The 72,089-nt window shown below is 40.7% G+C and overlaps 1 long non-coding RNA gene across 1 annotated transcript; it reads left to right on the top strand.

The window, feature by feature from the left end:
* Window positions 1–21,394: 21,394 nt before the first annotated feature.
* Window positions 21,395–42,982, top strand: LOC123790579 (uncharacterized). The gene is made up of 3 exons (XR_006779130.2): window positions 21,395–21,549; window positions 38,665–38,751; window positions 42,762–42,982. It is a non-coding gene; the product is annotated as an uncharacterized LOC123790579 (long non-coding RNA).
* The last annotated feature ends 29,107 nt before the right edge of the window (window positions 42,983–72,089 follow it).

The raw sequence follows: 72,089 nt of genomic DNA, 5'->3' as shown, positions 1-72,089 counted from the left end.
AGAGCATTGAACCTTACAGTAGGAGGAAGAATTCATTTCACTGAGGAGCAGAGACTCACAGAGGCCCAATTATTTTTCCCAAGGCCACAGAAGTCCCAGAATTCCCTTGACCCTTCCTTCCTCTGAGAACTTCTCTTCAGCCTGCTCCAGTAGATCCCCACACACCCAAGCTTGCATTCTTGGCCCAAGCTGGTTGACTCAGGGGTAGATACTTGCTTGAAGCTGGACCAATTGAACTATCTCTTTGGGATATTTTCAGGATTGGAAACTGCTCTCATTTCTAAGACTTCAGTGCAATGGATGCGATGAGGGACTCAAAGCCCAAATATTATTTCAGACCCTGTTAATCTGACAGAGCGGGTGTGCACAGGTTATCAGAGATGAGAGTGGAAAATGCCTCCTGCAGAGATTGGTGTGCCCCCTGACACTGTGCTCACACCTTCCGTGACCCAGCCCTGGTGAGCACTGGCTACCGTGGCTTAGGTACGTAGCCTTTGTTTCTCTCCCCACATGCAACCTAATGTTCTTCTTCCTCCTTTCCTTGAAAGAATAATGTGCTATCTATTTCATCTCTTGTCATGGACTGAGAAATGAACATTTTCATGTAGTAGTGTATATTCACTCTGTCTATGGATCTATCTATGGTAAAATCTACAAAAAGAAAGCAACAGAAAGAAAACACTGTTCATTCCAAGGTAGAGAAAGATTTAATGAACAAATGGAATACAAGCTATTAGGAATGGATGTTATTTTTCCTCCTGTGGTTATTGAGGTTAAGGCAGTTTTCGTGAAAGACAGAATTCTAACATTAGAAAGAAAGTGGTTTTCGTGCAAGGGCCTCTTTAGCATCAAAGGGACAGCACCTAGGGGTTGGCCTTCTTCACATGCATGGGGTGATTGTCCTTGAGCATTTTTGGTTTATGCAATAACTTGGGTGGATCTTGTATTTTCATTACTGAAGAGTGCAGTGAGTTTTCTCCTTAGAAAATCTACAGTTGAGTGACATGTTTTAGATCCCAAGAGCCCTCAAATTTTGACTTTAATTAGCTGAAACAATCTATTTCCCCCTTTCCTTCCTTCCTCCCTCCCTTCTTTCTTTCTTTCTTTCTTTCTTTCTTTCTTTCTTTCTTTCTTTCTTTCTTTCTTTCTTTCTTCCTTCCTTCCTTCCTTCCTTCCTTCCTTCCTTCCTTCCTTCCTCCCTCCCTCCCTCCCTCCCTCCCTCCCTCCCTCCTTCCCTCCCTTCCTTCCATCCTTCCATCCTTCTTTCTTTTCTTCCTTCCATCTTCCTTTCATTTTTCTTTTTTCTTTCAGTGTAGAAGCTTTGAACAATAATGACTACTCCTGAAGAATAGTCTTTAGGAAGAACAAAATAGTTAAGGTAATTTCCATAAAGACCCCTGTTCAGGGTAGCAACCCGCATTGGTAATTGAACCCATTCAGAGAGATGGGTATGAAATTCAACTAACATCTTGTTTCTCTACAGGAAATGTTTAAATATCTACCATACTGCTGACTGTCACTTGGGACTAAGAAAATTTTAGAATGTGAGGGGAAGACAGAAGAGACTCCTTAGAAGCAAATAAAACAGCCTATTAGGTCAAAATGATCATAGAGGGAGTCCCTGTGGGTTTTGCATGAAGCACAGCTCTATAGAAAATACAGATTGAGGCAATTAGTCCTTTCCAATTTTATGCAAGCAGTAGCAATGGGAAGTATGCCAAGAGGGATGATTAAGGATTAAACAACAACATGGGAACTTGATCAGAAGCTCCAAAATCCTGTTGCCAGCATCTGATATTTTTATATCACCTCCTCCTTGATTGTGAAAGGCAGGGGCCCTTCGCCTGGACCCCACCCCTTAGTCTACTCACTGCTGAAAGGAAAGTCGAGGAAGAGAAGGAGCCCGTCTCTGAAAGGGAGCCCAGCCAAGAGAGGCAGGAAGAAGCATGCTCATTTCCAACCTTTTTGGCAAGCTTGAGTGGGAGCAAAAGCCACTGCCAATTCTATTTTTTAATACAGATTTAAAAAGGGTTTTGTCCATACATGTGAAGGGAAGTGCACAGTGCGCTGTGTTAATTTAAGCAGCACAACAACTTTTTTTTTTTAATTAAATAAAAAAAAAAAGGGTTAGGTTAAACATTTGCCTCACTATCCAGGGACTTGTTTTCCATGCGGTGGATCCAAATTGGGGTGAAATCCTAAAGTGCAGCAATTTCTTCCCTAAGTCATGAGCAGGCCACCCAGCTCCACGTTCATCACCCCACCTTCCCCCATGGGGCCAGAGACCACCCCTGGGACTTTGCAGTCTGAGCCTAGGAGCGGAAAACTGTCCTTTTGGAAACAGTGTTGAGTTTCTAGATCTGATGGACCCTGACCAGAGTGGCATTTCCATGGTTTGAGTTGGAAAGCTCTCCAGAGAGTGGCAGAGAATGAGAGAAAGTGAGCGCCACGGAATACAGGAGATCCAGTTCTGCCCCCGCCAGCCTGCGACTATTCCCACAGCTTGCTTGTTCCCCAACAATACTTCAAAAGTCTATTTGACATTTTCCATGAAAATCTGTGCTCAAAAGATCATATATGGAGAAACACTCATTTACTTATTTCGTACCAAATGTCACAGCCTTTTTATATTCTGTTTTTTGTTTTCACTGAAACATTATCTTGGTCTTATGCCATCACAAATAATGCTGCAATGAACATCCTTCTACCTATGCCTTTCATACACTCGTTCCAGTTTCGGTCAAGGTCTTAGAAGTGATACTGTTGTCAAGGGTGTTTTTGTCACTTTGGCGTATCCCACAGTGCCCAACCGGGCTCACTGAGTAATGAGCACATGGTAGGAGCTAAATGAGAGGCAATATAGCATCAGGGCTGGAGCAGCAGCTCTGCAATCAGCCAGTCCCAGCCCTGCAACTTGGAGCTTGTGTGACCTTGGGTAAGTGACCTGACCTTTCAAAACCAGTTTACCACCTGTGAAATGCAACAATAAATAAAAACACTATGCGACAGGTAGTGTTTTAAGCACTAGACTCATTTACTTCTCAAACAACCTTATAAGGCAGATACTATTAGTATCCCCTTTTAGAGATGAGGAAACTAGGCACAGAGAGGTTACCTACTTTGCCCAAGGTCACATAGCCAGTAAGTGGTGGGGCCAGGTTTTATTCCCAGGAAGTTTGGCTGTAGAGCCCATTATTAAACACTTTTTCATAAGGGACTTCCACAGGATAAATTAGAACTGATGATGAAAAGAGAGGTAAATATGTTGGTAGGTGGATAAGCAAAGGAGAGAGAGAGAGAGAGAGAGAGAGAGAGGTTTTAGTGTGGCATGTGGCCTTCAATGAATTCACGTGGCTTGGCTACAGCAGAGATACAATGCCAATCCTTCCTCCTGCAAGGCACATCCTCAAGAATCCTCAAAGCTGGCCTGACGGATCTCTTTAAGATTTCATTTCTATGAGGATGAAGGCTGGGAACCGAGAAGCATGTGATTCTGGAGAACTTTTACAGTTAAATCTTTTAGCCCAGAAATCAACAGAATCATGGGAATGTGTATATTTCTTAGACTGGGAGTCAAATGGTGCTGATTAAGAAAGTTACACTAACTGTGAAAAATTAACCTTTCATCTGCACAAGCCAAAACAGAGGGATGGAGCTAGTTAGGCACGTGACCCTGGCAAGGAACAATGGACCGTGAGGCCAGACCATTTGGGTAAATTTTTTCCAATCAAGTAAACTGGCAGGTATTCCAGAGGGTTCAGTGGGGTTCCTAGAGGGTAAGGCTAGTTGTTCCTGGCTAAGTGCTTTTCATGCATCATCTCATTTAAGCCTCATCATAGCTGTCTGAGGTAAGCAGGATTATTGTTCTTGTTGGACCAATGAAGAAGCTGAGGCACAAAGAGGTGATGTGACTTCCCTAGGACTCTGTGCTCTTACCCCTGACAGTTAGCTTGAAGAGGATGCAGAAGTTCCTCCCACAGAGAGCACAGTCAAGATAGCAGATACCAGGGTTTGTGTTCTGTGTCTGCCACTCACCGGGTGAGCGACCTTGGGCAGCATACTGTTAATTCCAGATCTCTGTGTTCTCACCTACAGATGGTGGAGTAGGTGAGGCAATTCACACAGGGCACAGAGCACTGAGACCGGCACACGGTTAGCACTCAGGAAATACAGTAAGTATCAGGAGATGAACACTGAGTCATGTAGAGAATTGTCGAATCACTCTATTGTACACCTGAAACTAATACAAAATTGTATGCTAATGATATTGGAATTAAAAACATTTTTTAAAAGGCTCAGGAAATACAGATTTATTATTATTATTTTGCTGGTGTCAAAAATCACAATGTTTACAAGTAAGCCCTTTATACCTAGAGTGTAACTATTTCATAGAACACTGAGCACCCCAGTGTCTCTTGCTTAGGAAGTGGAATAAATACAGTGTAGACCATATGTCAAGAGTTCTAATGAAGCCAAGACTACTGTTATGGATTATTTTTTACCAGCAACTTGCCAGACTCCATGTGGCTTCAGGCTTGCCCTCTGTGGGACTGAACTGTGCCATCCATGGAGTCAGGATCCAGCTGGAATCTGTCAATTATTAACAAAAATGAGAAATCTAAGGAAAATTCACAAAAATAATCACCCTGGCATAAAGAAAAAACCCTTGCCTGGTCTTAATCAGTGGAAGAACTTATCAGGTACAGATGTTTGTTTTTTTTTAAAGACAAATGGTCTTTCATCATAAAATCATGATAATAGTCACTGTTTCTAAGCTCAACTGTGATTTAGCCTGGGCTCCGAGGCTGACACACCAGCGTCATCAGTTCTCACAACAGTCCTGTGAGGTCAACAGTGGTATTTATCTCCCTTTCATTAAAAAAGAAGCTAGAGAATCTCAGAGAGAAGTGACTTGTTGGATTTATCATCTCCTCTGTTATCCCCCTGCCCCCAAACATTGTTAGTAAGAGGTATAAATTGTGAAGTCCCTGTGAATAGCTGGACTAAACAGCCAAAACACTTCTGTAATGGATTATTTAAGAATCGCTGTACATATACTTTTATTGTATGACATGATGACAGGTGGTAAGTAGTTTCCTGGCTTCGCTTGAATCACAGACTTTCTCAATTACGTCCTTTAATGAGCTTTAAAAATGTAGGGCCACGCTTATTTTGAAATCCTGAGGAAAAAGGATGGGGAAAATAGATTTCCTGACTTCCTGGGCCCGTACGCAGAAGGTTTCCGCCTTGGGCGGAGTTGGCCCAAGGCCATTCTCCCCTCCCACACCTTGAGGAAGACTCCTTCCAGAAGGTTGCCTTGCCCTCGCCTCCTGTGGGTGATGATGAGGAAAATGGCTTTGTCGAAGTTGTTAAAAGAGAGAGACTTGGGGGAAGATTGGATTGAAACGAAGAAGCTGAGTGGGATCCCCAAGTCAGGGTCTGCAAGTTTCAGAGCATTGGGCATGGACAGAGCCTCGAGTGTGACTCTTACACCAGGACAGCCCTGCTAAAAATAGGAAACAGAAGGGGTGAAGCTGAGGATCCCCAAGTAAGTCTCCTTGTGGAACCCCCCTTCAGCCTAAGATGACCAGGCTGTGGAGGGGACACTAGGCTGACTCACCATGGCACCAGTTACGCTGGCCTGAAGTGGGTTTCCATCATGTAAAGCTCTGTACATCATTTCCAGTTCCTCTCTTACATTTCCTTGATCACCCCTCACAAGTTTCCTGTGTCAGAACTCATGACCTACTGTTTCCCCTGTAAGGAAATTTCTTCTCTCAACTTCTATTTCAGACTGCACCTCCCCAGAGCTTTTCCCTGACCACCTTGGCTGAGGAAGGTCTTTCCTGGTATCCACCCCCCCCACTCCGTTTGTTCCCTTCATAGCACATGGTGTGAGTTTAATTCCAATTCTTGTGATTTGTTCATCTGTTTGGTGCCTGCTTCTGCCATCAGTCTGTAAATTCCAGAAGGGCATGTCTGACCGTTCAAGCGTTGATTCCAGGGCTGAGCACAGAGCTGAGAACAGAGTAGGTGTTCAATAAATGTTTGCCAAATAAATAAAGGAAGGAATGAAATGCCCAGCCACCCCCTGGGCAACGGATTTGGAAGAAAATTTCAATATACCCATGGAGCAAAGAATTATTAAAAGCTTTTGGAAAGAGGTTAATTCAAGTTTTAAAATATTCTTGTAGAAGAATCCCAGGAGAAAAAGAAACATAAATAAGTTGGTTTGTGGAATTTCCTGGAAAAGTCTTAATGAGAGTGTCCATCTGACATCCAAGAGCTGTGGGAATGCTGCGTCTTTCATATTCTGTCTCTTCCTAGTTGCATTTCCAACAGGATTATAATGACAGAAGTACTAAAATATCAGAAGAGTTTGGACAATTATCCTGAAATTACATTTACGGCTTTGGAAGGACTGTCACGGCAAAGTTGACATCTTGGCCACTTTGCTACTTCTCAGCATGAGAAGAAAAAGAAGAGTATAAAATCTGGATATTTATTAACTGTTCTAATAAAGATGTGGGAGGAGAGGTTGTAAAGTTATTGGCCAATGTTACATACCAATTTTACCTCAATAAAAAAAAAGTTATTGGCCAGACCGAGGTTTATATTACAACAGTAAATTTCATTTATTTAAGATATCCCTCTGCCCCACAACCATAGAACATCTGAATCAGAAAGCCCAGCTCCAGACTGACACAGTGGTGCTTGTAGCTGTGATTGGCTGATTTTAGGCCTGGACCTGGTAGAGTCAATTGCAAGTTACTTCACTGACCTGCTGGTTGGGGATATTATTAGGGCTACAGAATTAATTTGAGCCCAGAAAACAAATCTGCTCCTTGGAATATGGGCCAAGCATCCAGGTGGGGGAGAAACTATGGCAAATAACACTGCCTAGGGAGGAAAAGAATATCCTCTTTCATCGTAGTTTTTTATATAAGGGAAGACCAATTAGAATTCATTCATTCACTCATTCACTCGCTCATTCATCCCAACTCAAAACTGTATCTGTGAGAGTGTGTGTGGTAACGAACTGCAATGTAGCACTTCTCACTTGGCTCAGAATCGCAGGACCATGAAAATTATCACGCACACTGACACGGTGCAAAGTGATCATCATTACTGAGGGGGGAAATTATGGTTGCTCCCTGACCTTTAAGAAATCTGTCAGTTATAAATGTGCAGGGAAATGAAAAAGACAGTAAAACTGTTATTTATCTAGTACACTGAAATGTAATACAGTAGAAACATTGAGAATTAATGCAAAAAACTTATCAAGAGTCAAGGGCTTGCCTTCTCATCATGTAACAACACGGAGCAGACATCCATTCTATGTCTGGGCAAAGAATCAAACTCCTTTGTAAATTTGGCTCAGTTTCTACCATTTTATCCTTTGTTCTTTGTCAATGTGAAGTATCGCCAAAAGTTCCGTTAATGTGAATGGGTTTGCCAGCACCACTTCTGGGACATCATCATCTTTTTGGTCATCACCACTGTATTCGTATGTCGAAAATCTGCCTTCACAACGTTCCTCTAGCGACATATGTAGATTACATCCCATGGGAACGATGTTAACATTCCATGGTCCGCTATTTCTTCTGTAACTCCATTCACATTTGAATTGAATTTGAATTCCAGTGTAACCACTTTTCTGTTCTTTGCTGCACTTTCATCATTTCTGGCTAATTCCCCCTTTCGATTGTCCAGAGTTGTAGAATGTCCCATTGGTTCATCACTGGGAGACGAGGAGGCAGCACAACCACTGCCTTTGCTGTCTGTGCGCGAAGTGAGTGACAGATGCGCAGTGACCGAGCACCGATATACTTGGGAAGGAATGACATAAGATGTCACTGGTCGTGATGTGAAATCTGTTTTTTATGAAGTGATCGGAGAGACCGAAAGCCAGCAGTGAAATGTATACTTTATGCATTTACGGTTTACCTACTGTGGTAACTACAGTTGGAGCCATATCGTTGGAAGACTGATGTTAGCTAACTAAATCATGGTAAGTGAAGTTCATGTTTCCTGGAACTATGCAAAATAAGGATTGCCCACACACACTAGGGAGAACAAGAGAACACCACGGAGATTCCTACCCAGTCTGCGGAGTCAGGGAAGGTTCCTTGAAGAAGGTGCTTTGCAAGCTGAGACTTGATAAATGAACAGGAATTAGTCCAATGAAGGCAGAGCGTAGGGAAGATTGTTCCAGGCAGAGGTGAGAGAATGTGTAAAGCTTCCCATGTACGACAGTGCACGGGGCGTGGGAGAGCAGCTGTGGTGGTTTCAGGTGGACTGTGGGAGGTAACCCCAGTCCACAGCTTGGCAGTCCCCAACCCCGCAGGCTGTTGCTCTTGGTTACCAGGCAGCCCAGGCTGCTGTGGGTGGAAACTTCAGATGCTCTGTTTTGGGACGGTCACACTGGGGCAGTCTGCTGCCTCCTCCACACAGAGAGGCCCACCTGTGGCAGCTGGAAAAGTCACCGGGAAAACGGAACCAGACCAAAACAAAATGAATTTAGATACCGGTTTGTATACATGATACAGCAAACCCCAATAATTCACATACAAATACTCTAAGTACAGGGCGGTATAAAGCAGAAAGAAAATCCCTTTCACAAATCAGAATTCAGAAGGTTGGTTTAAACCTTTAAATGATAAACTGCATTTCTAGTCATGATAAATACAGAGTACAGTATCTTTTGTATTCTATTTGGCTAAAATCTAACTGGTTACTATGAGCCACTTAGCCTAGGCAATGCAATGAGAATAATCTCATCTAATTTCCACAACACTCTTAGGAGACAGCTATTACTATCCCCATTTTACAGATGAGGAAATCAAGGTTGAGCCACCTTGAAGTCACAGAGCTTTGGATTCAAACCTAGTATTTATTCTAAAGCCGGTACTTTTAGCAACTACACCACCAGTGTATTTAATCATAATTAATGAAAACAAACACAAATGTCAAATTGAGTGATTATTTTCTGTAAGGCAAACAGATCAAGATAAATGCTAAAGAATAGAGCAAGAATGTTCCATCCTTGTAGAAACACTGAGAAACAGACAATGCTTAAGAGCAGCAGTTTTAAGAAAAGATCGGTGAAAACAAATGGAATCCCAGGCATGAGCAATGAATTCAAGGTTCCATTAGGAAAGCAAAACAATGAGATTATCTCAAATACTGAGTTAACAATGAGATTTCACCATCTACATTCTAGCCACGAGTAAGACATTTATTTGAATTAGATAAGAAGATACAGTGCCATTTGAAGGAGGCCCAGTAAATTTAATAAGAGAGATAAATGAAACTGACAATGATCTCACACTTTATAAATCTAAACATGGGAGCAAGGTTAGACACAGAGACCCTAGCGGTTGATGAATGAGCTTGGGTGCTGCTTTTTGCACTGTCTACTTCAGACTGGACCTGATTTTTGTGTTTCCTTCTTCTAACCGAGGAGATTAAGAAAGAATTAATTCAATTCTCTTTAAACCAAAACACAGGAGCAAGAAGCAACCTTGAACCTCCCTTACTCAAATAGCAGTTCTGTTGGTCATTTAATCACTAACCGAGTTGTGTAACTTGCCTATGACAAAATGGTAACATACCTACAATGTGGAAATCTGCCAGAACAATTCCTCTGTAGCAAAGGAAGGGAAGCCCTAGCGGGCTCATGGGCACTTGCTGCTTCCTTGTCTCTTGCTCCCGGCCCTCACTTGCTGAAATAGCTTCTGTATTAGGCTAGAATGTGGGAACAGTTCTGGATCTAGCCAGAACAAAGTCACTGAAGCATTTTAAGGTGCTCTGCGTCCCTGCCCTCTCCTCTCCACCCCACCCCTTGTACTTGCTGACATGTAGCCGCGTACCAGGCACATCGCTGGGGCTCCAACGAGTGACAATGTTAGCACAGACAGTTGTATACACACAGAGAACAGACCGATGGTTGCCAGAGGGGAGGGTGGGGGGGTGGGCAAAATGGGTGAAGGGGAGTGGGAGATACAGGCTTCCAGTGACCGAATGAATAACTCACAGGAATAAAAGGCACAGCAAAGGGAATATAGCCATTGGTATTGTAATAGCCTCGTATGGTGACAGATGGGAGCTATGCTGGAGCTGAGCACAGCATAATCTGGAGTTGTTGAATCACGATGTTGTATGTCTGCAACTAACTTTTGTATGTCATTGTGTGTCACTGTGTCTCAACTATACTAAAAAATACCCTTCTTGGGGCTAGCACTGTAAAAGACTCCCAGACTCCTAAGATATTCAACACGTAATAAAATAGTAATAAGAAGAAAATGTTAGCAAGGAGTGAAGGTGAGGTCCTGTCTGGTCTAGCTCCTACTTACTGTTCAGCCTTAGCTTGTGCCTCTTTCTTCCTCGCTTGAGCTGACGCTTAGCTTTAGATACGGACATTTTGAGTAGAATTAATCTGAGCCGTTCTTCCCTTCCCTAATACCCCAAACGTTACATTCTCCATTTTCAGTTTAAGCTTCGTTTTCTCTGGGAAGCTTTCCGAGGTCCTCTGAACTATATTAATCTTCTTGTCGTAAGATCCCATAGCTCCTGTGCCTCCCAGCACCGAACATGCTTCTGTGTCCTCCACAGGACTGGAGGTTCTGAGGGCAGGGGCTCTGAGGGCAGGGGCAGGGCAGGGGCAGAGCGCATCCCATCCCCACCACACCCTAGCAGCTGGCATAATGCCTGGCCGGCCGCCTGCCCTCAGGCAGGGCTTGCAGGGTGAATGGTTGCTTTCTCCATTTTCATTTTGAAGAAGATATTGTAAGATATTTAAGACGTGCATCAGTGCATAAGGAATCGATCGCAGTGCCCAGGTATTGGCTACAGGTACAAGTTCAAGAACCTGCTTACCACTCCCTGATCACACTCTGCTCTCCGGAGGTGACGTGTAGTGTGAATGTAGTGACTATTATTTCATACATTTCTTAATAATTTCCCTAGACATATATACAAACTTACATTATTCTGCATTTTCGTACTTTAAGGGTTACGGTCTACATATCCTTCTGGAAATGGCATGTTTCTTTCAACTTTTTGTGATTCATTCCTACTCTTGCGTTTGGCTAGAGTTCATTTACTTTCACTGTTGTGTACTATTCCATTGCATGACTACCCTGCTATTAATCTGTTTACTTGTTGATGGAGTATTTTCTAAATTTTTGCAATTACAAAATGCCCCACATGTCCTTGTACTTGCAGTGTTTTTCTTCTCTTAGATAACACTATGGTATCCAATACAACGGAACTTCTCCTATTTCCTTTGTCAAAACGGACCTGAACCTGGTCTCTGGAAGCCATACAAGACACATGTAACAGGATAACCCAATTTATGTTTGTGTGAAATGTCTATCGGTGGAGCTCTGAGAAGCCACGTGGAATAGTGACAAGAACACTGATACGGGAGTCAAGCTGAGGTGGATTCCACTACCCACTCAACTGGTTAGCAGCTGGGCTACACTGGGAATACAAAACCCCAGTTTCCATTCTGTAGCAATGGAAGGGGTCTCCCATCTACCTATCTCATAAGGCTGTTACAGTGATCAAATGAAGTCATGTTGCTGAAAAGATTTTGGAAGTATATTACACAACATTGGAGTATCAACAACCAAATTCCATTACCCAGGTATAATACGGCAAAAGAGTTAAAATAAAACATTACAACAAGAATATACAATAATTTGTCACTTCCTGTAGTGAAATTTGTTATCCTCTACAATTTATTATCCCCTACCGACATTAACTTGGGTACTTGAGAAAAAATACCTTATTCCCAGGGAACATACTGGGGGAAAATCAGACTCTTGAGAGAAATCTGTTTGGATTCATGAATTTCCACTGCCTATAACATCCTACTGAGTTAAGGTGGGTCCAAGAAAGATATTTGTTGCAAAGGCCGTGTCCTCGTGCTCAGATGTACGCCGAGGTAAGAGAGGTGGAATAGTTAAAACGAGGGTTTTAGAATGCAAAAGACATGGGTTTGAATCTTGGCTCTACTTTTCTTTAATTAGGACAGTACATAATCTTGTAGGACGGCAGGGGAGATGAAATGAGCTCATGTATGTAAAGCAGTGCACTCAGCCCTTCAGTGCGTGGCTCAAAACCAGGCTTTGTGGAAATTTCCCAATAAGTGAGGCAAGGTTGCTGGGCTTTTGTTCCGTTCATGTGATCTCAGTTACCTCAGTTTAACTCCCCTTCATTTTTTTTTTTTTGTTTTTTTTTTTGCAGGTGTGGATGGATTTCTATCAGGACCTTCAGCTGTCATACGTCTACTGACACTTTCCCCAAAATGGCCAAGGTTTGTTCAGAGAAGCAAAGCATGCTGCCACTACCACAAAGTTTTAGAGGTGCTGAACACTTCTGCCCTACAATTATTGACTTCCGGTTTGGAAGCTGAGAAAGAGGAGCCTTGTTCATGTGTCTGATTCTTCTGCAAGGCACCAGAGAGAGGGTTTCCCATGGTTTAATAAAGTCCAATTTCAGTCATGCGATCTTAGTCTACTGCAAATGCTAGGAACAGATAAAGTTAAAATCTGGTGTCAGAACTCTGGGTTCCTACAGAATTTTTGCGATCCATATCTGCTTCACCAGAAGCCTTCTGTTTTACTCTTATGGTCATAATGAGTCAAAGCATAGATTTACTTTGCACATTGCACACTGATGTCTGGGTTCCTGGGAACTGGCTTGCTTTGCAAGCACACTTTTCTCTCTATAAACACAACTCCTGTAAAGGTCTCTCGGTGAATAGGGAGGAGGTGAAAGAGCAGGGAGGAGGGCAGACAGAACAATGTCCTTTCTATTCTAGCAATCTGGGGAGGCTTCCTGGAGGGCATCTGCTTGGAAAAGATGGGTGGAGTGAGTCAATGGAATTTTGCTGTCAGAGATTGCTTTTGTTGCTCCATATCCTTCACTCATTCACTCAAAGAGGTTTATTAAGCTCCTGCTACCAGGCATTGCAGCTTGGGAGCCAGACTCCTGAGTTTAAATCCCAGTTCCGCCACTGACCACGCGTGTGATCTAGGGCAAAGTTTTAACTTTCTGTATCTCAATTTCCTTGTCTGCAACATTGGAATAATAATAGTACTTGTCTCATAGGGTCACTATTGGGGTTAAATACATTAATTTTCTCTGTATCTGTCTCTATATCTTTAAATGGTAGCTGGGCCATTGCAAGACTTCAATAAACACTACCTGCTATTATGACTCTCTGCTAGAGACTGTATTGGTATTAAAAATAATCGTCCTGTAAAACTTAAAGACAGAGCTTTTCTGATGAGCTCATCAGTTCTTCAGGGTTAAGAAGAGGCTTTTCTTTTTCTTTTTCTTTTTTTTAAATAAAACAAAAGCACTGAGGTTATAATCTTCTTGGCCATGACAAACAGCTCAAACTTGGAAGCCTGAAGCCTATAACTGGTCTAGGAGGCAGACACCGAACTATGTTTAATGGTAAAGAAAATAAATGCTATTATGTATTTGCTAAATAAGCTATGCTTTCCAAATGGAAAACATCAGTCATTTCATTTTGCCGCTGAGCTCGGCCAATGTCGTTGGAGCAGCACAGATGGAACGTAATATAAAAGTATACACATAATGTACTGTTCTAAATTCAAAAAGCGCATTTCTCTTACATGGCTATTCCCCGAAAATTTCAGAGAGATGATACACGGAATGAGGTAGTTATTAAGCTAAATATGAACAACAGTAAAACAGAGGATGGATCGAGACCCTGAAAGAGTTGAAGGGAAACCATTAAATGCAGGTGATAGGGGATGGAGGGGGATTATCGGAAATCAAGTTTGCCAGCTTACTTCAAGGAAAGACCAACCCTACCGTAGCCTGCAGTCCAGGGACAGCAATCTTCAGAGAAACAAACAAACAAAGGATGCCCACAGATGGAGAATTTACATGTTTGCTCAACAGACCATTGTTCAGAAATGCTTCTAAGAAAATGACTTTTGTGTAACCTGAATTCCTCACACGGCAGCCAGAGTCTGCCTAAAAATTGCTGTTGCGACTATGGGAAAAAAACCCACATAACTCGAATTCTTCAGAATGGGTTGGGTTTATTGTCGCTGTTTTTGCTGTTCTGCTTAACTTGGCCTATGAAGAAAATTTATTTCAAGCTTTCTGTTCACAGACTTCTGGGGCTGGGGGAAGCCTTAGAAAAACAGCAGAGGGGAAAATATCTTAGCCTTCTTTGAAGAATTCAGGACTCTACAGGGCTTCAGGCCTCCTTAGGAGGAACAGGATTACGACTGGGCAGGCTCATGGACGCAGAGAGTTGCTAAGACCTGACATAACCTTCATTCAGACTCTGCCGTTTTAGAAGTAGTGCTTTTTAAGGAAGGGGGAAGGGCGGAAAGACAGTATCAGAGCCTCTTCTCCGGAGCTGAGAGTAAAAAGGGAAAAGAAAAAACACTGTTCCAGTAAACTTGAGGGTTGTGACACTACTTCTAGTTTACATGAAATTTTTTTTTTTAGAGCAGCATAGAGAGATGCGGGGGAGGGGCAGTGAATCCTAAGCAGACTCCCTGCTAAGCTCAGAGCCTGCCCTCGGGGGACTCCATCCCAGGACCCTGAGATCACGACCTGAGCTGAAATCGAGTCCGATGCTTAACTGAACCACCCAGGCACCCCTGAATTTTTAAAAATATATATAAAATATAACTTACATCCCATAAATTCACCCGTTTATACAATTCAATGATTTTTAATATATTCACAGTTGTGCAACCATCATCACAATCAATTTTAGAACATTTTCATCACTCCAAAAAGAAACCCCATACTCATTAGCAGCCACTTCCCATCCCTGTACCCCATCCCTGTCCCAGCCTCAGGCAACCACTAATCCACTCTATCTCTATAGTTTTGCTTCTTCTGGACTGTTCACATAAGTAGAATCATACAAAATGTGGTCATTAGTGATCTGCCTCTTTCATTTAGTGTAATGTTTGTAAGTTTCATGGATGTTAAAGGCTGTGTTGGTACTTCCCTTCTTCAGCTAATGTACAGTATGCCTTTATATAGATATAATACATTTTATTTATCAGTTCATCAATTGATGAACATTTAGGTTATTTCCACTCCTTGGCTATTACAGATAATCCTTACATGAACATTTGTGTGTGAGTTTTTATGTAGACCTATGTTCTTATTTCTCTTAGGTAGATACCTTAGAATCTGTACCCAGCTGAATTTCTGGGTCACATGGTAGCTCTTTGTTTACCATTTTGAGGAGCTGCCAAACCGTTTGCCGAAGTGCCTGCACAATTTTACATTCCCACCAGCAATGCATGTTTCAATCTCCACATACTTGCCCAGCATTTGTTACTGTGTCTTTTTTATTAATGGCCACCGAATGAGAGGGAAGTGGTATCTCATGGGGGTTTTGATTTTCTTGTCACTAATGACTAATGGTGTCGACTGAGCATTTTTTCTTTTCTTTTCTTTTTTCTTTTCTTTCCCTTCCTTTTCTTTCTTTCTTTCTCTTTCTTTCTTTCTTTCTTTCTTTCTCTTTCTTTCTTTCTTTCTTTCTTTCTTTCTTTCTTTCTTTCTTTCTCTTCCTTCCTTCCTTTTTCTTTCCTTCTTTCTTTCTTTCTTTCTTTTCTTTCTTTCTTTCTTTCTTTCTTCCTTCCTTCCTTCCTTCCTTCCTTCCTTCCTTCCTTCCTTCCTTCCTTCCTTCCTTCCTTCTTTCTTTCTTTCTTTCTTTCTTTCTTTCTTTCTTTCTTTCTTTCTTTCTTTCTTTCTTTCTTTCTTTCTTTCTTTCTTTCTTTCTTTCTAGATTTTATTTATTTATTTGACAGAGAGACAGCCAGCAAGAGAGGGAACACAAGCAGGGGGAGTGGGAGAGGAAGAAGCAGGCTCCCAGGGGAGGAGCCTGATGTGGGGCTCGATCCCAGAACGCCAGGATCACGCCCTGAGCAGAAGGCAGATGCTTAACGACTGTGCCACCCAGGAGCCCCTGAGCATTTTTTTTCTTGTGCTTATTGGCCATTTGTGTATCTTCTTTAGAGACATGTCTATTTAAATCCTTTTTCCAGGGCTCCTGAACGGTGCAGTTGGTTAAGCGTCTGACTCTTGGTTTCAGCTCAGGTTGTGATCTCAGGGTCTTGAGATCAAGCCCCATGTCAGGCTCCATGCTCAGTAAGGAGTCTGCTTGAGATTTTCTCTCCCTTTCCTTCTACCTCTCCTGCTCATGCTCTCTCTCTCTCCAAAATAAATAAATAAATCTTTAAAAAAAAGTTTAAAAAAATCTTTTCCCATTTAAAAATTAGGCTGTTTGTCTATCATTGAGTTGTAAGGGTTCTTTACATAATCTGGATGTCCCTTGTCAGATATACATGATTTACCAATATTTTCTTCCATTCCAAGGGTTGGTTTTTCAATTTCTTAAAAGTATCCTTTGAGATAACTCAAAGCATTTTAAATAAATCCTTTTTAATAATCATTTTAAAATTTGATGAAGTTCTGTTTGTTTATTTTCTTGATTGCTTGTGCTTTAGGTGCCATTTGTAAGAAACTGTTGTCTATTCTAATGTCACAAAGATCTACACTTATGTTTTCTTTTAAGAATTTTATAGTTGTAGCTCTTACATTTAAGTCTATGATCCATTTTGAGTTAATTTTGTGTATCATGTAAAGGAGGGATCCAACTTCATTCTTTTGCATGTGGATATCCAGTTTTTCTAGCATTATTTGTTGAAAAGACTAGTCTTTCCTCATTAGTTCATATACTTTTAAAAATTATAGCTAAATATTAGAAAAATCAGCTAAAAAACCTATCTGTACATAGTACACCTGATAAGAAAAATTGATTTTATAGATTTTTTTCCTCCCTAGTACATTGTTTGACTTTGGACCAAACAGTTTTCATGCATTGATCCACTTGTTTTATTCATTTATCAATCATCTGTTGAATGTCTATTGGGCAACACTAGGCACCCAGTGAGGAATTTGATAGTGGGTGGATTTAACCTGAAGCTACCTCCTCTTGTGGTAGAGAGAATGACACAGGGAGGTATGAGAGAAAGGACAAGGACAGTGGATGGTTGTTTTAATAGATTCTTATATCTCCTGTTACTATTCCTCTCCAACGTGCCCATATTTCTTAATACATCAGGGTCTTCAAATATGCTGTTCCACTCTATCTGAAAGGCTTTTTCCTTTTCACCTTTTCTGGTTAGCAATTACTAACTTCAGCTCTAAAAGGAACCATCACTTCCTCAGGGAAGATTTTCTGACTCCCCAGGTCAGTTGCTCTTGCTCAACCTACGCACAGGGCCCTCTGCTTCAAATGTGTAGTACTTCCCATACTGGTAATGAAATAATTACTGGGGTAATTAGTTGCTTAATGTAAATCTCCTCTATTGTTGTGATAGCTTATTTAGGGTGGGTACCGTGTCCACTTTTTCATGCTCACTGTTACACAGAACTCGAGAGAGCAAGCTCCAGAGTCAACAGACAGACGTGGTGAGAAGCCCAGCTGTAGTTAAACACTATGAATCTTTATTTTCCCCACCTATAAAATGGGGATAATAATGGCACTGACCTCACAGGGGCTTTGGGAGAATTAATGAATAGCTCATGAAGCCCCCAGCACCGTGCTTGGCACATGGCAGTCAGGTGCTTGGAATCTATTGAATCAATGACTACATCAGCCCTGTGGGGCAACCTGCCATACCCAATGGGCCCAGGTGGGAAATGTGCAGTTCCCATGGAGACTGGGGAGAGAAGGCTGAATGACTGAGTGGCACAATGACTCCTTAGTAATATTCTGGAGTAACGTACATTCCCTCAGTGTCCTGGGTAGAGGTCAAATCACTTTGATAAAAAGGGTATGATGTCTTTCAGAGGCATTATCTGTAGAGCCATTAAAAACAATTAGACAAACTATATTTTTGTATTTCCACAGAACACCAAGCAACCAATGTGGCTAATTTAACGAAAGATTTTTTTGTGCCGACATTATTGTAGCTTAGTGTTCAACACATTGCTTAGGAAGGAAGGCTCTGGAGTCCAATTGCCTGGGTAACCCACTCCAGTTCCTCCACTAGCATTTAGGCAAGTTATACAACCCCACTGAGCCTCAGTTACCTTATCTGTAAAATGGAATCATTAATCATATCTTGATTGTCAGGTTGTTGAGAGGATTCAGTAGGACGGTGTCCTTAGCTCAGTGCCTGGCACATCCCACAGGATCACAGAACTTGAGTTCCTTCCAGTTGTTAGTGCTGGAAAGGCTCTGGTTTCTGGTTATGAGAGATCTAAATCCCAAAGTATTAGTTTCATTAAACTCTTGACAATCTTCCAAGGAGAATGAGAAACAAACAGCATATAAAACACCCATTTAGTGCTATTTTATTGTAAGCTACAGTTAATCGGATTGCCAAATTTTCCATTCATTCCCAAGAAGTCATAATTAAGAAAACAAATACTGTGTGTGTGTGTGTGTGTGTGTGTGTGTGTGTGTGTGTGTGTATTATTTGGGGGTGGTTAAATTCAGCCAATTTATTTTTGTCTGAGTTTACAGAACACGAAACAAGTCAATCTCTGGAGGATTTCAATTGTTCCAGATTAAGGTAAAAAGTCAGTTTCCATTTATACTATTTCTGATCCTCAGAGAAACTTCTTGGGCCTTAGGCCTTCCATAGTCATTTTTCTTTCTATTCCAGAAAGACGCTAAGAGTTCTGCCTGCTGTCCTCCTCTCTCCTTCTTTCCTTCTCTTCCCCCTTTTTCTTCCTTCTCTCACTTCCCATTAAGTGACAGCATTAACTCTCAATGTCAAATGGGGACAACCGAAATGACATCGACTTCACAGGGCTGTCTGGAGAATTCAGTGAGACATGTGGGTTCCTCAGGGCAGCATGTAAAAACCTCTCTACATGTGACTTAGGATTCTTACTACTCTTTGGAAAAAAGCAAGTTACCTATCTCATGCCTTTCCTCTTGATTTTTCTGATTTTGGTTTTCAGACTCCATATCTTGGGAACAACTTGCCTGTATTTCTTTCCCTAGGTCTTTTCATCGAGGGGGGACTGGCAGCTTTCAGTAATGGCAGCGAATTGCTAATAAGTGATTTGTGTATGAACTCCAGGCATCAGGCCAGCATCTCGGATGGGAATTGGTGCCCAGCTGGGATGTGCTCATGGCATTGGTTAGTGCCTGCAGGAGGCCTGGCTGCCACTGTCATGTTAGAACCATCCCAAGGGTGCTGCGGCAATGGCCTTCACCGAGCCCACAGACAGGAAAGGCAGGCTCAAAAAGATGTGTTTCCATAGGGACAGGTCAATACCCACAGGGTCAACTGCGAGTGCCTGCAGCTGTGTGCACCACATTAACTAGCAGCACGTGGTTCTCTGAGGTTCGATGTTCTATGTTAATGCGCACAGAGGGGCCAAATTCAATTCCTCATCGGCCAGTTGTGTGGCCTACTGGAGGGGTTCCTTGCAGTCTGCCCCTCTGACCCTAAGGACCAGGGTAATAGGAAGAGTAGGAAAGATGCTGGTGTTCCCTTTTCTGACACCAGCCCTGAGCCTCACCAGGGAGGACAGTGGCCCTTAAATTACAGAGAGCCTATGAATTGTCTTCTTAGATACAGATTTCTAAGTCCCCCCGCCCCAACTCGGACTCAGTACATCTGAGGGGAGACCAAGAAACTACATCTTGGAGAAGGCCCTCAGGTTTAGCACTTCTGTGACCTTTTCCTTGCTTCTGGTCTGGTTGGCCTCTGTTCAGCAGTGTGGAGGCTGTCGGAAGGCAGGACCTTGTCTATACTGCTGACTGCTGTATCCTGGCGGCCTGCCTTCCAGGAAAGGGGTGAACTCAGTCCAGCACCTCTCAAGCTTCAATATGCACACCAGTCACACGAGCTTGTTACGATGTCTGCTCGGTCTGGAGCCGGGTCCAACAGTCTGCAGATCTAACCATCTCCAGGCCAGCACTGGAGCTTGCCTCTTTAAGCAGGCAGGGTGGAGTCTCTGAGTGCAACTGGGATCAGAGCACCTGAATTTGAATCCTGGTTCCACCCTTTGCTAGTGGGGAGACCTAGGGTGTTCTCTTCTCCTACAAAACAGGGCCAATGAGAGGACCTTTTTCAGAGGGTCCTTTTGGGGCACCTAGGAGGTCATACATGGGAAGCATTTGGCCCACTTTATGGTGAGTGCTCAATTAAGATGAACTCTTCTTATAATTGTGATGAGTAATACCAAGAAGTTAAATCTCAGATCACAGTTCAAGAAACTGGCATTGTTTCTTATGCCAGAAAACTGGCAATTCATTTGGCCTTATGGTCAACGGACAGAGTCCAGCATGACACTGCATGTATTCACATCCCGGCTCCACCACTTATTAGTTGTATGACCTTGGGAAAGCTTCTTAACCTCTCTGAGCCACAGTTTGCTCATCTGTGAAATGGACATAATAGTGGACATTATAAAAATAATTTATTTTTATTTAAATTTTTTTTAAAGTTTTATTTATTTATTTGAGAGAGAGAGGGAGAGAGAGCATGTGCACAGAAGTAGGGGACAGACAATGGGAGAGGAAGAGAGAGAATCTCAAACAGACTCTGCACAGAGCCCCAGGCAGGGCTCAATCTCACAACCCTGCAATCATGACCTGAGCTGAAACCAAGAGTCATTCGCTTAACTGACTGGACCACCGAGAAGCCCCCAAACGCTGTATCTTTACACAATAACGCCACATTCTCTCCTTCCCCCAATGCCTGGCAACCACCATTCTACTTTCTGTCTCTATGACTGTGTACCTCCTAGAAATGGAATCATAGAGCATTTGTCTTCTGGTGACTGACAGATATCACTCAGCGTAATGTCCTCAAGTTTCATCTATGTTGTAGCCTGTGTCAGAATGTCTTTCCTTTTTAAGGCTGAGTACTATTTATTGTATGCGTACACCACATCTTGTGTTTCCATTCATATGTGGATGGACATTTGAGTGGCTTCTCCCTTTGGGTCACTGTGTGTAATGCTTCTGTGGTTGTGGGTGTGCAAAAATCTCTTCAAGATGCTATTACTTCTGTGGTCATAGAGTTGTAGCTGTTCTTACACCTTTTAGCCCTAGCCACAAATATTTCTCCTTATACTGTCACACCCCATAGTAAGGAGAAAGCCAAGAGACACATAAACAACAGAAACTTCTTTCATTTATTTATCCATGCTCTTATCTAGTCACGAATTCCCAGTACTTTTTCAATCATCGGCCAGGTGCAAGGCATTAGGCTAGGTGCTGTTGGACTTCGACAAGGACCAATATTCCATTTGGCTGTCGTGTGTAGAAAAGTTACAGTGGCTTTTATTTTTTCTCAAAAGGTTACCTCAGAGCTTCCCCTGGTATTTGGATAGAATCCAGCCTCAGGCACACTCAGAAAGTTTGCCCAAGTCCCAGACCGACCAGTCCTCTCAGATGAGGCCATTTTTCCACCCAAAGGATTCTAAAAGAGTCGCAATCAAGACTGCAAGAACTGAGGATCCACAGAGGTCAAACCTGTTAAAAATTGTGTATATGTAAGTAAAAACTTATGTCATACTTTCTGTCACTGAGAAACGTATTTGGAGAATTTGGGGGGGGGGCAGGTTATTTTGATTTAACTTGAGGCAAACCACACACCTAAACAAAAGCACTCTCCAATCTCCTGTGTCTTAAAACCTGTGCGGCGAGCTGGCCAGCAGTGGCAGGACCTTGTGCCGGGGGAGGAGCAGCAGGAAGCGTGTGGAATGCTCAAGCTGGCGGCCCCAGGGAGAAAACCCAGCTCACTTACAGGATGTGAGGCCTTGGACTCAGGTCTTAATATCTGAGTCCTAACCTCTCTCATTTGCAATTTCCCCATTAGTACAATGAGGTGAACCACAGTCCCCAGCTCATAGGATTGCTGTGCAGATTTAATGAGCTAATACTCATAATGGGTCCGCTTGTCAGAGGGCCTGGCACAGAGTAAGTGCAAATTAATGTTGGATATCCATCACAAAAATGAATGTGCTCCATGCTCCCTGCCTGCAGCTGCACAGACCATTTTTTAATCCCTCAAATATGCCACGCTCTCGCTCTTCCGCTGGACCTCTGCCCGTGCTCACCCCTCCTTTCCTGCTCTCCCACCCTGGCCCCTACTGCCTTTCTAACCCTATTCATTCTTCACGCCACATTCTAGATATTTTCTCTAAGCAGACTCTTCACCCCAAGGCTAATTACTTGTTTCTTTGTTGAGCTCTATCCCTGCCAGGGCACCCATCACCCTGTACTGTCACGCAGGCCGGTCACTCTCTCACTAGGCTGTGGGCTCCATGAGCTCCGGGCCTGGTCACCTGGTCTCCGGAGGATCTCAAGTGAAAGACATTAATGAAACGTAGACTTGTATGCGGCATGAGCTTCCACTGCCAGGACCTCCAAAGTGGACGCTGGACCTCAGGCACCATGGAGACCCCCTAGCACAGCATACCTCGTGACCCTCCCTCATAGCGTGTCCAGGAAAGGGTTTTAGTCAGTTTGCAAGTAAAATGTCACCTCCCTGCGTGCCATGTTTTTGGCTACCAAAAGGCAGGCACGTGTATGATCAGACTGATTTGGCTTCTCAGGACTCCGATTCAGCTTTTGGGTGGAGTGGTGAAGATTTTCACAGTATGTTCTTGTCTGGGAGAACCGACCAGAGACTCTGTCCACAGCACACTAGACTGATTTGCCTTTTCTCTTCCTCAAACCACTGTCTCAATCCTCATTAGCAATTCTCTATCCCGGTTCTTACAATGGCATATTTGTCTCCGTTTCATCTCTAATGAATTGTAATTAGTGACTGGGCCTGCTGGGTAGTTTATTTCTCAGAAAGGCTATGTTCTCAGTGATAAGACACTTCTGTGCTATTTCTACTCTGTCCATCAACCTTCCTGCCAAATGAATTCCTCTTGGATTAATGTAAGAATCATAGCTATAATAATAAACATTTATTAAGTGTTTCTCTGTGCCAGGCACTTTATGAGCACTTTACGTGGGTTATCTCATTTCATTTTTCCAGCAACCCCGTGAAATAGAAACTGTGAGCATCCCCTTTGTGGCTGAGGAAATTGAGGCACGGAGAGTTTAAATAATGTGTTCAAGGTGCACAGAAAGAAAGTGACCAAACAGGAAGTGAAACTCAGGTCTGCATAACTTCAAAGGCTGTGCTCTTAGCCGCGAAGCTCCATCGCTGCCCTATAATTTTCAGTTATTATGATGTCCTGATTTGAAAGCACCAGGTACACTCAAAAATATACACTTTGTACCCAAAGTGACTTAGCTACTGTGATCTTACCAAACCCATGCTTTTCATATTACACCCTCGCTTACATTTTGTCTTTTGTTTGAAAGGTAAATGGGACAGACATATTTCATTTTCCCCTCTTCTTCCTTTTGGAATCAGGCACTGTTTTGTTTGTTTTGGATGAGTGCAGAAGGTTATGAGATTGTCAATGGATGGTTAGCTGGACTGGTACCCGGCCAAGCAAGATTAATCTGATGATTGTGTTTTTATGGGAGCCACTTTGCTCCTCTTTGATTCCAGGGCTGACTGGCAGGCCTAACACACACTAGCCAGTTAGCAGAAAGTATTCTTGGATACAAGAGGGATGGAAGGGGCAATGTAGATAGTCCTGCATGCAAACCCACTTCTATTACTGAAGAAAATACGCTCTTACACTCTCAAGTTCTCTATACTGTGTCTGTTACTCCAGTGTGTGTGTGTGTACGTGTGTACGTGTGTGTGTGTGTGTGTGTGTGTGTACTGTGTTTTAAGATTAAGAGTAGGGAGAGATGTGAGGGAGATAGGAAATCAGTAACTCCTACTTTTGCTTTAAAGTCAATTCTTTTGATTTACCAAATTCAGAAAATCAAGTTCAATAAATATAGCAACTTGTTCATTCTTACTCAAATCGCTTTTATGTAAAAGCTATGATAGAGGAAGAACTTAATACTTTTCAGGAACAAACAATAAGGAGTAATTGTTTACATCTCAGATTCATTCGTTCTTCAAATACCTATTGAGTATCTACTATACGTCAGGTAACATGCTCAGCACTGGGGTGGTGGAAGTGAATAAGTCAAAAAACCCGTGCCTTTGCTAAATTTAGGATCTGTATGCAAATACTTAGAGGTGATGAATGAAATCGATTGGACATCAGAACATAAGAAAGCCAGAACTATTTCACAGGTGTTACTGACACATGGTTGGATGAGACTCTTAGCTGGAATGCAAAAGTAGAAGCAGTACTCCCTTGTTTTTGGTCTATATAATCTGTCATTAGGAAGGTATTTTCCACGTTTTCCATTTGGTTTGGTATCAATAGCAACCATAGTTACTGTTTTATTGCCTTCCCCCCCCATATAACTTGATAAATTGTTTATTTATTTTGATTTTACTAGTCAAAATATGGAAAAAACCACAAGAGGCTACCATTGTTTTTCCTATGAGCAACAGACCACTGAGTGGTCTCGTGGAAAGGATGAGAACTTGGCAGAAGTGACCCTGCCATTAAGCAAGGACATTCTAGGCACCCATATGTGTGTCCCAGGGTTTGGGAAGATAGCTTTCAAATGACTTGGGTAGGCTTGTCATAGGCAGAAATTCTAAAATAGATCTAGCTCAAGAGACATGTAGATATTAAAGACTGTAATTCTGACTGCCCACTGTGAATAATTCTAATGAAGAGAAAAGGGAACATCTAAAGCAGGCACAGTGAATAGATTTAATCTCAAGTGCCAACTAGATTGATGGGTAGCAGGAGTTGGGACACTATTTGAGAAGGATTCTGAGCCTTATCTAGAATACCACTGATAGCAGACTAAACACTAAATACACTGATGTTAGACCCAAATCCCCTTGTATAATGTAACTCCACTGGAAGGTTTGACTGAATTAGGATTCAGAATAATCTTAAAATACTAAAGCATAAATCAAAGTCAACAAGATGAAGGCTCATGAAGATAACTATATATTCCTGCACTTAAACTTAGAAGTCAGGGATGGGTTACATTTTGGGATAGGGCAAACTTGGCTTAATGGCAGTCCATGAAAGAAGGCTTGACCCTAGGCTCCACATGAGTGACAGCATGGTATGGCTACCGAACATCCTAGAGCCATGGTGGGCTGCTAGAGTTGAACAGGGTAACCCACCATTAGCCAGTCCCCTGGGACTGAATGTCAGCGTCTCTTTTTTCCAGTCTGATGCTTTCCTTGTAGAGTTGAGGGTGTGTATACAGTCTGGGTTTTTGGACTTGGACATTTTCTCCCTCTGAGAATAGGAAGGAACATGCTTATATAGAAACAAGAGAGGGAAGGGGCCTAGAAAGACCAGGAACTCTCTGCCTTTGAAATAGGCCAGATTTGGAATCAGTTAAAAAAGAAAAGTACATCAAATGATTTTTGTAAATATATGGGTTTTTGAAAAGCTTGAAATGCATTTTGCCCCAAGTGCTCTACCCTTAAACACACCCACATGCACTTGAGGAAGAATTTCATCCATATGGTATATACATTGGCAGTTAACTCATCAAGATCACGGTTGTGTCAGAACTATTTGATTTTCAACTTGCCATTTAAGTTGTTCCAAAAAACTCCTGAAAGCTTATTCTCTTGAGCTAGGATATGGAGTTTGGTAAAAGGAATAAGGAGAGTGTGCATATTTCAGTTTCAGTTTAACACAGAGGGAACTCTCAAGAATCTTAAGCTTGCTGGAATCTGTTCTTTTAAAACCAGGCTGGCCTTTGCCACCCTCTTATAAAGATGATGATGATGATGATGATGATGATGATGATGATGATGATGATTGTGGTTATTTGGCTGATTGGGTTTGGGTTATTTTCTGATTGTTCCTGGAACAAACTTTCCATAATTATTGTGTAAAAATAGAGCAGGCAAAGAACTGGAAGGGAAAGTTAGAGCATAATCGGGGATACTTGGGCTAAAAGCTTTGGAACATTTAAAGAACATTAACTTTGAAGGCAGAAAATTTAGTTTGTGACTAGATTTGCTAGTAAAAGACATCTAACTAGCTCCCACTCAGCCTTCATGCAGAGAGGCAAGTGCCAGGGTTGGGAAACCAACCGTTGGTTTGGTGGCTCCTACCCAGGGGCCATCTGTTTGACATCCGACTCACAAGACGACACGGAGACCTGGCCTAACCTAACAGTAAATGCAGGTCGGAGCAGAACTTCCCAATGGCTATGTAATGAATATTGCTATTTTTTGACTAATTTTCATATCTTCCTGATTTAATTGCCTTCCCATCAAGGGCATGAAGAAAGGTTAGAGGAGTATTCTGAGGCATCCTGCAGAGTTAAGTAAGATTAACTTATGGGAAGACTTGAATCTACTATTTGGGTCTTATTAAGACATACTCTAATGATCAGTCAAGTCCTGTTATCAGATCAGTGTCCCAGCTGTCTTTTGACTCGAGAGGTGAGGACTGAGAGGGGTAAGTGATTTTATTTTGTAGTCTTTGAATTCGCTTCTTTCAACCTATATTTAAGGAGAGGGCCACGAAGAATCTTAGCCAAATTGAGATTCAAGATAAAAATTACAGAATACATGCCAAATGAGAAGGAAAGGTGTAGGCAGTTGCAAATAATATCAGTTTGGGTATTTTAAGTGGGTACATAACGAAGGGCCACGGAGTAATATTTAAGCGTCGGATGGCAGGGAAGAGGAGAGGATTTCACATCTTTCATTTTAATTCTCCATCCTCTGGAAAGCCTTATTTGTTATGTATTATATTATTATTCCAGAGGAATAGTTAGCTTCAAACAGGGCATATCTCATCTCCTATGCTTTTTTTAGCCAAGAAACTTTGAACATTTTTTAGTGACAAGAAGTCATCACTGTACGCTGTAAGTTATAATAGGCACAAGCAAGTTGCAAGTTCATGGCTGTTAAGGTGTTCATTTTCCCAAGGATGTCATAAAAAATACATATCACCCTAGCAACTCTTTATAATATTCTAGTTCTGTGCTCCTTTCTGAGATTCCAATACTTTCTTTAAAGGCCAATGGAACTGTTAAATTGGCTCCAACATTTTATAAAATAGCAAGGGTGGTTTAGATTTTGAAAACAAAAGTATAAATGTGCTGTCCAAGGGAGGAAACAAGACATTTTTAGATGCCCTAAAACTCACTATCTCAGGAAGAAACTTTCCAGGTAACTGGCTAAACCAGACTGACTTCATGAACAACTGCTAAGAGCAATTAGATTCAAGCTTTTAAAAAAGCCTGAATTCTATTTATAGACTATGGGCTCTTCCATGCTTCCATCCGTTTGGTCACTGAATCTCACCCCTTTAGGGTAAACAGTGGTAAATAAGTAGGGGAAAGGGAAGGTTTTTGGTTTAACATTCTATCCAACCATAAAGAATCAGATTTCAGAGAGCTGGATTTTCCCACATCATCTAATGAATTTTCTGACCAACATGCTGGTATTCTTTGAATAAACAAAGAGGATTACACTGTTTTTAAGAAACTACAAACCATATCACAACGGTAGAATTCAGTTGTGCATGTGGCTGATAACCATCGCTTTCTTTGGCAAGCTCTTTTTCTTCCTTTTTCTATTTTAATTTTCAAAGAGTTCACCTTACTTCCCTTTATTTTATTTTCCCCTCTCTGTCTTTTATCAGCCCAATTAAAAAAAATGTCATATATGTATCTCCTGGTTATTACATATTTTTATTTCTCTTTGCCTTAAACCACTCTTTGAAGTACACATAAAGCCACAGGAAAGGAAACTACAACACATGCTCTAAGAATAGAGGAAGTTCTCAGTAAAAGTTTGTTAAATCAAATAGCAAACGTAAGGTCTAATGAAAGAATCTGACCAGGAACACTTGATTAATTCATTTATGAGTCTGGCAAATATTGGTGATCACGTAGTATGTGCCAGGCACTGTTGTAGGTGCTGAGACTTTGAGGTAGGCAAGAGGGTTAGGGCCTTTGTGCACGTGGAGCTCACTTTCTAGTGGGGGGAGGCAGACACTAAGCAAACCTGCAGAACAAATAAGGAAACCAGCAGGGAGTACTGCACAGAGGACTAAAATTAAATAAGGTGATGCGATAAGCAGATCACAGCTTTAGGTTGGGAGGTTAGGGAAGACCTCTCTGAGGTCATTGAAGCTGATGTCTTAGTCCAGTTACTATGGCTGCATGATGAATCACCAGTGAACTCGGTGGCTTAAAACAACAATTTACTATGTTCCTGGGATTCTCTGGGTCAGGAATTCTGAGAGGGCATAGTGGAGACAGCTTGTCTCTGCCTCACAATGTCTGGAGCTTAGATGGAAGATCCAGAAGGTGGGGCGTGGAAGAATTTTGGGGTTTGTTCAAGCACATGTCTGGCGGTTGATGCTCGCTGTCGGACGAGTACTTAAATGGGACTGCTCCGGGCACACCTACATGGGGTCTCTCCAGGTATCCTGGTCTCACGGTGTGGTAGCAGGGTTCCCAGGGCAGGTGTCCCAAGTGAGAGTGAGTCAAGTGGAAGCAGTATTATTTTTTTAGGACCTAGCCTTGAAAGTCACATTGTGTCACTTCCACTGTATTCTGTTGGTTAAGATAACTATAAAGATCTGCCTAGTTTCAACAGGGAGCAACACAGACCCCACCTCCTGATAGAGGAGTACCAACCTCAGATTGTAGGATACATATTGATGAGGCCAACTTTGGAAAATCCAGTCTGCCATAGGTCTGAATGACAAGAGAAGTTAGGAATGTGAAAATCAAGGGGAAGAACGTTCCAGGCAAAGACCCTAGGTAAAAGCAAACCTGGCGCATATTTGAATCACAGAAAGCAAGCCAGGGTGCAGGATACAAAGAACAGGGAGGAGGATGGTACAAGATAAATGTGGGAAGGTGGGTGGTGGGGGCAAGATCATAAAACACTAAGAACTCTCCTCACTCCAGGCAGAGGGTAGAAGAAGACTGAGTTGGTTTTGGAGACTCATTCATACCTTCTTTGGGAAATCTGTTACTCCTTCTTTAGGTCATTGTGTCAATTTGGCCCTCCATCTCTCCGTGCTTCTTCACAGTGCTCTAATGTGAAATCCCCCCCCCCATGTCTAAATTTCCCATTTCTAGATACTGGACACTGTGGGCTGGGGAATGAAAAGGAACCTTTCATTCCTCCAGGCTTTCAAGATGGTTTTAATCTAGTTGTAGGGATTAATATACATACACATACACACACACCCCACACGCATATTAGCTAACAAACAACTCAGTAAAAGTTAAGTGTCAAATAAATGCTAAGAATCACATGTGCTCCAAAAGTCAGAAAAAGAAGAGATCATCAAACATTGAACTAGAGTGAATATATTCTAGCAGTTATTAAAGCATTGTAGATTTATCTACATAAATGAAATACTATATCGTAAGAAATGTCGTAAAGTAAAAGGATAAATGATAAACTAGGAAAAAATACATGCTGTGTATGTGACAAAAGCTACCTTAGAGGCTGTACCATTCACTGTGCAAAGAGAAAAATAAGGAAATAAGCAAAGATTATGAAGAGGACGCTTGCAGAAAAAAAACCGAGTAACTAATAATCATGAAAAGATGCTCAATCACATCATAATACAAGGACCACAAAACAAGCAATATGAGTTACTAAAATGACAAACGTGATATAAAAATAAATCATTTTTAAATGAAATTAATAACACTACAAAGTTTGATAAAACTCAGTGCTGGTGAGGATGTGGGAGATTAGTGGCATTCTTCTACACCATTGGCATACGCTTTTTCAGCAGAAATTTGGCAATGTTTTCAGAATTTAAAATGGTTTATTTTCTCTGCTTTAGCAATTCCACTGTTTGAAAACAATCTTATGGATATAGTTACTCCTATACGCAATGAGATATGTTTGAGGATGTTGAATTCTGTATTATTTATAATAGCAAAAAATTAAAATTATTCAGATGCCCATCATTTAGGGACTGTATTTATAAACTAAAGCACATTTAGAGGGAGCAGGGACCTTTGAAATACCATATAGCTATTTAGAAGAATTTAGAAGATAAAAAAATGCTAATTTAGAAAGATGCCCAAAATGTATTAAGTAAAAAAGTAAGGTAAAGATAGTATGAAAAAGATGATATTATTTGTTTGAAGAACTTTTATGCACAATCATCTATACATATATGTCTGTCTATCTATCTATCTATCTATCTATCTATCTATCTATCTATCTATCTATCTAATATACATTACTCAATTTCTGGAAGGATATACAGCTTATGAAACCTTAATAGTTTTTGAGGTATGGAATTCTAGGCTCAAGGAAATGGAAAGAGTTTAGTTTTCATTGTACGCTTTCTGTGATGTTAGTTTTTTTCTTTAAAATCTTGTGCATGTATTAATTTCAAAATTAAAGAGTAATACTAAAAACATCATGAGCATGTCTACGAAGCCCTGAGGTAGTGAAGTTAATGGTGGGAATTTCAGGAGCTGATACATTGTCATATTTTAGGCCCTTTGGTGCCCTTCAAATTATACTGTTTTCCATCCTTGTTGGCTGGGTGTGAGTCATAAAGCATTGTTCCTGTCTCTTTGACTGCTATTACCAAATCTTAAAAGTTTCCACCCTCCAGGAAATTATACTCCAGGGTGCAATTGCAAAAGTCCCCTGTCCTAATTTCAGTGGTGGACTTTTACCTCTCAATTCTACTCTCCTATTTTAGTTTGGTATCAGAGACGTGGGGGTGTTGGAAGCATTAAGGGCTGGTATGGGGTGGACTGAAAGGACCATATTATTCAAGAAGTCAGTAATCTTTTTGGGTCTACTTGGGTCTTCAACACTTGTAAATGTCTATCTTTCGCCTTCCGATTCTTTAGAATTCCACCACGTAACACACCGTCTCAAGACCCCTGCACTTAGATGTTGAAGGAAACATGCATCTAAAGTAGTGTGCTTACAATTTTTATGTCTACACTTAAGTCTGGGGTTTCAAATGTTCTTGAGCTTGGAAAGACTAATTGGATGCAAATTGATCACTATCTTGCTTATAAATATCCTATTGTTCTTTAGTGCAAATCTATCACCTTTTGGGAAAATTCATCGTTGTGAGGTATATATATTCTATTTTACAGTATATGAACTGGCAACTGGCTGTCATTTACCTATGTCTTTCTTACTAAATAAAAGGGTTCTTCAGTTTTCCTATTAAAAAGAATTCAATGGGGGCACCTGGGTGGTTCAGTCGTTAAGCGTCTGCCTTCAGCTCAGGGTGTAATCCTGGAGTCCTGGGATCAAGCCCCACATCGGGCTCCTCCCCTGGAAGCCTGCTTCTTCCTCTCCCACTCCCCCTGCTTGTGTTCCCTCTCTCACTGGCTGTCTCTCTCTGTCATATAAATAAAATCTTTAAGAAAAAAAGAGAACTCAACGATAAAACATTCAACAGTAAACATTCCATGATGATATGTCTGTCTTCCTCACCCACGTGTGTGCACACTCACATTCTAGAGCGGTTCAGATCAGAATACTAGCTAGCCTCTACGACATCAGCCAAAGCAACTTTTTCACGACACATCTCCAAAGGCAAGAGAAACAAAAGATAAAATGAACTTATGGGACTTCATCAAGATAAAAAGCTTCTGCACAGCCAAGGAAACAGTCAAAAAAAACTAAGAGGCAGCCCACGGAATGGGAGAATATATTTGCAAATGACACTACAGATAAAGGACTGGTATCCAAGATCTACAAAGAACTTCTCAAACTCAATACACGAGAAACAAATAAACAAATCAAAAATGGGCAGAAGATACGAACACTTTTCCAATGAAGACATACAAATGGCTAACAGACACATGAAAAAATGTTCAAAATCATTAGCCATCAGGGAAATTCAAATCAAAACCACACTGAGATACCACCTTACGCCAGTTAGAATGGCAAAAACAGACAAGGCAAGAAACAACAATTGTTGGAGAGGATGTGGAGAAAGGGGATCCCTCCTACATTGTTGGTGGGAATGCAAGTTGGTACAGCCACTCTGGAAAACAGTGTGGAGGTCCCTTAAAAAGTTAAAAATGGAGCTACCCTATGACCCAGCCATTGCACTACTGGGTGTTTACCCCAAAGATACAGACGTAGTGAAGAGAAGGGCCATATGCACCCCAATGTTCATAGCAGCAATGTCCACAATAGCTAAATCGTGGAAGGAGCCGAGATGCCCTTCAACAGATGACTGGATTAAGAAGTTGTGGTCCATATATACAATGGAATATTACTCAGCTATCAGAAAGAACGAATTCTCAACATTTGCTGCAACATGGACGGCACTCGAGGAGATAATGCTAAGTGAAATAAGTCAAGCAAAGAAAGACAACTATCATATGATTTCTTTCATCTATGGAACATAAGAACTAGGAGAAGAAAGGGATAAAGAAAGGGGGAGTAATCAGAAGAGGGAATGAAGCATGAGAGACTATGGACTATGAGAAACAAACTGAGGGCCTCAGAGGGGAGGGGGGTGGGGAAATGGGATAGGCTGGTGATGGGTAGTAAGGAGGGCACGTATTGCATGGTGCACTGGGTGTTATGCGCCACTAATGAATCATCGAACTTTACACCGGAAACCAGGGATGTACTGTATGGTGACTAACATAATATAATAAAAAATCATTAAAAAACAAACAAACAAACAAAAAACCAGAATACTAGCTTAAGTGGAATACCAAGGACAGTGTAGAAGGGAAAAAGAAAGCTCAGGAAGGCAGAAGGCAGCCTTTGGATTGAGAAAAAGTCACCATAGCTTTAATCTTGACGGTGGATGGGATTTGGGGGCTATTGGCTTGTACACAAATGTCGGAGGCTTTTCAAAAGCAGCTAATGCACCCACCTCCTTCATCTCCTTTTTGACTTTCTTGAGTCATTGCGGAGATACCCTCCCTACACTCTCTTGCAGATGAATGTTCTTTGCTCATGGCCTGGCAGCACATTTGAAAATGAAAATGAGCCCTGGGAAGCAGCAGTAACATCACCAGGTATCTACCCTAGAGATCCCTTGCTTGTGCTCAAGGGACCATTGATGAGGATGTTTAGCACTGTATGGCTTGGAATAGCCCCACAGTGGAAATGACCTCTATAGGTCCAACAGAATGGAAATAAGTAAATTATGGTGGAAGCAGAAGATGAGATGCCATACAGCATTTAAAAGGAATGACTAGATATACAATAATATGGTAGATCTCCCACACACATTTTGCAATGAAAAAAACAAGTTGCAAACAGTATACCATTAATGTAAAAAAATCGCATATTATATATTTTATATAAATTATGAATATGTGTGTGTGCACACACGTGCGGAGGTGTGGTATATATACAAGTAGGGGACAAAACACTCTCATTACATCTGAGAAGAAGGGGAAGGGACTGGAATTGAGGATAGTGGTTGAAGGAGACCTTAGCTTTATTTGCAATGTCCTAATTTTCTAAAAGGAGAATCGAGTCACGTGTATTACTTGTAGAACTAAAAATAAGTTTCAAAATGAAAGACTTCTTGGCATTCTGTCTCTAAAGAAGGCCTGGATAATATAAAATAACATTCCCCAAACTGGGTTCTGTGGAACACTAGTGCTCTGTCAGGTGTCCATGGATATTTGTTGAGTTCTAATGTTATTAATCATACAGATGTCGGAGACAGAACGAGAATTAGCAGCGAACTTAGAAGGAGCAGACCACTCTGAGCCTTCCTTCCCATCTTTAATCCTTGCCAGGATGGCTGTGAATGGTCCCAGCAGCTTCTTCTCTTTTAGTTGTGTTAGACTATTTCTGTTACACAAATATCTTTAGACTTCAGGACTTTGTTTTAGGATCCTGTAAGTCAGAGTGAGGAGGTAAAGAATGTATGCTGCCCTCTCTATGTAAATTCAGGATTTTGAAAGCTAGTAAGGGTCCAAAGGAGTGTGGCCTTGGCCCATGTGCAATATTAACAGATGAGCTGAGACCTAAGAGGCCAGCAGTTGCAGTCTCTCTTTACAAGCTCTTCTTCCTTCTCCCCAACTTCGTCATGATGCAGGAAGCCATGGTATATGTTAGCAATAGCTTGCAACTGGTGGAAGAGACTTGGGGCGGTTTTCATTTTGGAGCTTTGTGAAAACTGTTGGGTCGGGATGTCCTACGACTCTCAAGAAGTGGGTGAGGCGCCATGAAGTCAATGCAATTCCTACTATTCCACTGGTCTAGGATGCTGTCTTCTTCATTTTCATTACCCCAGAATCCAGGGGCCACGGCCACTTGGGAGAATGTGGTTTTATAGCCATATGAACTCTCATCCTCAAAGACGTGGGTACTCAAGTAACACTGGGAAGAAACGGGTAAAAGGAAGTTTATCTGTGTCTCTACAGCAGGCCCCGTCAGAGCCTTTAATAATGCTAATCCCCACCATGACTCTCCACGAGGGGTGGAGCAAATACAGTGAGCTTCCACTGTATTTGCCCTTTTTCTCCCCTCGCCTTGCCTACCCCTGCCGCAGACAGCACCTCCAGAGCACAGGTTGGTAAAAGGCAGAATTAAGAACTACCCCACCTCGGTGAAGGCATGGTTCACAAAGTGCCAAGTGAAAGTGATACTTCACGAGAGGTGATAGGTGGCTCTCACTCTGATTCCAGCAGGAAAAGAGTGGAGCCTGTGCGTAACTTTGCCCATAGGAACTCAATTCCACTTGCATAAAGCCTGCTGTCAAGTCAAGCAGAAACACTGAGCCGCCGGTATGTGCTCTGCCGCCAATCGGCCGGCGCGCAGCAGGCACACATCGCTGTGATGATGACCTTTGAGAGTGAGGTGAGCAGTTGGGGAACCAAGCGGGCAGCTCTGCTCCGGTCAGGGGAGGTGATGCAGGGGTGGGGGGTGGGGATCTCCACTTCAGGTTCTGGGAATTGGTGGGCCTTGGGCAGAGTTCAGTTCTGCTCTGTTTCGATTTCTTGGAGGACACAGTGTCATCTTAGCCATGACTGACTTTTGTCTGAACTGTGTGGAAGCCCATGATGACAAATGACTGAAAGGACTCGAGGCAATTATCCCGTTAATTTAGGTCGAGCACCTGCCTATATTATCTTGGAGTTCACAGAAACGGCCTTCTGCTAGCGAGAGAGCTCATCTGTTAACATGATGGCCGTATAGAAAAAAAAGTGGCGGAGAGCCGAGGGCGATGGGTCCTGAAGTCTGCAGGTGCCCGCTGACAATGAACAGCACAGATAAATGGTGACGGGTAATGATTAACTCCAAGTGTCTAGCTACGTCTGAGCCTTGCAGAACGGAACACGTAAATCTGAGAATGGCTGTCAGCATGGGGGAAACTTGTGGAGTATTTGCGGGGTCTGTTTTCTTGTGCCAGTGCCCCGTGTCAGACAAAGTGCAGCGACGTGATTGCAAGCACACGCTCGGTGGTCAGGGGCCCGGGGCCAACTCTCAGGCCCACTGCATGCTCGCTGCAGGCACTTGGGCTGGATGTTCTTGTGCCTTACAACATAACACACATGGCTTGTCGTCAGGATGGGAAGAGTCAGCACGAGAAGTCCAAGTGCCGAGCATACAGAGTGCATGCTGCACACTGAGCAGTCAACAAATGAAAGACGCGGCTGCCACCCTCGTGCCATCGTCCCACTGACAACTACCTGCTTGGTCGGAGGGTAACACATAATTTGGCTTCTGATCTGAGAGGACTGTTAAATAGGTTTGATACTCAAATCTATTCGATCCTCATCAACTATGGGAAAGTGGCTTTTTCCTTATTACCTTTTTTTTTTTAAAGATTTTATTTATTTATTCGACAGAGATAGAGACAGCCAGTGAGAGAGGGAACACAAGCAGGAAGAGTGGGAGAGGAAGAAGCAGGCTCATAGTGGAGGAGCCTGATGTGGGGCTCGACCCCACAACGCCGGGATCACGCCCTGAGCCGAAGGCAAACGCTTAACCGCTGTGCCACCCAGGCGCCCCTCCTTATTACCTTTTAGAAATAGTTTCTTGTTTTTTGTAAAGATTGGGTTTCTGTGGTTTAGTTGTGTGTGTGCTGGGGAGGACCCAGTGTTTTAGTCACATGGGCTTGAAGTCCAGCTCTGCTGACCAGCTAAGTGACCGCAGGCCATGTGCTCTCTACCTCTCTGAGTCTCGGTGGCCTTGTCTGCAAAATGGTGATAATCATTCCTGGGTTTCAGGGAGGATTAAGTGTCAGATAACATCTGAACAGTGCCAGGCACATACAGGCTCAATAGCTGTTAGTTCCCATGTCCGGGGGGTGGGTGGGGGGGAGCTGGATGAGCTCACGGGTATTACAAGGCAGCACTTTAAACTCCCTCCCAACACCAAACTCCTGGCTCACAGGTGGCTGCATCTAGTATTTCAGCAAACATCAAGAGCTCAGCTGAATCACAGCCAAGCTGATCTGGGCCCTGAGGGACACTTAACTCAGCAGCAAAACCCTTAATGACATCACAGAGCCCAGAGAATCTTCTGAGAACGTGTAAGTCCCTCTGCCAATACAAGGTGTCATTATTGGTGGTTAATTCCTAAAACATGCTAAATTTCTGGCTGCTGGAGTTATTCTTGAGGCCGTGCATTCAACCGTCTAGGGTAGCTCCACAAACTAATGGCCTGCGTGACTTTTGTTCCCACCTCACCGTCAAAATGGCTTCCTGGCATGCTTCTGCTGGTCTTGCCTGAGTTCCCACTGTGGGAATCATGGCCACAGCAGGACTTGAGGATGACAGAGTCTCAGGCGCTCTGGCTTCAGCATCTCTGTGGCTAGCCAGTCCTCTTTGGGTTTCCGAGAGGTTTCTACTCCAGCTTGGCCAGACTGACAAGGGAAGGACTGGGGAAGAGAGTAGACAGTGGAGGCGACCCACGGAGGAAATCCCTGTCTGAGGAGGGATCAGGGGCAAGGGGCGGTTTCTGCACAAAGGGGAAGGGCAGAACTGGGTGCTTTGAAGTGCTGATGGGGACAAAGAGTGCTTGTCCTTGATGTTGCTGCAGCATTTGTAGCAGTAAAACTCTGGAACCAGCCAGAATGCCCATCACTAAGGGGAATGGCTCACTAAGTAGGGGTGCATCCATGCTATCATAAAAATTATCCAACTTTTGGAGAGCTAGAGCTCTATCTGACCTGGAGGGATTCAGGGCTGTGAAGACAACAAGATCCAGAGAAATGTATGTAAAAATAAACTCGGTATGTGGGCGCCTGGGTGGCACAGCGGTTAAGCGTCTGCCTTCGGCTCAGGGCGTGATCCCGGTGTTACGGGATCGAGCCCCACATCAGGCTCCTCCGCTATGAGCCTGCTTCTTCCTCTCCCACTCCCCCTGCTTGTGTTCCCTCTCTCGCTGGCTGTCTCTATCTCTGTCAAATAAATAAATAAAATCTTAAAATAAAATAAAATAAAATAAACTCGGTATGTACCCAATTATGGCTTATGTTTATTACTGATTGTATGCCAGGAACTCTGCTCAGTGTTTCTCCTATGTGAAGTAATTTGAATCTCACATAACCTGATTGGAGGTACAGTTATTATTCCGATCCTACAGAAGAATGATTCTAACGCCTGAGATGCATGGGGACATCGAACTGCTAAGTGTTGAGCCAGAATTTTCATCTGGATCACAGCCAGGGCTCTTGACCACTTCTCTATACCATTTCTCATATATGTTTATATAAGCCCAGAGAAAGCTGTGGAAAGATTTATACCAGAACCTGGCTGTCAGTGGTTAGCTGGAGGAGATAAGGAGAACATACCCTGCAATAATACGGGAAAACTTTATGATTTTCCATACGTTTATCTATTATTGCTGCAACACAAAAAAATGAATGTGCAGATGGACAAAGTTCAGAAGGGAATGGAAAAAAACGAACACTGTGATTTGAGAGGAAATGAGACTCTGGGCACTCTGGGCAATATAAAACTTGATTTATGATTTTAGTTTCGTTCTAGCAATAGAGTGATTTTTCAAAGGGAATAATCCATATGGCTGTATTAATGACATGCAGGCTGGTCATTCCTGTTGTTCTCAAGTGGTCTTGGGATTATCAGCATCAGCAGTAACTGGAAACTTGTTAGAAACGCAAGATCACCCCAGATCTATCAGAAACTTCAGGGAGGGGCCCAGCAACCTGTGTTTTAGCAAGCCTTCTGGGTGATTCTGATGCACCAAAGTTTGGAAACCAGTGGATTAAATAAACAAATGAACAAACTTTCCAAGGGAGAGGAGATGTTAGTGAAAATGGCGCCTGAAGAAGACAGTGCACCTTTGTGCTAGTTTATCCCCTTAGAAGGTATTTGATTTTTTTTGCCCTCTCTGAAGGTGCTCAAATCCTTTTGGCTCAGTCCACCCTTTGACCATGCATGGTTCCACCATTATTTTAGGTGAGTCGTGGCATCTAATGCCCTGGGACATTCCACCACACCACCATCTGCGTCAGAGTAAAGACTAATAATGGTCACAGAAATGGTAACTAAGTGGTTACTAGTTGTTAGCTGCTGCTGTTTTAGATCAGGGAACTGACTCTGGAGTTAGAATTTTTAAATTTGGTTGACTTTAGTGGTCAAATTATTCAGACACTTGATCAGTTTCTTTTTTTTCCCATGTGGATATGGCCTTTTGACTGCCTTCTCTCTCCCATTAGGGAAGTAATAGATGCTTCCTGTAAAAATTTCAGAAGATACAATATGAAGAAGAAAATGAAAGACGTCTGTAATTCTATAATCCAGAGGTAACTGCTGTTAAAAGCTCTAAACATTTGAGATATATATTCATAGGCTTTTATCAATGTGTACACATACAAATTTTAGAATAAAATGTAATCGCACATTGTCCTATAATAGGATTTCTTTTCACATAACAACACAACACAATCATCTTTCCATGCCAACAAACATGGATCCTTTGTGAAGACTGCAAGAATACTCCATTGCATGGATAAAAAATATTACATTTACATTCCTGCCATATTGATGCAAATTCTAACACTTAACATTACATACAACCTGTGATTATAATTCAAGTACAAGTATTATAAAACACTGGTCTTATTATTCCTGTAGACTAAATTATTAAAACTGGCACTTCTTGGACCAGGGGCTTTTAAGAATATTGATATATATTGCTAAATTCCCCAGAATTGTCCCAATTTATATTCTTACTAGTTATGTACAAAAGTGCCTGTTACTCCAAACCCTTGGTAATATTGGGTGTTATCAGTGTTTTCATCTTTGCCAATCTAATGGGTCAAATGTGTTTTTCATTGTTTTTATCACTATTCTTTGATTACTTGTTAGGTAGGCAACTTCTTATATTTACTTACTGGCCATTTAAAATTGCATCTTCCATTCTTTTGATGATTTTTCTTTCCTTCACATAGTACTTTACTGATGAGGCTGTTTCCCTAAATGCCTTCCCTTAAAATTAAGGAAATTAAAATTAAAGGAATTAACAGCAGTTACTGACTAATGATGCAAGTAGTTGATGTAAGAGTAATAGCTAGCACTGTTCTAAATATGCTTAAAATATTAACTGATTTCAACCTCCAATAACCCTACAAAGTAGACAGTATTATTATACCCATCTTACAGATGACAGAAGTGAGATCTAGGCCATAGTCCATAATAATGTTCCAGAAGTAAATGCACACAGCCTGTTTCCCAGGGCTTTTGCAATTAACCACTGCACTCTTCTATCGTCACCACCACCAGCCACGTCCGCAACGCCATTTCTACTGCCTATAATTACCGTCATTATAGTATTATTCATTAAACACCTACTAGAACATATCTAGAACATAACTAGAACATATCTAGTTCAAATTGCTAAAATAAATGCTTTTTCTTTTTATTCAGCATTCAATCAACAAATGTAGCTTTTGTTGAGGACCTGCTATAATTTTGGTACAATTTTAGCTGCTGGAGATATTATTGCAAACAAAGCCAACAAAGCTTCTTGCCCTGATGAAGCTAACAGCTTAGTGGGGAAACAAACCAAGGTTATATACATAACTATATAAAATATGATGGTTTACTTTGTTATCTCCCTTAGTCCTTATGGCCACCACATGAATTAAGTGCTGTTATTAGCCTCATTTTTTATATTAGGAAACTCAAGCTGGAGAGATTGAGTATCTTGCCCAAGGTCACCCAGCTTTAAGTTGGCAGAGCCAGGGTCTATGCCTTCAGTGTCTTTCTCCCTTAATATTCTTGTCCATCCATCCAATGATGAGGAGGGCATATATGCCATGTGCCAAGTTCTCAAACCATGTTCTCCTCTTTTTGAAGATGAGGGCAGAGAATTGTGTGAATGAAAAAAAAATTTTTGTGTGTGTGATTCCTAGTCCCTCCCAAATTAATTCACTGCAGGATCCTGTGGTCTCCTTTATTGATGTCAGGAAAAAGTACCGATGTGCCTAGAATTATTTCGGTATGAATGAAAGATGAAGATGGGGTGAAGAATCTATCATTCTGGGATATACATATAAACTGTAGACATTTCCCTAGAGAACTGAAGACATTTAATTGACAGGGGAGGATGGTAAAAATCCCTCCCTACACATACTCTACCTCTTTTTCATTTGTTTTAAAATGAATGTGAACTCGCTCAACCTGTTCGGCTGTGTCTATTCAATTACTGGATTTAATTTGTATTTTCTGACAGCTTTTCAAAAGAAAATAGCTTCATTGAATCCTCAGGACCCACACACAACACATATTAAAGACCAAACAGAAATAAGTCATCACTCACTGCAAAATACCAAGAAAAGCTTTTTCCTCAAAAAGTACATTTTCGAGGCCTAAGTGAAATATACACTTCTTAATAAAACCCATACTCAAGTGGAGAGTAAAGGCAGTAAAAAGGCAAAGCAGAACAAACAACTGATGTTCCAAGAGGTCGATTGCAAATAGGAAAAAAAAAAATGTACCCATGGCTGGCTATGTTAAAATGTCCTTTTATATAAAACAAATTGGTATAAACCCAAGAGGGCCAGATAGTGCCTCTTCATTATTATTACTTAGAAAACGTTGGACGTGTACAGGGAGATTCAGGGCCATGTACAGGTTATGATTTCCCCCTGGAAATCCTTTCTCCTTGTTTAGAGATGAATTCAGTGCCTGAGAAAGCAAGTCTGCCCAAGGATTCATCAAATGCCTCCTTCTGATGGGGCATGGATGTCTGAAAATAACTCCTGAAATGAAGTAAGTTTATGGATTAATTTCAACTCAAAAGAGGAAAAGCCTGAGTTGTTTCTGATTACATAAAAGCAAAATCTTAGCGTAAACCATTCAGACTATAGCAATAAGAACACAGAACATAACAAAACATAGAAATTATCTTTAGGGGCGCCTGGGTAGCGCATTCGTTAAGCCTCTGCCTTTGGCTCAGGGCGTGATCCCAGCATTCCGGGATCGAGTCCCACATCGGGCTCCTCCGCTGGGAGCCCGCTTCTTCCTCTCCCACTCCCCCTGCTTGTGTTCCCTCTCTCGCTGGCTGTCTCTCTGTCAAATAAATAAATAAAATCTTAAAAAAAAAAAAGAAATTATCTTTAATACTACTCTTGGTGATAATTTCTAACATTTTGGTATATTTCTATCTATCATAATAGGGAGTTTTATGATCAAATATAGCCTAATAAACTTGAAGACCTAGATAAAATGGATAAATTCCTAGAAAAAAAAGGTGAAATGCCACACTGATAGAGAAAAAATATAGAATTTGACTACATCAAATGTGTATTAAATAATCAGAAGTGATAAAGATCTATTTTTCTCAAAAAGTTTCAGGCCCAGATGGTTTTTTGGAAAGTTCTACCAAATTTTTAAGGAATACTAATCTCTACCTCACATGTTTTTCAGAAAATAGGAAAAGGGCAAAATCTATACATATCATTTTGCAAGGCTAGCATCGCCTTATTCAAAGTTAGGGAGGACAAAATAATTGGCCATTTTTACTTATTAACATGGATTCAGAAATTGTAAAATATTGGCTAACTTAACTGTAGATTTAAAAATAATATGTCAGATTTAGAGTTTATCTCAGACATACAGGATGGCTCAACAGAGAAAATTTATTACATAGGCTAGTGTAGTGGGGCACCTGGCTGGCTCAGTCGGTTAAACGTCTGCCTTTGGCTCAGGCTGTGATCCCAGGGTCCTGGGATCAAGTCCCACATCAGGCTCCCTGCTCAGTGGTGAGCCTGCTTCTCCCTCTCCCTCTGCCTGCTGCTCCCCCTGCTTGTGCTCTCTTGCTCTCTCAAATAAATAAATAACATCTTTTAAAAAATGTTAGTGTATTAATAAACTAATGAGGAAAAAATGATTAAATCAATCCAGATAAAAATACATTTGATAAGATTTGACACAAATTTACGATCAAAACTCCTAGCACTAGGAGTAGCAGGAAATTTCCTTAACTTGACAAAGATTCTTTATATTAAGTATCACACTTGTTGGAGAAACTTAAGATTCATTCTCTTCAAGATGAAAGTAAGATGAGGATGCTCATTATTACCACTCGCGGCCTTGGCTGAAGCTAAAGAAAAGACAAAGAACTGATAAGACTGAGAGTTGGTGGGGTGGTAGATTATACTCTTGTTCACAATTATTCACTACTCCCTTACCTACAAGAGAGAGTGCACTTCCTACCCAATGCCTTGTCATCTGCAGGGCCCTCTTCTGGGAGTCCGTCAACATTAAACCTATTGTCATCAGGTTTGACCATGGGATTTCTTTTGTCCAGTGAATAGGAATGGATTTGACCATGTGCCCGTTCTGAGCATAAGCTTAACGACCATTGTATGGACGAGCTGACACCCTTGAGCTTTTCCTCTGCTACAAGAATGATGTGGTCCTGAATGGAGCTGCACCTTCAGCTTGGATCCGAGAACAAGAAAATGTACAGAGCAGAGCTGCAGCTAACACATATTCAGTGTGTTACATGAATGAGAAATAAATTTTTGTTGTTGTAAATCACTGAGATTTGGGGATTGTTTGTTATTGTAGCATAACTGAGTGAGAACGGACTAACAGAGATGGTAAGAGATGACACTATATTCACTTACACGTGATATAATCTTTTATCTAGAAAAACCAACAGATTCAGGAGACAGACTATTAGAACCAGTGAGAGAACTAAGTAAGATCACAGAATATGAGGTCGATCTTTTTTTTTTTTAGCATTAGCAACAGTGAATCAGAAAATAGAATAAATAATAATACATCATTCCCACTCTCAAGAAATGTATTAAATATCTAAGAGTTAATTATAGTAATAAAATAAAGTATCAACAGAAAGAACAGAAAACTTTAAAATATTAATAAGGGACATAATAGATGATCTGAATAAATGAAGAAAATCCTATGCTTTCCATGACACAAGTTAATACTATACTATAAAGGCATCAATTCTTTTATTTAATTGATAAATTCAGTACAACCCCAACAAAAATTCTACCTAGATGTTTTTGAGGACATGGTAACATCTTACTTTAAAATTTATTTGGATAAATCTGTTACTGTATTAACTGACAGAGACAAGTTAACAAAGTTTGTGAATGGCTAAGTCAAGCTTTAAAAGCATAAATAGAGAGGGAGCTTGCCATCTCTATGAAAACACAAAACAAAGCCATAGTAACAAAAATAGTGGTGCACTGGTACAAAAAGCAGATGAATAGGCCAATAAAATAGGACAGAGAGCTCAGACGCTGACCCATATGTACATGTGGAAATTTAAATATGATGAAAAAGATACCGCGAGTTAGTACCTAGCAGCTTACATTGGGAAAACTGACTCACTATAGAGACAAAAATAAAACTGGATCCTTGCCTCACATACCATACAAATGTGGACTCCACATGGATTAGAGTCCTAAGGCGGAAAGGTGCCACCATAAAGGTTAATGGAGCATAATGTAGGAAAATATCTCGGCGACCTAAGGGCAAAGAAAACCTTTTCAAACAAGATTTCAAAACCACAAATCATAAAGCAAAATACTGATAATTTTGAGTCCGTCAACATTAAGCCTTTCTGTTCCAAGACCCCCTGCACACATTACACAGAAGGCATTATTGGAAAAATATTTAAAATGTCTAGACCTCACTAAATGAATCACACAAGTAACTTCTATAAATCAACAAGAGAAAGGCAGCGACACCAATAGAAAAACAGGTGAAGAATACAAACAGGCACTTTACGGAAGAGCAAACTTCAGTGACAAACTAAACATATGAAGAGAAATAAAGCCTCAAATCCTTAGTAATCTAAGAAAAATAAATTAAAACGATGAGTTAACTCTTTATATTTATTAGACTGGTGGGGAGGTGGGGATACAAGGAATGTCATCATTATGGAAGGACTACTGCAGCATTTCTGGAGACCATCTGGCACCACTCAGTCGAATTAAGAATATACATATGCCAAACCCAGCAATTCTACCCCTAGGTATGTATGTCAAAGAAGATCTTGCATGGATCCTTAAGAGGCTGTGCTCGAGGAGATTTATTGCAATGTTATTTGTAGTGGTGGAAAGTCAGAAGCAAGCTGAGTCCAATTGCTGAGAGAGCTGTTGGATAAAATGTTGAGGACACGCACTCTGCGGTACTAAACAGCATTGAGAAGGAATGAATTAGAGGTAGGCATGGATGGATCTTAAAGACATAGTGCTTAATGACAGAATTACTATCGAGATGATGATAGTTTCACAGAATTAAAATATCACATTACAAAACACCTATTTTATAATATGCATATACAAAAAGTACATGTTAACACATTAGAATGGTTGACTAAAGTAGGGATGGGGACTACAGAAGTATGTAAAAATCATTCTTCAGTCTATATCCAGAGATAATAGCTGTTGACATTTTTGTATCTTCTCACGTATCATCATCGTGGGTATCATTTATAGACCACTTATTATGGGCCAGGCACTGTGTTAAGTGTTTCACACATATCCAGCACTTAATCTTCCTCATAACCTCAGAAAGCAAATTTCATTGCATTTCATTTAAAGGAGAAAAACGAGAGTAAGAAATTTTAAACAACCTTCCGAAGGTCATCCAGTCAAGCAGAGAATGGATTTGAACTCATGTCGATCTGACTCTAAAGTCCAAGTACTTAATCATTACCTGAGTTTGCTTCCATCCAGACCTTCGGGTATGTGATAATACAAGTTCACATCTTCTGTTACAGGAATGAGATCACACCATAGGACTGCTTCATAACATGCATTTTTTTTCATTTAATATTTAACTGTATAACAAATCTCTTCACCTAAGTAAACATAGATCTTAAATCTCATTTTGAAAAGCTTCCTAGTATTTCACTCTCTGAATGGATGATGGAGGAATGTAATAGTAGATAGATGAGGGATGACTTCGAGCTCCAAATGCTAGATATTTAACAGGCAATGAAAGAAAGATTCCACCATGTCAGACATGTGTCGACTAAGGAGGGATTCTTGACAACAGTTAGCGGCTAGGGAACCTAGAGCTAGCATGTAATCTTTCAGTGTAATCGAACCCTGGAAATATGAAGATGATGTAATTCTGGTGGTTTGTTACACTGGAAACAGTGCTACCAGATAATGAAACTAATAGAAATATAATTTTTTAAAAATTTAAGGCAATGGTTATCTTTTAAAAAATAGATGCTATTTCTTCTTTCTCAGGTTGGTCTGGCTATTTGAGGGTCTTTTGTGGTTTCAGTTTTAGGATTGCTTTTTCTCTTTCTGTGGAAAATGTTATTGGAATTTAGATAGGGATTGCATTGAATCTATAAATGACTTTGGGTAGTATGGGCATTTTAACAATATTAATTCTTCAGATCCACAGAAATGGAGTATTTTTCCATTTGTCTCTGTCTTCTTCAACTTCTTTCATCGAAGTTTTGTAGTTTTCATTGTACAAATCTTTCAATTACTTGGCTAACTTCATTCCTAAGTCTTTTATTGATTTTGATGCTATTGTGAATGGTATTTTCTTTATTTCTTTTTCAGGTATTTCATTGTTAGCATACAGCAATGCAACTGATTTATGTATGTTGATCTTATGTCCCACAACTTTACTGAATTTGTTTACAACAGGTTTTTTTTTTTTTGGTTGAGTCTTTAGGATTTTCTATGTTTAAGATGATATCATCTGCAGATAAAGACACCTTTACTTCTTTTCTGATTTGAATGCTTTTTCTTTTTCTTGACCGATTGCTCTAGCAGGACTTCCAGTAATATGTTGAATAAGAGTGGTGACAGTAGGTACACTTGTCTTGTTCCTGATCTTAGAGGAAAAGCTTTCAACCTTTCCCCCCTGAGTATAATGGTGGCTGTGGGTTTGTCATATACAGCCTTTATGATGTTGAGGTGTGTTCCTCCTATGCCGAATTTGTGGAGAGGACAAAGCTGGAGGCATCACACTTCCTGATGTACCATGATACAAAGCATGCTACAAATCTGTAGTAATCAAAACAGTATAGTACTGGCAGAAAAATAGATGCACAGACCAAAAGAACAGAATAGAGAGCCCAGAAATAAATCCTCATATATGTGGTCTACTAATATTTGACATGGAGCCAAGAATACTCAATGGGGAAAGGATAGTCTTTTCAATAAATGGGGTTGGGAAACTGGATAACCACATGCAAAAAAAAAAAAAATGAAATTGGACCCCTATCCTACACACTCACAAAAATTAACTTAAAATGGATTAAAGTCTAAAACATAAGACCAGAAGCTATAAAACTCCTTGAAGTAAACATAGGGTAAAAGCTCCTTGACATTGATTTTGGCAATGATTTTTTGGATATGACACAGAAAGCACAGGAAACAAAAGCAAAAAATCAACAAGGGGGAATACATCAAACTAAAAAGCTTCTGCACAGCAAAAAGAAACGATCAGCAAAATGAATAGGCAACCTATGGAATGGAAGAAAATGCTTGCAAACCATATAGCTGACAAAGGATTAATATGCAAAATACAGAAAGAGCTCATACAATTCAGTAACAGAAAAACAAACAACTTGATTAAAAATGGGCAGAAGAACTGAATAGACATTATTCCAGAGAAGATATACGGATGGCCAACAGGTTCAGGAAAAAGTGTTCAACATCACTCATCCCCAGGGAAATGGAAATCAGAACCACGGTGAGATATCACCTCAAACCTGTTAGAATGATTGTCATCAAACAAGACAGAAGATCACAAGCGTTGGTGAAGGTGTGGAGAAAGGGGAACCCTTGTCCACTGCTGGAGGGAATGTAGGGTGGTGTCGCGACTATGGAAAATAGTATGGAGATGTCTCAACAAATTTAAAAAACAGAATTACCATATGTTCCAGCAATTCCAATTCTGACTATATATCCAAATGAAATGAAAATAGGGTATGGAAAAGATATCTGCACTTCCGCATCTAGGGCAGCATTATTCATAGTAGCTACGGTAAGAAAACTACCTAAGTGTCCATCAGTGGATAAATAAACAAAGAAGATGTGGTGTATATGTAGACACACACACACACACACACACACACACACACACACAAATATGGAATATTATTCAATCACAAGAAAGAAGGAAATTCTGCCACTTGAGGCAACACGGAGGGAACTTGAGAGCATTATGCTAAGTGAGAGCAGTCAGACAGAGAAAGACAAATACTGTATGATATCACTTATATTTGCAATCTAAAAAAGCTGAACTTACAGCAACAGAGAAGAGGAGGGTGGTTACCAGAGGCTTGGGGGTGGGGGAACAGGGAAATGTCAGTCAAAGGGTGCAAACTTGCAGTTAGAAGATGAAAAAGTCCTGGAGATATAATGCACAACACTGTGATTATAGTCAACAATCCTGTATTATACACTTCAAAGTTGCTAAGAGACTCGATCTTAAATGTTTTCAATACAAAAAAGAAATGATAACCATGTGAAGTGATGGAGGTATTAGCTACTGCTACTGTGTTAATCATGTTGCAACATAAATGTATCAAATCAATATGCTATATAACTTAAACTTACATGATGTTATATGTCAGTTATATCTCAATTAAAAAAAAAGATAGACTCTGGGTGATGCTGAAAGATGCTGAAGGAAGATGATAAAATTCACTCATTCTGTATTAATCTTAGCACTCTTAAAAACGGTAATGTTCCCGGGGCGCCTGGGTGGCACAGCGGTTAAGCGTCTGCCTTCGGCTCAGGGCGTGATCCCAGCGTTATGGGATCGAGCCCCATATCAGACTCCTCTGCTGGGAGCCTGCTTCTTCCTCTCCCACTCCCCCTGCTTGTGTTCCCTCTCTCGCTGGCTGTCTCTATCTCTGTCGAATAAATAAATAAAATCTTAAAACAACAACAACAACAACAACAAAAAAAAACGGTAATGTTCCCAATGAACTTTCTGGGCATGCCTCATCAGAGCTGATTCTTCTCAAGTAGATAACACTGGCTTCAAAGGATTTAAGTTCATGAGAAGGGAAATGTTTATCAGCTTGTGCTGGTTACTCTTCATAATAGTGATAGCACATGACATTGGGAAGGAGCTCTACACTTCTCAAACCACCAGCCCAGTCACCTGGCCCCTTTGATCCTCACAGCAGCCAGATGAGATAGGTCAGGGAGTGACATCATCACCTCTTTGAAGATGAGGAAACTGAAGCCCTAAAAATTTAAGAAATTTATGATTTAAGAGATTTAGAGATTTTAAGAGACTTCCCCATGTTCACAGCAGTGTTTTCCTGGAACTGCAAATCCAATGCTCTTCCTACTACTCCATACTTCCTCACATCCTCTGAACCTAAAAGCAACAGCATTACCTACACTGAATTGTGCAAAATTATGAACTTAAAAATGATATAGACATTTACAGCAGCAGGAAATATCAAATGACTTCCGTGGGTGTAGAGATGAGCATGCTTTGCGGTGCACAGGTATGAGCAAGCTGATAAGCAGATTACCATTTTAACCAGCAGAACACAGCTCAGTAGTCAGTAACTTGTCTGCATTCCCACACAGGGGATTTTGGTGAGAGAGGAGAGAGCAGTGAGAGGGTAGGAAATTCATACTGTTTTTTTTTTTAATTCATACTTTATTATCCATTAATACATACATATAGGATCTTTGGTGAGATCTCTATTTTTCATTCTCAATATCAGTAATTTGTCTTCTCTCTTGCTCTCTCTCTTGAAAATCCATACTGTTTTAAAGGACAGAGGATGGGGTTTATCTGAGAGGCCAAGTGCTACATATTTTGTCTTTTGGCCTCCTGTGGGTTAGAAAGAGGTCATTCACTGTGATGTCATATCATAAAAGAAAACCACCACCAAAAAAAGATTTCCTTCAGATCACAATCTTCTGCAAAGAGCAACTCTATAGAAGCGAGCAATGACAGTCCATTTAAAACATGTATGTTGAGTGTCCACTCAGCTACCACCTTGATATTTTGCAAAGGTAGTAGAACTACTTCGATTGCTATTTGGTAAACAGAAGAACGCAGCTGGCATTCCATTAAAGCTGGAGGTACCAGCTACTCTCAGAACAGAGGAGGAGATGGACCACACTGGTATGGGGTGGGAGCATAGGGAAAGCGATGTGAATTGGGTCTTTCAGTCTAGGAAATGGCTTAATAGGCAGAGATGAAGGGAAGAGACAGGATGGGATGGATATGACAGTCTGAGAGGTCAGAGGTGGGGCAATGGACGACCTTTTCAGCAAATCCCTGTTGAGCTGGTATGGCTGTGGAGAACAAGGTTCTTTGTCCCCTATCTTTTCCTATTCCCATCCTGTTTCCTCTGCTTTGCAAGCATTGCTCACTCCTTCTCCTCCCTTGGTCTCCTGGAAAAACCCTACTCATCCTCAAGAGTAAGCATAAGTGTCTCCAACTTTGAATGCCCTTCTCTCACCCTCCTAGACATGACTCATCCCTGTTATCGTATCTAAACACACATCCACTGCACTTGATCCAAGGTGTGGCATCCATTTGCTCGGGCACAGTTTCTCTCTCCAGCCTGTTGGCACCAAAGAGTGGGAACAATACCTCTTACTTTGTATTTCTACTAGCTAGCAGAGTGCCTGGCACACTGCCAGGACTTAATAAAGATCCTTTAAATAGGCTTATAATTTTCTACATAAAGCTTTACACATCTTTTGTAGGATTTGTTCTTCAATGCCTTGTATTTTGGTAGCTATTATAGTGGTATCTTTTTAAAAACATAAATTTTCTACCTGCTTATGGCTGGTAACTAGATTTACAACTGATTTTGGCATGTTGATCTTATATCCAACAATATTGCTAAACCCGCTTGTGAATTTTAAGAATTTGTCTGTAGATATTTTAAAAAAGGTTTTATTTATTTATCTGGAAGAGAGAGAGAGAGAGAGCAAGCAGGGGGAGGGCAGAGGGAAAGGGAGGGAGAGAATCTCAGGCAGACTCTCCGCTGAACATGGAGCCTGACCTGGGGCTCCATCCCATGACCCTGAGATCATGATCTGAGCTGAAATCAAGAGTGGGATGCTTGACCAACTAAGTCACCCAGGTGCCCCTGTCTGTAGATATTTTTGGGCTATGTAGGTAATTATGTCAATTTTGAGTTTTATTTATTTTTCAAGGCTTATATATTTCTTTCTCTCTGCTTGCTACTCTGCCTAAGATCTCTAATACATCACTGAATACAAGTGGTGATGGAAAGCATCATTGTCTTGACCTTGATTTTAACAGGGATGTTTGCAATGTTTCTCCACTGAATATGAGGGTGGCTCCAGGTTCTCTACAATTACCATTTATCAGGTTAAGACTGCTCCTTTCCATTCCTAGTTTGCTAAGAGGTTTTATCATGGTGGTTGTTAAATTTTATTGGTTTCCTTTTCTATCTATTGTAATGATCATAAGTTTTTTTTCCCTCTTTCACTAGATGGTATAGTGAACTACATTAATATGTTTTTGTAAATTTGAACAAAATTTGTGTTTTTGGAGTAAGCTCAAAACCTAAGTTATGAGTTATGTTTTTTATACATTGCTTAATTCATTTTGCTAACATACTGCTTGGGATTTTTTTGTATCTATGTTCATAAATGAAATTGGAGGGTAATTTTCCTTTCTCCAGTTTTTCTTGTCAGTTTCTCTATCAAGGTTATATAAGTCTTTAAAAGTAATTGGAGAGTGTTTCCCCTCCCACCTTTTTTTTTCCTTCCATTTTCTGGATAGTTTAAGATTAAAATGATCTGTTTCTTGAATAATTGATAAAACTCACCTGTAAAACTGTCTGGAGCCTATATAATATTCAAGGAATATTTGTAACTGCTGTTTGATTTTTATTAAAGGTCGTAGTACCATGAAAGTATTCTATTTTTTTCTAGTAGGTTTTGACAATTTTCATTGCCCATTTTATATGTGTTTTCAAATTTGTTGACATAGTGTTGTTTATAATATCCTCTCATCTTGTTTTATTTTTAGCATCTTTCCAGCTTTTTTGTGTAACTGAAATGCAGTAAATTCATCCATTTTAAGTATGAATTCCAGTGAGTTTTGGTAAGCATGTTCAGTCATGCAAATAACACTAAGTGTGCTTTAGCATATACTGGTCACATCAAAAATAATTCTTATACCCCTTTTTGTTCAATCCTTGTGCCTAGCCAATCATACATTTCTTTCCTGCCTCTATGGTTTTACCTTTTCCAGAATTTAATATCAATGGAATCATGTGGTATTAAGTTTTTTGTACACTGCTTCATTTAGCACGATGTTTTTGAAATTCATTCATGCTGCTGTGTTAGTAGTTTCTTTCTTTTTATTGTCGAGTAACATTCCATTTCATGGCTATACCACATTGTGTTAAATTCATTCTCTTGCTGAGGCACATTTGGATTGTTTCCAGTTTTTGGTTATTTTTGCATAATGGCTTCTCTGAACATTGTGAACAAATCTTTGTGTGAACATACAATTTCATATTTCTTGGGTAGATACTGAGGAGTGAAACTCCTAGGTCACATAGGAAGTATATGCTTAACTGTTTTGAGAAACCACTAAAGTGTTCTTCAAAGTAGCTGTACCATTTTGTAGTCCCATTGGTGATATATGAAATTCTAGTTGCCACACACACTCGTCACACTCGATAGCATCAGATTTCTTTTTTTTCTTCTTTTCTGTCTTCCTTCCTTCTTTCTTTCATTTCACTCATTCATTCATTCTCAATTTAAAGAATTTTAGCCATTCTAATATATGTGTATCTTATTGTGGTTTTCATGACCAATGATATTGGATATCATTTCCTATACTTGTTCTTTGGCAAGGTGTTTTTAAAATCATTTTTTCTTTATTTTATGCATATACCCATGTTAATTTTTTATTGGGTTGTTTGGTTTTTTATTATTGAATTGTAAGAGTTCTTTATATATTTCAGATATAAATTCTGTGTCAGACTCTCTTACCTTTTTAATGTCTATGCCGTATGTTATTTATGTTCTGGTTTGCATTTATAATATTATTTGTGTCTTTTTTCATTATTACCTTGATTAATCTTGTCAATCATTGATTGTATTGCAATTTTTTTTTTAAGATTTTTATTTATTTATTTGACAGAGATAGAGACAGCCAGCGAGAGAGGGAACACAAGCAGGGGGAGTGGGAGAGAAAGAAGCAGACTCATAGCAGAGGAGCCTGATGTGGGGCTCGATCCCACAATGCCGGGATCACGCCCTGAGCTGAAGGCAGACGCTTAACCGCTATGCCACCCAGGCGCCCCTGTATTGCAAATTTTATTAGTCCTTTCAAAGAGCCAACTTTTCATTTTGTTGATAATTTCTAGTGAATGTATTTTTATTAACTTCTACTCTATACTTATTATTTCTTTCCTTCTACTATCCTTTAAAAATTTTCCCTAATAAAGTAGATAATTAGTGAAGTGATTTATAACCTTTCATGTTTTCTAATATAGGCATTACATTTCCCTTTAACTGCTGCTTTAGAAGTGGTGGCACTTTCATTATTAGTATAAAAGATTTTAGTTTCATCCTGACTTTTAAAAACTACACAATCAGACATTTTCCCTTCACTTTCAGTTACATGGTATCCATTATATGTCTAAGCATGTATTCTTTCTTTTCATTTGTTCATTGGTGCTTTCTCCTCCCCCACCCTCCTCTTCCTCTTTCTAAATCATGCTTGGGATCTTTGAATTTGAATATTTATTTCATCAATTCTGGAAAATTCTTAAGTCACTTTCCTCTTAAAATATTTCTATCCTATGTTTTCCTTCCATAACTCTAATGAATGTATATCTAGACTTTCTCACTATTTTCTTTGTCACTTATGCTCTCTTATTTTTTCCTCTTTTATTTTTATATCATTTTTTTCTCTTCGTGCTTTTTTCCTAGATATTTTCTTCTATCTCCCAGTTCATTAATTTTCTCCTTAGGTATGTCTAATTTGCTTTTAATCATTCCACTGAATTTCTTTTTTCTTTAAAGATTTATTTATTTACTGGAGAGAGAGAGAGAGAGAGTGCACACCTGCATACTTGCACATATGGGGGGAAAGGCAGAGAGAGAGAATCTTCAAACAGACTCCTTGCTGAGTATGGAACCTGACCTGGGGCTATGGATCATGACCTGGGCCGAAACTGAGTTGGACGCTTAACTGACTGAGCCACACAAGTGCCCCACTCCACTAAATTTCTAATTTTAATTTTTCTATTTTCATTTCTGGGAAATGTTTGGCTTTTTCATATCTGCCTGGTCAATTTCGATAGTGTCTTACTTCTTTGTTGCAACTTCATTACCATTTAGACATTTATTCAAACGTTCTGTCTGTAGCTGATACATTGTATATAATTAGACTTTCTGGTTTGTCTGATTCTGTGCTTTGTAGTTCTGTCGTCTCATTCATCGTGGCTTATTTCCTCATGCACTTTTTTTGATTTTTGAGAGGGATCTCTTTTTTTTTTTGCAAATTTTATCTGTGAGGTGTGTCTTACTCCCGAAAGGATTTGTGTTGATAGAAGCAAGCTTCTGGGGGAAACTCCTAACCCCATACCAATCTAAATTTTCTTTTTCTCCCTCCCTCCCTTTTTTTTTTTTTTTTTTGGCCACAAAAGTTTTATAAATTATGGTCCCAAATCTACGTGACTGCAGTATTAGATTTAGGAATTTTTGGAGGGACTCAATTTTTTTATTTTTACATGCCGCTGCCTAAGGCCTTAACTCAAACAGGCGTCTATCACCACCATCTCCCACTGTAGGAGGTGTTAACTACGAATCTCATGATCTAGGGTACCGCCCCGCTTGTCTCTCAGGATTTGCCTTCATTTTCTAGAAGAAAAGCCTTGTAAAATACAGATTTTATGTCACCAGCAACTAGCCGATAAACATGTGGCAATGCCACTCCGGTGCTTACTTAACCTTCTTCACTTACATTTTTGGTTTCCCAGGAACTGCCTTACATGTAGGGCAGCTCAGCACACACTTGGAGTGTATGTCCATTCCATTGTGACGTGCTGTTACAGGAGGCCTTCCCTAAATACCCAGTCCATCTTTGGAAAGAGAAGTTTTTACTCGGATGGTTTGAAAGTTGTTTGGGGTGTTTAATCCAGAGTTCCATCCGATCATGCCTTACTCAAAGGCTTCCAGTGACTTTCCATCACACCTGGAATGATCGCTGGAGTCCTCAGCATGGCCTGGAAACCCTGGCAAAATGTGACTTTCTGCTACTTCTTCAACCTCATCTTTTATTTCCTCCTAACTCATCCAAACACCCTAGCTTTTTTCTTTTTTTCCTTTTTTAAAAGATTTTATTTATTCATTTGTCACAGAGAGAACGAGTACAAGCAGGGGGAGGGCAAAGGGAGAAGCAGACTCACTCCCTGCTGAGCAAGGAACCCAATGTGGGACTCGATTCCAGGACCCTGAGATCATGACCTGAGCCAAAGGCAGATTCTTAACTGACTGAGCCACCCAGGCGTCCCCACCCTGGCTTTTTTACGGTTCCTTGAGTATTGCCAAGGATGTCCCTAGCACATGGCCTTTGCCCTGTTCTCCCGTCTCCCTGAACATCCCCAGATATTCACATGCCTTGTACCCTCATTCCATTTTGGTCTCCTCGAGTGTCACCTCTTCTGAGATGCCTGCTACTCTGTAAAATGGCATCTCTTATCACTCTTTATCCCCTTTCCCTACTTTCTTTTTCTTCATAGTACATGACATCATGTAACTATCTAATTGTGTATTTACTTTTGTTTTTTAGAATGTAATCACCATGAAAGCTTGTCTGCCTTGTTCACCACGGTATTCTCAGGGCCTAGAATAGAACTGAACACATAATAGGTGCTCAAATATTTGCCGACCAGATGAATAACACCATTATTTAAAAAAAAAAAATTGAGTCATTCCTTCTTAGTAAGGGAGCTATTTTCTGGGGCATGTGGCTTTGAAACTAACACTAAAAAAAATATCATGTAACACATGGATTCATTTGTTTTTATTAACAAGTCAATTCGGTTTTTGTAAAATGCACAATTCCCAAGCAGCTGCTTAAAAACGAGGCAATTCATTTCCAAGCTGTTTCCTGCAAGCACATTTGATAGTGTTAAATATTTAGTAAGTGCCAGGGTGCTAAATTAGGTGCTGGTGGAGAGTGACCACATTTAAATCCAGCCAGTGTGGGTCTAGAGAGTGCAAGGAAGAGAGGTGTGGAGTTGGCCTGATCCCCTTCCTCAGAGCCCTCAGGTTTCACGCCCCAGATGGAGAGAGGTAGTTGTAGAGAAAGTGGAATTATTGTGTGTTGACTGTTGTGACCTCAAATGTTTCCCCCCAGTTCGGCATTTCTTGTTGCAAAAGTCACTTGGACAAGAAGGTAGGTTGGGACCTTCTCCTGGGCCACCTTGATGTTCCTGGAATGACTAGAAACTTCTAAGTATCAGGAAACTCCAGAATGTCAGGGCGTGAGCATGCATGTATTTCTGGAAAAGGGGACTTGTCTCAGGGTGTTCCTGGGACTGTGCTTTAACAATCGCTCTCCTGGTTGCTTCAATTCCTCTGAGTCCTGACTTACGGGGGGCCCTACTTGCTTCTGGCTGCAGGAGACTCTTGTAGTCTACAGTGGTGGTTCCCAGGCTCCTGGTACTATTGCATGACTTCCCCAAACCCCCAACTACCTGCTGACTTTAGCCCTCTGTTTTGTCAACTATTTCGTAAACAATGCCTCGAGCCTTCATAAAACTGCTATTTTTTTCCACCACTTATTTTTTTTTTCCTTCCTTAGGTTCTTTGTTGTGGGTTCAGCTGCACTACCAGCCCACCACTACCAGCCACTGTGCATCAGGACGGCACAGCAAGGCTAAAATCAATGGCAGGAAGAGGCCAGTCATGCAGGGTAACAACCCACTCTGTTGAACCACACTCAGCTCACCATGGTGCAGTGGAGCCTCTTGGGTGTGAGAGTGAGGTCTGTGTGGAAGAGCGTACCTTAGTGGCTGAGGTGGGGTAGTACGAGCTCCATTCTTGGCTTGAGTTTAAAAGAATACATGAACTACATGCTATAAAGGCTCATTTCATCTTTTTTACTTAGGAAAATGTTTCAGAGACTTTATTATAAAGAATTGGTTCTATACAGAGTGATTTTAACCAGAGTATGTACATACTGTGCAGAATTCTATAATGTTACTGACTTTAGCTGTGATCACACAGGTAAGTCCTATGGGCTTTACAGAGTTTGTGTATAGGAAAGTGATAGGGCATAGCTTGCCCTTTTAGGATATCTACCCACATAGGATGTTTACACAGTGTGGAGACACATATAAACATGTATTACAGATATGTATAGATTTTGCAAAAATCCAATTTAATTTAGCAAAAAATTACTGAGTACTCACTATGTGCCAGACATTTTTTTTTTTTAGAAGACAAAAATGGATTTAAAACAGACTCTGCCCTCAAGGAGTTCAGTGTGGTTAAATCACATGGACTTATTCCCTCCCTCCTTCTTGGCCTGGCTGGGTAGAGTTTCTAAGACCCAAGAGGGGTTAAACCATTCACTTATTGTTTCAGCAACCACCATGCTTCCAAAGTTGTCATTTGGCTTGGGGTGGGTGGTAAGTCACAGTTGGCTTTTTCCTTTTTTTTTCTTTCCAATAAGCTTTCAGCAAAAAAATATCCAAATCCTGCAACTAATTTAAATAATTAAATTATTGCTTAAGGTTTCTTGTATTTTGGCATAGAACATGGAAAAAATTTTTGGTTATGTCAAGTGAAAGACTGCTTAGTGTTGAATGTTTAAATTAGACTCAACCCAGCTTGGTTCTGATTATCAAATATCACAGATAGCTAATAAAAGGGGCGTGGGGAGGAAGGAGAACAAAAAATGCTGGAAAAACAGTGTAATATGTCAAAGAACTGATGACACATTTCATTTCCCAGAGATAATCTTTGAAGGCGCAACATGAACTGAGGAACACATTTGGTAGAAGCTAGTCTCCTTAATCTCTGTGTAATGAACTTCCCTTAACTCAACAGACAATGAGTCCTGACTATGCCAGGCACTTTGCTAGGCACTCAGAAAATGGAAATAAACCAACTATAGCCCCTGTCTTCAAGGAATACATAATTTAATAGGGGGAACTAATCGTATAACAAAGAAGCACTAAGTGAGAAAGAGAAAGAGACTGAGAAAGATTCAGGGTAAGTGGGAGAAATACTATTCAAAATTTACCAGGATTACCCAGAGGTAATCCTGATGACTGATTGGAACTTTTCAACTTATTATGATGGACACTAGGATTTTTTTTAAAAAAATATGCTCATGGCCTTTTATATTAGTAATCTATTCCATTTGGCAAAACAGGGTCTATGTTATAGACCTGGCTTCTGGTTGGAGTTCTTCTAGCTTATAGCCGAGTGTCCTTGGGCTTGTCACGTCATTTCTCTGAGTGTATTGCCTTGTTTGATTGAACACTGATAGGAGGAAGCACTTTGCAAATGACAAGTATGATGCAGTAGTGACTATCTTCCTCGCTACAGGCCTTTTCCAGCTGGATGCTTTATAATTTTCCTAGTTGCCCATCTTGCACTTCCAGTAGACCAAGAGAGCTTAACCTAGGTCCATGGATTAATGGTTAGCTCCCCAGCTTGGAGTACTAGCTGAGATCATCTGTAGAGTTCTGGGTATATATGTGCATGCACATTGTTCTAATTCCATGGTTTCATCAGGTCCTCAAAGTGGACCATGGCTGCAAAAATGGTTAAGAACTGCTAATCTGGATAGAGTGTTTTGGGGGGGGGGGGCAGAGGGTTCCTTAGTTATCTTTGTATTCCAATTCCTATGTTAGAGTGCCCAGCAATAGTATGGGTTCCTTTTTGTTACACTAATACCTACCAAAATGGATTCCGTGTTGTGGTGGCATAAATTAACATTCAAAATAGCACCGACTTCATGCTAGGGATGAAGTAGCAAATTGTGATGAAGTCTGTCATTGGTTGTCAAACAGGAATTGGTGCCAAGTTTAGAAGGCCTGACAAATGCACAGTTTTAAGCAGCTGGTTTTGAGAAGTTCATTATGTCTTTGCCTGCGTTTTCAAACAACCTGGGGAAACTCCTCTCTTCTTTGTTGAACTTGCAGATGGCTTTGTTTGTTTGATTGTGTCATGGCTGAAGGCTGCTCAGTCACGCAGGCCTCCTACAGACTGTCCTTGGGACACACGGGAAGGATCTGGTGTGCACGTGCCCCCGCCAGGAGAAACCCCGGCCGAAAAACAAAGCCAACTTCGGGGTAGCAGACACAAACCTTTCACTAATTTGTTTATGTCTGCTCTGCCTACATGTGTCTTACAAAAATGTGAATCTGCTAGTACAAAACCTTCTGAGGCTCAATTACCTGAGATTGTAAAGTTTAGATACATGCCTTGTACAGAAGAACAGTTGAAAGAGGTGAGGTGCTCGGCCTGTGAAAGTGTATTACAACAGTACCAGGCTGTCTGCTGCAACATTAGTGTAACACCAGAGGACTGGAAAACAACATAAATACCCATCAAGAAGAGACTAATTAAAATAATTATTATATAGCCAAACAGTAAAATATTAGTAACCCAGCCAACAGAGTGAGGAAGTTATAATGTACCAAAGTGGCACCATAACTAAGATGCATTTTTTTTAATGAAAGCTTTCTTACTTTTAAAAACAACATTTTATTCTGAAATATTAATGGACTCTCAAGAAGTTGCAAAAATAGTACAATGGGTACAAAAAGTCTTGTGTACCCTTCCTTCAGCTTCCTTCAAGAGCACATCTAAAATACATCCTAAAGGTAAACAAAGTATGTTGCAGAATCGCATACAGGGTAGGACCCTATTTGTGTAAAAATAAAAGTAAATGTGTCAGATTGTTAGCACGGGTTTCTCTGGGGAACGGGATATGATATGCAGCAGGAAAAGGAGTGAATGAAAGGTATTTTTAAATTTACAAATATCTGTACTACTTAATGTAGATACTTGTATCTATATATCTCTATAGATGTTCTATATAGCTATATGTAAATACAGATACATATTTCAACGAGTGTGTATTGCTTTTATTTTTAGAAACACCCAAAACAATACATTTAGGTGAATGATTTTTATGATGGCAAATCCATGCATATTACTTTGAGCTTTAAAATACGAACCATGACAGACTATGGACTCTGGGAAACAAACTGAGGGCTTCAGAGGGGAGGAGGGTGAGGGACTGGGATAGGCTGGTGATGGGTATTAAGGAGGGCACGTATTGCATGGTGCACTGGGTGTTACACGCAAGTAATGAATCATGGAACTTTACATCAAAAACTAGGGATGTACTGTATGGTGACTAACATAATATAATAAAAATATTATTATTAAAAAATAAAATAAATAAATAAAATATTAGTTTTCTAAGTTTGAAAATTTTAAAAGAAATGGAAACTATAATTCACACTTGCGTTATGGGCACTTGATGCCTATTACTCTAGAATTCATCACTACAGTCTCCATGGAATAGGTCCTGTAAAGGGCATTTCTCATGAATCACACAGCAAATTTTCCACGATTCCGTTGATTGTTGGACCCTTGAGGCAAGACTAGACTACATACTTGGAAACCAAAGTACAAGGTAATTCTAAAATGCCTTGGCTTCTAGATTTAAATGTAATTTTACTAGCGGAAAGCTACCATGACCATTTCTCCCTAAGCCAGAGTTTGGATGGGCATGAGCATTTAGTAGCCAGAATTCAACCCGGCCTTGGTATGCAATCTTGACTATTTTAAGCTCTCTGATTCCCTATGTGCTTTTTATCAACCTTTCTCCATTCTGCAACTATTTGAATTATCTGGTACACAATCAAAAATGCATTCCCAGCTGTATTGTACCAGTCAGTAGTGGGTGACGGGACCTTCCCATATCATTTCTCCGTAACCATCAACATACGTATTTGTACTCTTCATCCTATCTGTTTGGAGCTGTCCCAAATTCCACAGGCTGCTCCACCAGGGAGGCGGAGAGGGAAGGCGGCTGCTGCTGAGTATCCAGGGCGTGTAACAGAACACTCACTTGGTCACTGCTAATGTACTTAAACATGTGTTTATTGAGTAATTGATCTCTGGCACATTACGATTCATTAACGGTGTTAAAGAGGAGTGATTGCTACTTTGTGATTAAGTTGAAATGAACAAAGATGCACAGTTAACAAGGCATGGTATTTATATGATTTTCATAAGTTCTGTAAGTAGATTTTTCTTCCTTGAATGCTAATCAGAATCATTCATGGTGTTTATGTGACTGAATGAATGCTCATTCCATAAGTAGAATTAGCAAAGAAGTCGATTCAGATGAAGAACAGTGTCACTTCTACTTTAGACTGTTCATCAGAACAGTCCAAATTAAAGAAAACTGAAGACAGACTTGGTAAGTTAAAGTAGCAATAGCCCCATTACCTCACACACACACACATGCACTCACGCGTATCCATCCATCCATCTGATACTCGTTTTAGGTCAACTATGTGCCAGACTCTTGCACAAGGATGAGGATACAAAGGTGAACAAAAAATAGATCCAATCTATGTTTGCACAGGATTTACAAAATCTAGGGTGGAGAATGTCATTGATAATGAATTACCCAAATGGCTATATAATTGCCCGTCGAGTCAAGTGCTCTGAAGGAAAAGAATAGGTTCTATGACGATAAGAACCTAATCTAACCTGGGAGGGTCAGGGTAGGCTTTCCTGCAAAAGTGCTGCTTGAATTAAGATATGAAGAATGACTAGTTGTTAACTAGGTAGAAGAGGGTGTGTGGTGGATGAGTGAGTGTGGTTGGTGAGTGTATGTGCGTGCGTGCATGTGTTTGTGGGGTGAGTTGTCCCATCCTGGAACTGAATGTATAAAGGCTCTGGGGTGGGGGGGGAGGAGGACAAAGGTGTCGAGGAAGTGTAAAGATGACAGGTGGGTGAACAACAGAGAAAGACGGTCAAGTAATTGAGGCTGAAGTGAGAAAAAGCAGGGTTCATAGTTTGCACGAGATTATAAGTTATGGCAAGAGAAAGATGCAATGGGCAAACTTTGAAGAGTCTAAGCATGATCAAACATGCTCCCCTTACCCAATACACATTAGACACAAGAAAAACAAAAAGGAAACCTACGTCCAAAAGCCACCGGGGCATTGTGTTATATTGCACACACCTGTCTATGAAAATTGTCTCAAATTCTTGTTCAGGGATCTGAGCATAAAAATGGTAGAACAATACTCAGTAATCTTTAAAAATGACATGTTTGTTTACTTTTGTGATCTGTCCATCACAGAGCTCCTTCATCGAGCCCTTTATGAAACTGAGACACATAACAGTATATGGCTACTCTGCAGACATCAAGAAGGTCCCAAATTCCCAGCTGGACCCATAAAGCTCTGCTTGAAGTGCCTGGTCTGGGCTCTCATTGTGTTTATAGAGCAAAGAGGACTTCACACTGAAGAAAACAAATAAGAAAATCAATAGACATCGGCCATGTTGCAAACCGAGAACAATGACCATGAGTGTGGCATTTCTGAGACTTCTGAGCAACACCTGTGGTGTCAGAGAGTCCGCTATACTTTCACCCTGTTATTTAAATCCCCAAGAATTCTGATGGTTCAGAGGTGGTTTATGTGGCTACTGCTTTGCAGAGCGTTCGGCCTGAGAAGATAGCACAGCCTCTCAGCTGTTTTCACAAGAATCGTGCACCGTCTACAGGTGCAACCCACCCAAGAAAACCAACATGCTACAGTCAAAGGAGGAAGGAGGAAGTGATTGAGTCCACAGGCTGTTTGTTTAGTCATCCAAGCTCTGTGACTTGGAAAGATCAACATAGACATACAGCCACCACTCACCACGGCAGGGATTCAAAAGCCCACTGTGTTACAGAAGGACTCACCTTGGATCTGGAGAGTAGAACTAAAACTTGTGAATGTAAGCTCAGCTAAAATATTCACGTCAGAGAAATAGACCAATGGATGAATGGATAAAGAAATGGGTAGATATACATACACAGACACACACACACACACACACACACACACACACACACACACACACAGTGGAATATTATTCAGTCATAAAAAAGAAGGAAATTTTGCCATTTGTGACAACACGGATCAGCCTAAAGGGCATAATGCTAAGTGAAACAAGTCAAGGACCATAAACTAAAACAAAAGCAGGCTCAGAGATACAGAGAAGAGATTGGTGGTTACCAGAGGTGGGGGGAGGGGGGAGGGGGGCAGGAGAAATGGGTGAAGGGAGTTAAAAGTTAAAAAAAAAAATGGAAATCTCAACAGAAAACCATCACAGGGCAAGCTCAGGAGGGCTGTCCAGCCAACAAATTCTGAACAAGGAAGTTGAGGGGAAAAGGAAAATCTATGCTTCCTACACGACTATGAAAATCATCTCTGCTACTAGCTTTGGAAATCAAGATAATAAAATAACAGCAAGTCTTTGAGGACGATAAGATGAGAGGAATTTCATTTGTAATTTGTAAAACAATAGCATCTGCCTTTAGCAACTAATCTCAAGAGAATCACTTTCGGAGTCCAGAGTGGAAGAACACTTAACTTGGAGATTGCTCTTTATAAATATTCATCAGATGGTTTACAAAAGTCTTTAAGACATGAAAGCTATTTTAACCTAAGTAGGCAAGGCAATTGATTGTTGTAAATATCTGTGTACCTAGCTCTGTGCTCGGAGCACTGGTGCGTGCGTGCGTGCGTGTGTGTGCTTTGTGGGATGGAGAGATGGCACGTTCATTCAGGCTCAGGAAAAGGCTTTTCTCTTTTTTTTTCTTGACTGGTTATTTTTTTTTGACAGAATGGATGAAACTGACTATTGTGGTGTCATGGAAACCTAGCCATGGAAACCTTATAGAACTATCAGGGGACTAAAGGAGGGAGCATTGAAGAAAGCATCATAGAGAGACTGCTACCAACTGATTCCTGTAAATACTATAAAAATAACCACTCTTATCATCCTATTTTCAGTGAGAGAATCTCACTATTGGGACAATCAGGCTTGCTATTCTGCAGCTTTTCTGTACAAATAGCGAATAAACAACTTGGAAAATACTCACTCATCTTGAATTGAACTGGATGCCCAGTTTGGAGGGCTGAGAAACGAAGCTCATCTTCACAGCTAGGGCATTCCCCCCAGCCTCCATAACAAGTAAGTCCCATTAATTTTATGTCACCAATATGCCTTGAATCTGCTTCTCTTCATTTTTGCCTCCAAGCAAATAGAGCCACAGGCTATATGTATCATCACACTCCTATCCCCAGTCACAATTCCCCTTTTATATGCTTTCCTGCCACTCTATCCTTTCTTTCATAGCACTCAACATACTTCACATTCATTCATGTGGTAATTGATTAATTTTCTTATTCTTGTATAAATTCTTTCACTCATTCACTCAACCAACATTTATCGGGAGTCTAATCTGGATCAAATAGTACTCCAGCCACTAGTGACACAGTAGTGGAAAACAGACACGGTCTCTACTCTTCATGGAGCTGACTCTCGAGTGAGCACAGACAGGGATAAGTGAATAAAAAGCAAACAAGAATAGTGCTTCCTGTCCAGTTGGGAAGATAGACATTCAAGCCATTATCCCCTCGGCACCCAGCATGAGCTTTAAACACAAGTCAGACCAGGTCAGTTCCTTCACAAAAGCCTTCCGGTGGCTTTCTGTGGCATTTAGAATAAAACAGAACTTTCCAACATAACCTGACTATGTTGAGCCATAGAAGATGGCATTTTGGTCTGAATATATCATTAAGGGAGCTCACAGGGTTTCAGGTCTACTTTATGAAAAGCAAATGAAGTCTCAGAAGAATGGGTCTCTTCCCCAATCCCTTCATTTCAACACCCACATGAATGAGCTGACGATGCCCTTTGTTTTGTACCACATTTTTCTTAGGTTTCCTCTTCTTTTTTTAAAACTTCTATTGAGGATCAGATCATCTCTTAGAAAATTGCTATATGCGCAACTAATGAATCATCGAACTTTACATCAGAAACCAGGGATGTACTGTATGGTGACTAACATAATATAATAAAAAAACATTAAAAAAAAGAGAAAAAAGAAAATTGCTATATGATCAGTATTTAGCCTCTCCAATTCTCAGTTTCCTCATCTGTCAAATGGGGATGTTCAATCTTCTACTTTATACATTTGCTTTGGAGATTAAGTGACCTGAAGGGGAAAACACCTGTCAGTGCATGAACACTGCATTCCATCTTTCTGCCTGTGAGCAAAGGAAGCAGCATGCATCCTTCACTGTTGCAAACAGACAAACTGATAAGGGAATAAGGAATGTCTCTGAAATAAGGATGATATCATTGTTTACTTCCAGCAGGGCAGTGGTTGGGGCGAGGAGTACCTGAAGCCTGGGTCACTGGTCACCGGTGGCTTGTCATAGTGACTGAGCTGACACCAAGCCTTACTCCGGAGCAGGTATTTTTATGCAGTTAACCTTCTCTGGGCCGGTGATGATGCAACATGTTTGTTCCCTGAGTACACGTTGTTCTCAGGTGGCTGGCGTGGTCACTAAAAATCCTACCTACTTTAGAATATTCCTGTTTGCAAATCCCAGGCAATGTCACTAAACAGAGCTTCCAGCCTAGGCAGGGGAGCCAAAAGAATCCCGAGGGCAACACCCATCTCCTTCTTGCGCGCCACTTCGTGAGGGCAAGTTGTCTTCATGCACCGGACCTCGACCTGAACGCAAGCTCCTGTCCCCCACCCGCCTCTTCCACCGCCTTACCCCTACAGACCTGTTCTTCAGATGCTTTTATAACCTCATTGACTGTTTCTCACTGTACAAGTACAATAGAACTGGGGGGGGGGGAGAGCAAGGGCAAGCATGCACACACATGATAATAGAGAATATATGGCAATAATAAAATACAAATCATCAGTCATTCTGTCCTCTCCCTCTCTCCAAAGAAAAAATGACTTCAACACTTGGTTATAGACTTCCAGAATTGTTCTTTATTCATCTATATATACCTATGCAGTGGGTAAATGCATGGATCATGGAATAAGATTGCCTGGCTTAGATCCCAGCTGTGTCTGTTACTAGCTGGGGGCCTCAGGGCAATTATTTTTAGCTCTTCTGTCTCAGTTTCCTCATCTACAAAGAGAAATTTCTCCTGGGGTACTGTGAGGATTAGTGAGATCATAAATGTAAAAATAGTAAAAAGAGTGCCTAGCACATAGCAGGTGCTCAGTGAAATCTATGTAGATGTATAATTACATATAAAAATTGAATTGAGAATGCATTACTGTGTAACTTGGGGAAGAGAACAATGTCCCTTACAGCTGATTCTCCAGAGCACATAGTAGGTAGTCAATAAACATTTGTTAAATGAATGATGGATTAAGCCAGTTAATGTTAATAAAAAATATGAGTGGATACACCTGAAACTAACGCAACATTGTATGTCAACTATACTCAAACAAACAAACAAACAAAATAAATAAAAAGAATTGCAGTGAGGGGCACCTGGGTGGCTCAGTAGTTAAGCGTCTGCCTTTAGCCCAGGGTGTGATCCCAGGGTCCTGGGATCGAGCCCTGCATCAGGCTTCCTGCTCAGCTGGGAGCCTGCTTCTTCCTCTCCCACTCCCCCTGCTTGTGTTCCCTCTCTCACTGGCAGTCTCTCTCTCTGTGTCAAATAAATAAATAAAATCTTAAAAAAGAAAAAAAGAATTGCAATGAACTGAAACATTAGAAGAAATATGAGTGGATAAATAGTCAGAATGGGTCAGGGTGAATGGAACCCAAAGAAAATCACTGGCTAGGAGAACCTTTGGATGCTGGTGATTTTTCTAGAAATATTGACAAAACTTACATTAGGCACTTAAAGCCTTCTTGGGAAAAGTAAAAGCTCATGGAATCACCCTGGAACACAGCGGGAGGAAGAGGGAACTGTTCAGCCAGGTCAGTAACTTCGAGTAGATATTGGGATCTCCTGCTGCTCAAACCTCATGCTCATTGTTCTGAGGGGAGCTGACGGTCTCCATTCCTGAGTCTGGCTTCTGATCTGCAAATGCTAGAACCCTTTCCTAACCCCAGGCACCTCATTGTCTCCTGCTACGTGGGCTTATTTATAGCCTTGAAGAAATGACAGAAATTGGTCACTCACCCCTTGGTCTGTGAAAAACTTTTACAGAATTTCTCCAAGTAAAGTGCCCCATCTTTAACCTTCCAACTCAGACCAGGGAAACGCTTGTAGCTGATGAACAACTCCAAGTTCTCAGTGAAAGACAGTGCTTGGGAATGACCTACACGATCGTATTTTCAGTCATGGCATGCTGAGAAGACAGAGAGGGGCTAGGAGAGGAGGTGTGAAGGGTATGTGGGCCAGAGACACATGGCAGGGTGGGCTGAGGGCCTGTCTGAGGCCCGGCATGACTCAGGGTGGTTTACACACATGGTGAGGGCTGTTTTCCAGCCTGGTCCAATACCATTACATCACTCCTCCAGTTCCAGGAAATCCAGCAAGTGCCTGCCACAGCAATTCCCCGAGATCCAACTCAAACACACGGCCCCTCCTCAGCCCTGGAGGCTGATGACATGTGAAGGAAAAGCCAATTCACAACATCCTTCTGTTGGACCTGAGAGGCAGAGGGTGAATTCGCTGGGCGGGTGGAGAGTGGGCAGCTTTCCGAAGGCACATACGACCAGGTATCCGTGACAACACCCTTGTCTTTTTCTTTCTTCTCTTTTTTAAGAAACATTATTTGAATTCCGTTTTTCCATCTACAGAATATGAGGGCTGGAATCCCACTCTGCTGCTTACTAACTGTAAGACCTTGGGCAAGTCCCATGATCGTGCTAAACCCCAGATTCTTCACCTGTAAAATGGGGAGGATACTAATAGGACCTATCCTCATGGGACGTGTGAGAACAAAGTGAAAGCATCCACATAAAGTACTTGGCACGGTGCCTGATGTATATTACCTGCTCAGTAAATGTTTTCTCTTTTTTAATTTTTTAAAGATTTTATCTATTTGTCAGAGAAAGAGAGGAGAGAGGGAGACAGAGCACGGAGAACACAAGCAGGGGGAGCAGCAGGCAGAGAGAGAAGCAGGCTCCCCGCTGAGCAGGGAGCCCAACGCAGGACTCAACCCCAGGACCTTGGGATCATGACCTGAGCAGAAGGCAGATGCTTAACCAACTGAGCCACCCAGGCATCTCTAAATGTATTCTCTTGTTGTTACCACCAAGGAGGATGGTCAGTCCATATCATTTAGGACTTTTACTGTCTTCTCTCCCTCAAATACAGAACTTTTTTTTTTTTTAGAGGTAAGATTTACTGAGGTAAAAATCCACAATGCAAGAGGCAGAAACCATGAGTAGCTTGATGAATGTTTGCAAAATGAAGGCCCCATATAACCACCATCTATCAAGATACATAGCTTCTTTCATCATCACTAGCACCCAGAATCTTCTGTGTGCCCCTTCAAACTCACTATTCCTCCTATTCTGACTTCCATCACCAGAGATTAGTTTTTAAAGTGAAATCATTGTCCTAACCACCACCCAGATAAAAATACAGAACATTCCCAGCAAGCCAAATGGATCCCCATCCCACCCAAAGAGAACGACTCTTTTGATTTCTATTACAATAAATTTTGTTTTCGTTTTATATGAATGGAATTAATACAGATCATGTATAATGTATACAGAGCCGTGTGTGCTGTTTTTATCTTTTGCTCAACCACATGTTTCCTTGTGGGATTCGTCCATGGTGCTGCATGAGCAGACATTGATTTCTTCTCATTGCTATATAGTATTGCACTATATGAATATTCCACAATATATTTGTCCATTTTATGTTGATGAATATTTGTGTGGGTCCCAGTTTTCTGCTATTACAAATAATGCTGCTGTGAACATTCTTGTACATGTCTTTCAGTGCTCTTATATACACATTTCTGTTTTTTATATATCTAAGAAGGAAATTGGCAACATCATCGAGTGCTAATGTGTTTTTAGTAGACAATGCCAAGCAATTTTCAATGTTGTACCAATTTGCATGCCAGCAATACCGGAAAGCTCTGGCTGCTCTACATTCTCACCAACACTTGTAATTACAAGGTTTTGTGTGTGTTTTTTTTAATTTAGCGATTCTAGTGGGTATATAGTATTATCTCATTGAGGTTGTAATTTGCATTTCCCTGAAAAATAAGATGTTGAGTCTTTGTATTGGCTGTTTTCATATCCTTTTTTGTAAAATACCTACTTAAATTTTTTTTGTCCATTTTCCTCTTGTTTATCTTTTTCTTACTGATGTATGAGAGTTTAAAAAACAAACACATGTCCTTTGTTAATTACGCAAATATCTGTTCCCACGCTGCCGCTTGCCTTTTCATGTTCCTGACAATGTCTTTTGATGAGCAGAAGTTTTTAATTTTACTATAGTCCAATTTATCATTTACTTTCTCATAGTTGGTGCTTTTCATGTCCTGTTTAAGAAATCATTGCTTGGGATGTCTGGGTGGCTCAGTTGGTCAATCATCTGATGCACTGGGTGTGGAGTCGGCTTAAGATTCTCTCTCTCCCTAATCAGAAGGGGGAATGAAGCATGAGAGACTATGGACTCTGAGAAACAAACTTAGGGCTTCAGAGGGGAGGGGGGTGGGGGAATGTGATAGGCTGGTGATGGGTGGTAAGGAGGGCACGTATTGCATGGTGCACTGGGTGTTATATGCAACTAATGAATCATCGAACTTTACATAAAAAACCAGGGATGTACTGTATGGTGACTAACATAATATAATAAAAAAAATATTAAAAAAAAAAAGATTCTCTCTCTCCCTCTCCCTCTGGCCCTTCCCTGCTACATGCACTCTCTCTTCTCTTCTCTCTCTCTCTCTCAAAAAAAAAAATAATTGCCCATCCTAATGTGATGAAAATATTTTCCTATGTTATCTTCTAGAAGATGATTGTTTTTCCTTTTACACCTGAAGGTGATTTTTATGCACAGTGTGAAGAAGGGGTCATGTTTCATTTATGCCTCCCCCATGGAAATTCAAGTGACTCAAGGCCATCCTTTCCTTACTGCAGAGTAATGACACTACTGTCAGATATCTGGTAACCATATATGTAGACATCTTCTCTGGATTTTATTCCATTGATTTGTCTGCTCTTATGTTATTATTGTACTTTCTAAATTACTCTAGCTGTATACTAAATCTTAAAATCTGGTGATACAAGTCTTCCTGTTTTCTTCTTCTTAAAACTTACAACAACTTGGGAAGTGTATATATATATATATTATATATATATATATATATTTTTTTTTTGCATGCACATGCACAACACCCACACACACATGAGACAAATCTGTGATTTTGATTCAGGTTGCATTAAATCTATAGACCAATTTGGAGATAAAAATATTGAATCTCTTAATCAATGTATATGGAAGAGCCCTTCATTTATTTAGGCTTTCTTCAATTTCTTTCAGTAATGTCTTGTTTTTAGTATAGAAGTCTTATACATCCTTCACTAGATTTGTCCTAACTTTTGTCATACTTGTTTGATGTTATTATATATGGTATTTTAAAAATTTCATTTCCTAATCAATGCTGGCATATATATAGAAATACAATTGGTTTCTTCGTACACTGACTTTGTATCCACCAATTTTGCTAAATTCAGTTATTAATTTGAATCTGTAAATCTATAAATTACTAACTTGAATCTGTAAATTAAAAAAAATTCTGTGTACACAATCTTATCATCTCCAAATAATGACAGCTAAAGTGCATTTTGGGGGGACTTAAATTATTTATGTTTCCAATTTGCAGAACATACACATTCCCAATCACAACATTTAAAATAAAACATTCATGGCTTTTTATACCCTAAAATGTTTAACTTAGTTTTTGTGATTATGTCGGGTAAACAAAGTCATGGCTCAAAAGCAACATCTACTTCTGTCCACATAAAATGCAGCACCCAAATGAACCCTGCATTTCTTACAGGGAAACAGTTTTCCTTTTGTATTTTACCATGCTAAGGTGGAAACTAATGTCTGTGGACAAAAGTACTGAAAAGTTAATTCAAGTTTGTACATATACCAGCAAGTACCCTTCCATATGATTTCACACAATTTAAATATTTTTCAAGATATGTTATTTTCTACCTAAATATAATTGGACACTGAATTCAATATAATTGTCAATATCAATTGAGATACTAGTACTTAGGGAATGGACGATAAAATATAAGACATATGGTCTCCCACATCAACCATCTGTGATCATGGCAGACATTGCTAATCAATCATGACATTCTCTACTATTTAGTCCAGAAGTGGTCTCAGAATCCTTCTGGATGCAGGGTTCTGGGCAATTACTACCACCAGTTGATTGGATCTGTTACTTAAAATAAAAGCTATTAGAATTTCTGGCAGCACTTAATTCTCCTATATCCTTAAAGCTCCTAGAAGCTTATTCCTTCCAACATAATCATCCTAAATTTTTCTCCGAATTGTCTAATATTAAATAGCTATGATTGAATTGTACTGCATTTAAGGTGGTATGAAAGAAGATAACTGGCTGGCTGGCTTGTTGCCTCCAGCAAGTCTGCTCAGGTAGGCAGTTCCTTGGGGAGGTAATCTCAGGACAGGCCCTAACCCTCACCTTCGTATTTTTAGAAACCTTATTCAATCAGCTGTCCCTGAGTTTATCAAGCTCCCAGGCACTGACTCAGAAGGATACTAACTGGAGACAGATTTATAAATGAGAATGCCAGCTGACTGATTCACAGTGGGAGTACAAAACTTTCCAGTGGGTAGACGGCTGCTTCCTTTCACTCGGCAGATTCCCTCCTTCATATTGAGCTACCTGGAAAAGGGTTTTAGGAATTTGAGGTTTAGTGGTTAAGAGTATTGCATGGAGCACTGGGTGAAACGCAAGCAATGAATCATGGAACACTACATCAAAAACTGGGGATGTACTGTATGGTGACTAACATAACATTAAAAAAAAAAAAAGATTTCAGATTCTGGGGTGGAATCCCAAGTTTGAATCCAGGTCTTGGTGATGTCAGAAAAACTGGGTTTAACTTCTAAAATCTATTTTCTCATCTGGATATCTGGGGTGGGGGAAGTTAGAGTAATTGCTTCTGAGGGTTCAATGCACATGCATCATTTAATAGCTTAGGATTGGTCACATAGAAAAAGTCAATAGGTGATGAATTATTAGTGCAGACTCAGCATAAAGGGAAGAGGATATTTTTAAGGACCGTTTTGCCCAGACTGTGGAAAAGTTTTGAACTGCCCCTCCTCCTTGTTAGGAGCCCAAATCATTAGGGTTCCTCTGATAAAGTATCTGTTACTTTCTTTTTATTGGATGCTTTTGAATGAATACAAATTTTTTTTTCTTCTTTTTTTTGGGGGGGAGGGGCAGAGGGAGAGGGGGAGAGAGAATCCCAAGCAGGCTCTCCACTGAGCGGGGAGCCCAATGCCGGACTTGATCTTACAACCCTAAGATCATGACCTGAGCTGAAATCAAAAGTCAGACACTTAACCAACTGAGCCATCCGATGCCCCAATAC

Source organism: Ursus americanus, chromosome 5 (assembly GCF_024610735.1).
Source record: "Ursus americanus isolate L20-20 chromosome 5, mUrsAme1.1.p, whole genome shotgun sequence".
Taxonomy (NCBI): Eukaryota; Metazoa; Chordata; class Mammalia; order Carnivora; family Ursidae; genus Ursus; species Ursus americanus.
The sequence above is the reverse complement of the archived record's forward strand: the minus strand, read 5'-3'. Positions and strand labels throughout refer to the sequence as shown.